The following is a 64,058-nucleotide window of genomic DNA, read 5'->3' on the forward strand; positions in this document are numbered from 1 at the left end:
CTTTTGTTGTTCACTTATACTCCACTCTTTATCCCGACCTTGACCTTGAAACATAAGGTAATTTTATTGCCTTGAGAGAATAGTTCTTAAAGGTATAAAAATAATTTTAAAAAGAACTCTTTCTCATTTTGACGCAATCACAGGAACCGTTTTTTCTCTTCCTCATTGGTAGTGTGTCCAGAATGGCAAGACATACTTAGATCACGTTATAACCCTTGACAGAGGATGGAGAAAGAAGACAAGTCCTAAGCTATGTGGAAGGACTGATTGATGGAATAAATGAACAAAGGACTAGGACCATAGCTTCTGTTTCACAAAGTGCTGTGTAACAGAGAGAATATGAGCTTTGGGATTCGACCAGGTTTGAAATACCGTCTGCTGCTAACTGATGATGTCACCTGGGACCCATTACATAAGCTCTCTCAGTCACAGCTGCCTTGAGGAAAAAAAGAATAGAAAAGAAAATAACGTGGTGGTGAATGAAATCTCACACTATAAGTAGGCTACAAACCATAATTCAAAAAGACACATGCACCTCAATGTTCACTGCAGCACTATTTACAATAGCCGGGTCATGGAAGCAATCTAAATGCCCATTGACAGACGAATGGATAAAGAAGATGTGGTACATATATATACAATGGAATATTACACAGCCATAAAAAGGAACAAAACTGGGTCATTTGTAGAAACATGGATGGACCTACAGACTGTCATATAGAGTGAAGTAAGTCAGAAAGGGAAAAACAAATATCATATATTAACACATATATGTGGAATCTAGAAAAATGGTACAGATGAACAGGTTTGCAAGGCAGAGATAGAGACACAGACATAGAGAACAAAAGTGTGGACACCAAGTGGGGAAAGGGAGGGTGGGATGAACTGGGAGATTGGGATTGACATATATACACTAATATGTATAAAACAGATAACTAATGAGAACCTGTTGTATAGCACAGGGAACTCTATTCCGTGCTCTGTGGTGACCTAAATGCGAAGGAAATCCAAAGAAGAGGGGATATATGTATACATATGACTGATTCACTTTGCTGTACAGTAAAAACTAACAAAATATTGTAAAACAACTGTACTCCAATTAAAAAAATAATAAATGGTAACAATTACAAGACAGAAAAATAAAAGAGAAAAGTGGGTTACAACAATATCTGTTAAATCAGAGCACCTTATTGTAATGCAAGTCCTTAAAGACACTTCCTGCTAGCACTGCTAATGATGGAGAAAAGCAGTGGAGGCACTTTTCCCCACACTCACTCTCTTGTGCACCCCTCTACCCAGAATTGGTCTCTACAAGGAAACAGGACTCCCAGAGGGTAGCTGGGTCCATGTCCAGGGCAGAGAAAACCTCAGGATATATGTGGAGCAAAGCAAGAATGATTTCCAGGACTTCCAGAGTTGTGCTGAAAGGACATAGGAATTGACCTGGGGAGGTTCCCACCTGTCTTTGACCATCACAAAGAAAACGGTAGTTATAGTTGGAATTGGTACAAAGTTAATAACATTTCAAAGAAAAGTTAGGACTTCCCTGGTGGCGCAGTGGTTGAGAGTCCGCCTGCCGATGCAGGGGACGTGGGCTCGTGCCCTGGTCCGGGAAGATCCCACATGCTGCGGAGCGGCTGGGCCCGTGAGCCGTGGCCACTGAGCCTGAGCGTCTGGAGCCTGTGCTCCACAACGGGAGAGGCCACAACAGTGAGAGGCCTGAGTACCGCCAAAAAAAAAAAAAAAGAAAATATAAGATGAATGAAGAGGAGGTCATAGTAGAAGAATGAATGTGATGAACGTGTTTAATTTTGGGTTGATTGTAACAAGTAGGAGAACAGTAACACACACCCGCTTATTTCTTCCCTTGGGCCACGATTACAGCTGGCTATCCAAAAACAGTGGGTTCAACCAACCTTGGACCAAGATTTCCATAATACTAGAAAGGTATTGTAGTAAGTAGTACTAGATTTTGTATAACTTAGAGAAGGCTTAGGAAGTATAGAAAAAATTAGGAAATGAATTGGGTTGATAATTTAGAGTAGTTTGAAGGGTTCTGTAGTCATTGTGTTCGTGTGTGAAGTGTTCAAAAATGAGTCATGCTAAAATTTTAATTGTAGCTTAGGTAATTTATGGTAATATAAGTATATGATCATTGCTTGAATGTATAAGAAAATTTGACTTTCAAAGTTTTGTTTATTAAAATTGAAGGTTTACTAAATTGAACATTAAACAAAATACAAATTACAATGAGTGTTCTTTCCAAGTGGAGTTTTTTAAATATAAAAAAATGTAATCACCTTTTTTGTGTGTGTATGTTGGAGATATTTGTGAGTATTAAATGGATTATAGTCTGAAAAGCAGAATATAAACTTTCTCTTTAAATGAATATTCAACTTTCATTGTCTTTTTCTTTGTGGATGGTAAAGAGCTTGGTCCATTCTGGGTGTGATGTCAAATTTCTCTAGGGCTGAGAGGTAACACCTCTCTTCTCTCCTTGGAGTAAAGATGAGACTTATCAGGTGTGATGAAGAATGGGCACCACTCGCCCTTGAGGACTGATTGTCAGTTTATGACAACTGGGGCTTATCACTGAAAGGGCAATTGAGGGTCTTCCCAATAAGCTAACCACAGATATTGTAAGGGAAGAGAAGAGAGCAGGGCTTTCACTCAGACGATAAAAGGGGTAGCGACCAGAAAACAAGCGAGGTCAGGAAAGCCAGGAGAAGCTAGGCACTCTCAGGCTGATCTGTGATCCTTAAGTGGGTGCCTTGGCCTAGAGGTAGCCTCAAGTGGGTCAAGTGGGGAACCCCATGAGGAGCCATGAGGGACCACAGCCCTGGCCAGCACTGTCCGGGATTTCCAGTGCTTTAGTTACTCTGGTGCCCAAAGGACACGGCTACTGAAGCAGAAATCCTGGCGCTAGTCTCATCAGTTATCATAGCCTTATAATGTATTTAATATTTGGCAGAGCTGGTTTATCCTTACAATTCTTTCCAAAGTTGCCTTTTCCATGGCACCTACACAGAAGTTAAGAAGAAAAACCACCTTAAATAAAGGAATTAAGCTAGAAATGGGGGGCGGTTTATTTCAGAGAACAGAGGGCATAGCATCCATCAACTACTCAGAGAGCTCACGAAGAATGAGGAAGATGCTGCAACAACATCTGGTTGATCTTCACTTCCCAGACCATCAGTCAGAGGGAGGGTACATGAAAAGCAAAGAGAAATTGTCCTTGTCTATTAGGGTGCATAAAGATTTAAGTGGCATTTGACTAGACTTCCAGGGCAGGGAGATAATCTCTAACAGTAGAAAAATTTAGGAAGCTCAGTTAACTAGACTAGACTGCTTCACATTTGCCTAATATTTAAACTATCCAGTCAAAATAACTATGTCTCCTTCACCATTATGAGTCTGTGATTTTCTTTGTCTTTAAAGGACGGAGATACACAAATTGAGGTAATCAAAATACAATTAAATCCTAGAGGATAAGATACGAGGCAACCTTCACTGTATTTGTGATAGAAATTTGCATGCTGATTATACCCTGTGCTGGAGTGCTGGGGAGTGAACCCCAATCTTACATTTATAAAGGATGGGACAGCACTCTACCATTTATTCATGCATGAAGCATTTATTGAGAGCCTATGAGGTACCTGTGCCAGGCATTAGGAAATAACATGGTGAGCGAAACAGACATGGGCCTTGCCCTTGTGGAGATCACTGCCTAAGTGGAGGAGGAAGACATAAAATAATCACGCACATGCCTGCATAATTGCATATTGTGATACATTCTTTTTTTTAAATAAATAAATTTATTTATTTTTGGCTGCATCGGGTCTTCGTTGCTGCATGCGGGCTTTCTCAGTTGCAGTGAGCAGGGGCTACTCTTCGTTATGGTGCGCGGGCCTCTCACTGCAGTGGCTTCTCTTGTCGCGGAGCACAGGCTCTAGGCGCGCGGGCTTCAGTAGTTGTGGCTCACGGGCTCAGTAGTTGTGGCTCGCAGTCTCTAGAGCACAGGCTCAGTAGCTGTGGTACACGGGCTTAGTTGCTCCATGGCATGCGGGATTTTCCTGGAGCAGGGCTCGAACCAGTGTCCCCTGCATTGGCAGGCAGATTCTTAACCATTGCACCACCAGGGAAGTCCTATTGTGATAAATTCTTGAGGGAAAGACACTTGGTGCTGGGAGAGGCAAACTAGCCTGGGGCAGGAAGTTTATGGAGGAACTGACTTTTAGGCTGAGATCTGAAGCACAAGTGTGAGACAAGGCAGAGGAAAGGCGAGGGGAGAGAGTTCCCGGCAGAGGGAACGGCCTGTACAGAGCTCCAGGGCAGCAAAATGCCCTCATGGAATGCTTGAGGAACTTACAGAAGGCTGGTGCATGGGAGCAGGAAGTAGACGATGAAGGTGGAGAAGCGGGCCTGAAGACCCTATGAGGATGTGGTCCTTGTTCTAAGAGTGACATGAGGCCTGAATGTTTAAGCAGAGGCCTGACACGATCAGAAGTGTCTGGAAAGGGTCACTCTGGCTGCCCTGCTGTGAACATACAGGAACAAGCACAGGATGCTGGCAGCTCAGTGAGGAGGGTGTTACTGTAACACCCACTCAGTGTTGGCGTCTCCTTCCCCCCAGATTGTCCACCAAGACCTCAGGTTACACAATATTTGTAGCGGTGACCTTTCTCAGCAACTCGGTGCCCTGGGCCTACGGTGGGGCTTTGAGGAGCTTCTAAGGTTTCAAAAGCACCCCAGGAGGGCTAAATATTTTTGTTGCTGACCCAACGGGCCTGAGGCTTCCTAAATCATAACTGCCGCATCCTGCTAGACCCCAGGGTGCTTTTTGGTGGTGTCCTGCTTGTGTTCTCTCCTACCTCACCCCCACTTTGCCTGAGGACACGATCCTACAGAGCTTGAGAGGGCATGGCTTCAGGCCATACTTTGAGCAATCGTAATTCTTAATGAAATTCATTTCTATTTTCCTCCTTACTGACCTGCAAAACTTTCACTTACATCATTTGAGGATTAATTATGAATTTTGAGGCAATGTCCATGTAAACTGATATGCTGTCTTTCAAATCTTAAAAAAGTGAAGTCAGTTTTCTCTGGCAGAACTATTTAGTGGAGCTATTACGTTTTTGTAGTGTTAATTTTTTGCCACAAAATAATAAATGGTACCAACAAAATAATATGGTATCAACCTTCTGGAAATTAAAGCTGGTTTTAGGGAATCTGAGTAAGATTTAGGACTACATGTATCACTGCATCTTGGATTCAGCAATCAAAATAGTTTATTTTGCTACAAATTACATTTAAAAAGTACTTTGTTCTTCTCTAATTAGAACAGAGGGATTCTTACCCTATCAAAAGAGATCAAATCCACTCTGTTCACCATCCTGGCGTCTGTGGAAGCCTGCCAGCAACGGGACTTCTACAGCAGTAACCGCTGGGGAGGCTGGGGCCTAGGGCCACTTCTGCTGGCTCTAAGTGAGGTCTCTGCAACCAGAAGGAGCACACAGCTCTTCTTAAAACTGAAAGTGTTTATGTCCCCAGATGAAACCGAACTCTATTTGGGCAAGAGGCGTGTGCATAAAGCGCAACAGAGTGACTTCTGGCGGCAAACCAAACAAAACCAGAGGAATCTGGAGAAAGGTAACTCGTGCCCACGGAAACAGCGGCAGTTCCTGCCGAATTGCCAAGAACGGTCTTCCTGCTAGGGCCATTGCACGTAGAATCTGTGCAATGCTGTACCCCCTCAAGGATTTAAACTTATTGAAAAGTAACTAAATAAAATCATGGATTGGTTCTCTTGAAAAACAAGACATCCAATTCTGACATGTTGCAAGGGCCAAGCAATGGAATGTCGAATTTTGAAATGGGGGCAACACCTAGGGTCCTTCCTCCCGACCTGCCCTTGAGGTGTGTAGGCAGCCATCCACTCCTCCAGTCACTGACGGGCTGCTCCCCCCTCCCCAAGGGGCCTTTCGTGGGACCTCAGGGGTGTCTTCTCTAAGATGATCACCCTAGCAAAGGTCAGAGCCATTCTTGGACAGAAAACTAATTAGACGAAAACGTTAATCAGCTTAAGGTCAGGACAGTGAGAGCAGATCACGAATGTTACGAAGATTCGTTAAAAGAGCTGCCATCAGAAACTAACGCAGCATTGTAAAGCAGTTACACTCCAATAGAGATGTTAAAAGAAAAAAGATCTGCCATCTACAAGCTGGAGACCCAGGAGAGCTGGTAGTGTGGTTCCAGTCCAAGTATTCAAGAAGACGGATGTTCTAGCTGAAGACAGGCAGAGAGAGCAAATTCTCTCTTACCTCACACTTTGTTCTACACAGGTCTCCAATGGACTGGATGAGGCCCACCCACACTGGGGAGGGCAATCTGCTTGACTCAGTGACAGATTCGAATGCTAATCTCATCCAGAAACACCTTCACAGGCACACCCAGAAATAATGTCTAACCAAATATCTGGGCACCCCATGGCCCAGTCAAGTTGGCACATAAAATTAACCCATTACACTGTGATATCTTTAAAAGGTTAAAAAAAAAAAGTAAGTGTATCTTACTGTATCTTACTTATACAGAAAGTATATGAGGTAAGCTTTCACTTGTGTAAAATATATACATAGGTTCATACAGACACACCCCACAGGTGACCGCACTAGCTCTTGTTAGCTGAGAGCCCACGACATGGGGGGGAGATCACAACGTAGGAGTGAACTGTGTGTATTCACACATACACATATATATTTTTAAAATACAAAATTTATGAGATTTATTGTGTCTTCCTGATCAGTTTGCAGGTGGTATAAAATAGGGTGTGTGAGGAAGTGAATAGAAAATTTCCATGAGGATACACAGGTCAACTGTGTTTCTCTCCTGATGGTAGAATTCTGGGGATTGAGAAGCAGTGGAAAGAGATTTACTTTTCACTTTATATACTTCTATACTGTTTGAATGTTTTAACCATGGTCCCATTCCTCTTTTAAATGACAATTTCTTTAAAACGTGTGTGTGTGTGTGGTTTTGCTGGCCACTAGTGTAATAGGTCCCTTTAGAGTGATGGGCTGCAGCAAACCCTACTGACAGCTTAAGCTCAGGTAACCCTGGACTGGTCAGCTTTGTGGTCAGTTTTGGATGGACATATTTAAACTAGAGTATTCCAAAAAAGTGCCAGGAGAAACACCTCACGCCCATTAGGATGGCTACTATCAAAAAGATAGGAAACAACAAGTGTTGGTGAGGATGTGGAGAAATTGGAACACTTATGCACTGTTGGTGGGAATGTAAAATGGTGCAGCCACTATGGAAAACAGTATGGAGGTTCCTCAAAAAATTAAAAATAAAATTACTATATGACCCAGCAATTCCACTTCTGGGTACATACCCAAAAGAATTGAAAGCAGGGTCTTGAAGAGATATTTGTATACCCGTGTTCATAGCAACATTATTTACAAGAGCTAAACAGTGGAAGCAACCCAAGTGTCCATCAGTGGGTGAATGGATAAGCAAAATGTGGTCTATACATACAGTGGGATATTATTCAGTCTTAAAAAGTACAGAAATTCTGCAATATGCTACAACATAGATGAACCTTGAAGATATCACACTATGTGAAATAAGACAGTCACCAAAAGACAAATACTGTATGCTTCCACTTATATGGAGTAGTCATAATCATAAAGATGGAAAGTATAATGATGGTTGCCAGGGGCTGGGGGAGGAGAGAATGAGAAGTTATTGTTGACTGGTATAGTTGCAGTTTTACAAGATGAAAAGAGTTACGGGGATAGATGGTGGTGATGGCTACACAACAAGATGAATATATTTAATACCACTGAACTGTATACTTAAAAATGGTTAAGATGGTAAATTTTTATGTTACGTGTATTTTTTTTTTCTTTTTTGCAGTACACGGGCCTCCCACTGTTGTGGCCTCTCCCGCTGCGGAGCGTAGGCTCCGGACGCGCAGGCTCAGCGGCTTTGGCTCACGGGCCCAGCCGCTCCGCAGCATGTGGGATCTTCTCAGACCAGGGGACGAACCCATGTACCCTGCATCGGCAGGTGGACTCTCAACCACTGCGCCACCAGGGAAGCCCTATGTTATGTGTATTTTAACACAAAAAAAAAAAAAAAAAAAAGAAAAGAAAAAAAGACGCAGTCAAACATGGCTGTGTCTTAAAAAATGAAAAGCAACAAATACATCCATTTTAATAACAACAGCAAAAAACAGTACCAGTAGAATGGTTAAAGAAAAGTAACCCATTTCATCCTTTCTAGCACCAGAGACAGTGCCTGGAAATTCTAGGAAGGACAATCCAAGCTGCTGACACAGAGGTCCTTCCCTGGGACTCCCATGGCTCAGCTTCACTCCTGGCACCTAGGAGAGGGGCCCCGGCTCAGCTGGCAGGAAGTTCATCTCCACTATCAGGCCTCCTGACCATAAAAGTCATACCATCGGTCAGGTTCTACTGCCTGGTCTCAAATCTCAAAGTCCATAGCAAAAGGGAGAGCCAAGAAGACTCTCTCTCTTGGAGCACAAGCCAGGCTGTGTCCAGCTGTGCCTGGTCTGAGCCAGCATATCTTTCTTTCCTTTTTTTTTTAACATCTTTATTGGAGCATAATTGCTTTACATTGTTGTGCTAGTTCCTGCTGTATAAGAAAGTGAATCAGCTATACGTATACATATATCCCCATATCCCCTCCCTCTTGTGTCTCCCTCCCACCCTCCCTATCCCACCCCTCCAGGTGGTCACAAAGCACCGAGCTGATCTCCCTGTGCTATGCAGCTGCTTCCCACTAGCTATCTATTTTACATTTGGTAGTGTGTATATGTCAATGCTACTCTCTCACTTCATCTCAGCTTACCCTTCCCCCTCCACGTGTCCTCAAGTCCATTCTCTACGTCTGCGTCTTTATTCCTGTCCTGCCCCTAGGTTCTTCAGAACCATATTTTTTTTTAGATTCCATATATAGGTGCTAATATATGGTATTTGTTTTTCTCTTTCTAACTTACTTCACTCTGTATGACAGTCTCTAGTTCCATCCACCTCACTACAAATAACTCAATTTCGTTTCTTTTTATGGCTGAGTAATATTCCATTGAATATATGTGCCACATCTTCTTTATCATCTGTCGATGGACACTTAGGTTGCTTCCATGTCCTGGCTGTTGTAAATAGGAGCATATCTTTCTTGAATGACAAGTGGCTTGGGATTGACATGCATTCTCTTGCTGACCCTCCCCTATTCATTTAAGCTGTACCATGTGACATGGTGGAGTTTGCGCCAGCTCTTCACCTGACGATAGTATAAATTCTGGGGCAGCATTGACCAGCACTGACCATTGTGACGATGGAAATGTTCTATATTCTCTGTGCTGCCTAATATGCCATATGCGGCCATTGAGCACCTGAAAGGTGGCAAGTGTGACTGAGGAACTGAATTTTAAATTTTATTCAATTGTAATTAATTTAAATTGCAGTAAGTACCTGTAGCCAGTGGCTGCTCTATTGGAGAGTGCCACTCTAGAACCCTGACCTGAATGGGTGTTAGCTTGGTCTTGGTTAAATTCTGGCCTTGGAATGTTAAAAGTGACCTAGAGGGGTGGGATTAAGGAGGGTGGGAGGGAGACGCAAGAGGGAGGGGATATGGGCATATACATATGCATATAGCTGATTCACTTTGTTATACAGCAGAAACTAACACAACACTGTAAAGCAATTATACTCCAATAAAGATGTTTAAAGAAATACCATTTACACTAGCACAACATATACTTTTTAGAAATAAAATTTATAAAACATGTAAAAAACAAAGTGACCTTCTTGAAATGAATTTTCAGTGGCAGAGCTATTAATAACTAGCTGTTTCACTTTTAAACCAACTAACTAATCCAGCAACTAACTAGTCAACTCCCCTCCACTGACCCCACAGCTTCCTCCGGGTACCATCTGTGTCTTCTCCTTCCCTTCACAGACAGGGTTTTGGAAAACATTTTCTACGATCGTTGACATGTCCTCATTCCTGCTCACTCCTCACTCCCTGCCACCTGGCTTCCCCTCATGCTGCTTTCAAAGCCACCTCTCTTGTCAAAGTCACCACTACTGCTGAGTTAGTCTTCGAGGGCTGCCACCACAAAGTGCCACAGACTGGGAGCTCACACAACAGAAATTCATTTTCTCACAGTTCTGGAGGTTGGAAGTCTGAGATCAAGGTGTCAGATGGATGGTTTCTTCTGAGGCCTCTCTCCTTGGCTTGTAGATGGCTGCCTGCTCCCTGTGTCTTCACATGGTCTTCTCTCTGTGTGGTCTGTGTCCTAATATCTTCTTTTTATAAGGACACCAGTCATGTTGGATTAGGGTCCACCCATATGTCCTCATTTTAACTTAATTACTTTTATTTTTTCCTTTGGCTGTGCGGCATGTGGGATTTTAGTTCCCAGACTAGGGATCGAACCCGCGGCCCCTGCAGTGGAAGTGCAGTCTTAACCACTGGACCGCCAGGGAAGTCCCTTAATTATTTCTTTAAAGATTCTATTTCCAAATATAGTCACATTCTGAAGTACTGGGGGTTAAGACTTCCACATATGAATTTGGAATGGGGGACACAATTCAACTCAAAACATCTGCTTTGCTGCTAAATCCAACATACACTTTTCCACTCTTGTTTTGCTTAATCCTTCAGCATCACTGGACAAAGATATCCACCTCCCCCTACAACTCTCTCCTCTCTTCCTTCCCTGTCTCCATACTCCTGGTTTTTCTCCCATCTCTCTGGCTGCTTCCCCTCAGTCTCCGCCACAGACTCCTCTTCATTTGTCTTGCCTTTAAATGTTGGGGCTCCTCAAGGTTTTGTCCTTGTTTTCTCTTCTTCTCTGACACACTCTCATCCACTTCCACAGCTTTCCTTACCATCTTTGTGCTGATGCTATCTAAGTCCCTGTTTTCAGCCCAGCTTCTCTGCTGAGCTCTAGACCCAAATACACAGTGTCCATCTAATGGACATTTATCTATTCTTGGATTTCCTACAGGTAAGTCAAATTCAACAGGTTAAAACTGAATCAGTTGTCTTCCCACCTTCTCCAAACCTGCTTTTCCTCTGTGGGCTCTAGCTCAGGGAATGGCACCTCATTCACCCACTTGCTTATTTTAGAAGCCTGCAGCTTTTTCTTGACTTCTCCTCCTCCATCATCCCCCATATCCTTTTCCCTCCTACATATAAATTCTCTCTCCTAAAAGACTCTTAAAATTCTGCTGCTTCTCTTCATCTCCATGTCACTCTGCTTGTTCAAATCACCATCTGATATTTCTAAAATGCAAATGTGATTATGCCCCCCTCGCCCTGCACTTAAGATACTCCAGTGACTTCCCATTTCTCTCAGGATAAAGCCCAAACCTCCTAATATGATGCCTCTGTGATCTTCCCCCTGCTTCCCTCACCCTCCCTCATCTGCAGCTTCTTGCACTCTGTGCATTCTCTGTTCCAGGTTTAGCCCAAATATATCACAGCATCTCTCACCTATGGGCTGTTCCCCTGCTGGGAACTCTCCTTGCCCACCTGCTCTGGCCTGGTTTCAGCTCTTAGAGATCACTCTCTGGGTATCTGGGCCATGTGTCCCTTTATGTAGCCTTATAAGACTCTACAACTTCCAGCTCCTCCACGAGACTTCGAGTTCCCTGAAAGCAGAAACATGTCTGTCTTGTTTACCACTGACACACAGTAGGTGCTCAGTACCCACAAGAGAACCATTGAATGGAGCACGGTCAGGACACAGCTTATGGGGACCTTCTTCCTATGACTTCTAAGGGGAGACCTGCTTTCTGTCCACACAGATTTTCCTACACCATAAACCACTCTAGAGAGCCTGTGTGATTCATGGAAAATGGCAGATTGAGCCCCAGCCTCCAGGAGCTGGACTCACAAAGGAGGTTGTTTGAAAAGAGCCAGGAGAGAGGCCTTTTCCTCTACATTTGAGCCATAGAACCACTAGATTAATCAGCATACATGGGTTCCCAGGCCAGCCTCAAACAAAATTGGTAGAGTCTATGTAAGCTCACAGGATGGACAAGTGGATTTGAAAAGAACACAAAATAGAACTCTCTGACACTCTCTTGTGTGGTAGAAAAAGCTTACGGCTATCAGATGCAAGGTTTTTATTTTTCATTCACCTAAAAATCTTTATGGAGGGACTTCTCTAAGCAAGGCTCTGTTCTGGACACACATGGTTAGAACCGAGCACTCCAACACACACATACAAGAAACCAGATCCCCAGAAGTGACCAACCTATAGAGTTCAAGAGCCTTCTAAGATTGTACGCCTGTTGTAGTTATCTTATTTCCCAAAGTCAGGGATGTTTAAATGTCAAGGGCATGCCTTTTGCTAAAAAGGAATATTTACAAACCTGAGAGTATTGCTCCTCCAGATAGTTTTACAAGAGTAAATAGAAGCAAAGTCACTGGAGCTAAAGAAATAAAGACACTATACTTGGAAGTCTGAACAAGTGGAATGTGAGGCCAAGAATTCTCCCACTGGGACATTCCTCCTAGAATGTGGAAGGGGCTGTTCTGATGTGAACGGGTGTGTCTGGCATTGTACCCAGTAAATTCCTGAGGACACAGAAGTGGAGACACAGAATTTCAGAATTAGAAAACACCAAAAGTAGGGGCCTAGTCCAGTGAAAGTTCTCTTAGCTACTCCTGGATAATGGTTTAATGCTTGTTCCAGTGGGAAGAGATACACAAATGGAGGAAATCAATTGATACCTGGAGTCAAGGAGTGAGCAGAGCTGGCAGCTGCCTAGCACTCTCCTCCCACTGCCCTCCTGGCAGGAAGGAAAGACTGGTGAGATTTCATCACCAGAGAAACATTTCCCTGACTTAAAGTGAAAGCCTTAAGGTAATCATGAGAATGCTTGCGGGAAGCCAACCAAATTTGCACTTTGTTGACTTTTGTCTTCCCTTCTTTCCATCCTCAGTGTGAACAAAATACTTGGGAAAGAATAGAGGGACTCTGCAGCCAGTTTCGGGAAAGTCAGTCCTCCCTGCGCCACGCCCTCACTCAGCTTACGGGTTCAAGTCCCATAGTAACTTCTTCCTTTGCACCCACTGCTCAACTGCCCACGGCCATAAGCTTAAATTTTCCTTTGTTCACATTTTGCCCCCCCAAACAGACAGTAATATATTTGAAGGCAGGAGTGTCCCTTGCACATCAGAGATGCACACTTCATATATATCAAAACACACAACAGGCCAGTAAATCTCTGAGCGAGTCGGAAAGAAGCACTAGAGGCAAACAGTGTTGGTCCTAAAATTTGTTAAGCATTCACGATGTATGAAAAATAGTGGGGTTTTCTTTCGCTTTCATTCATTCATTCTTTCATTCATTCAAACCTGTGCCTGTACGTTGGGTGAAGACACTCATGGGTCTCCATGTTGACAAGAGGCTCAGGGAATAGAGCCTCTGCACAGACACCCCTACCTATCGGTGTGGCTCTGGCGCCTTCCCTAGTTGTTATGACGCTTTTGGCTTAGAAAAAGAAGGATGAAACGAAGTTCAACTGAAGTTCATTGTGTGTGTTTGTATGTTTCCTTAGAGCTTACACTTGGCAATCCTCAAGGGAGGACTTTGGCTGAACCCTGTGAACTAGGGGGAAAGCATTACAAAAGTCTGGGACTAGTTGACCAGAAAATTCCCTGTGGTCTGACAGATTACCATTTCCCACATGTTCCTCTTCATAGGAGAAATGAGTCTCAATTTCAACTGGCTCCGCTGCTTCTTCTGGATCCTTCCTCCATGTGTCTAAATCATATGCTTCTGTATTGATTTTTCAGATTTAGATATAAACCCTTGACTTCCTGCTGTGAAAGATGAGGATTTGGCACTCTTGTTCTGCCCATTCTTCCAATGCAACTGTCTCATAATTTTTTTATTAAATCAATAGTCAAGGTTAACACTGTGGTGATTATTGTAAATATTTTTCCCAGCTAAGGCGAACTGATAATGTTTCCTTTGTAATGCAACATTTATTTTTCTCCCTGGAGTTCAAAACTGTCTTGTGATTTATAACTATTCCGGATGTTCTTTCAACTCTTTGCCAGAATTGTTAATCTCCTCGTAATAGTCAAAGGTGTCAGGTAACCTGTTGATGTTTTACTTTTAACACAGCCCCTCTGGAGCCCACTGGCCTCCTGCTCTGATGTGTCATCCAACTCTCCTGTGTTGAATCCCTGTTTCTTGAATCCTATGTCTTCTCTTTCCCTGGTTTACTCCCTTGTTGGGGTGGAACACATCCTCCAGTAGCTTCCCAATAAAGCCTGCTCGGATTCTATTGATTTTTTTTTTCTGTTTTTATATTTTTCTAAAACTGAGAACTCATTTTTATTCTATAAGTAGTATTTTTTCATTGGTGCAATTATCTTCCATTACCTCTCTGAAGATATTATGATTTTCCTGAAAGTTTATGCTGTTCTTTGGGCTGCCTTAATTTCCTCTGAATTCCTGTGTTTGATTAGGATTCCCAATAATCACGGTCTATAAGTCTTTTCTTTGAGCTCAGTTACCCTAAAGAAGAACTTTCCAACCTGTAGCTGGTGGTTCTCACCATTCATTCAGCATGCCAACTTGCCTTTAAGCTCCTTCTCCAGTATGTTTTCTGTTGGATGAAGTAGATGCCTCACTGGTGGGGTGGAGAAGTGATCCAGGGGTCCCCCTGCATTTAGTACAGCCTCTTAACCCACACCCCACCTCCTGAGAGGTTCCTGGTGTCTCCAATCCTGTGCCTTTCAGGGGATCTATGGGGCCAATCTGTTAGCTTCCTGCCCCCTATCTGCAACTCATGCCTGGTCTCTAAGTCACTTCTTACTTGCTATCTGCTTTCCAGTTTCCAACATTTTGTTCACATCTCTCTCTCCATTCTTATTGCCTTTTCTTTTAGCTTTATCCTTGAGGATTTTGTTGCCTTTAACAAAATCTTTATATCGTAATGAGGTTTTGAGACAGAACGGAGGCAAAAGAGGGTGTTTAATCCACCATGTTTACTTGGAAGGTTACCCCATCTTTCAATGGAAAAAAAAGTACTTAAAATAGATTCTATGACAATTCCATCTAGTTTGAGAAAGTTGTTAAATCATCGCATCTATAGGTCTAGTTCACGACCCTCGCTCAGCTGTCTGCCATGTAAAAGGTGAGCAGTTACTGCTGGTTGACTATTTGAATGAATAAATGAATCAGGTGTTTACTGGTAGTGCTGTTGGCTCCTTTGGAAGCTAAAGGACTCTGGAAACTCAGAAGCGGGGAGAGCACAATAGGTTCAGTGAGCTCAGGAACAGTGGCTCCACATCTGGTTGGATCACTTGGGAAGCTTCTAAAACTACAGATCCTCGAAGGTTATTCCAGAACTCATTGAATCTGGTCCTCAGGAACTGGGTCCTGAAATGCAGTTGCCTTCTTGTTACATTAGAAAAAGAAACCTCTGGTGCCTAAGGCACTGCAAATCATATACTTTTTTTGTTGTTTGCAACTGAAAGCATTCCTAACAGATACATGGGGCTTGTGAGAGTCCCGAAACGTGGAAGTGGGGAGGGTGTCCAATCAGAGGAGTGTGGAAAGGGCTTAGCAAACACCTCCAGGGGTGTGCTGCCACCAAAAGCCTCCCAGGAGGAAGGGTGCTGATGGGGAGCCCTCTCAGGTGCTCTCCAGGTTCCTGATGCTGACCTGTTGCTCTCCATGTGCTCTTACCTGCTCCTCCCCTTGCCCAGCCCAGCAGACCTACTCTGGCCTCCCTGGGAGGCACTGGGGTGCAGTTGTCTGGCAATTCCTCTAGTCTCTCTCCTTGTTCTGTTTCTCTACATGCTTCATGCCTTAAGCCTCACTTTTTGCTTTTCTAAAGCTGCTTTGGAGTCACAAATCTCAACATTAACTATTTCTGGCTCTTTTCAATCACCCTCCATCAACTTTACTCTTCCATGAGGTCACTTGGTCACTGTATAAGGAAGCAGGGAAAGAAAAATCCACAGACTAGTATCTCAAGGTAACATCTCACCATGTTTGTTAATAATAACCTACTCATTGTTGAATTCACCCCTCCAGCCGTACCCTCAGCAAGAGAGGCTGGGTTTACTTCCTGAACTGCTGGAGGTGGATTATGTGGGATCCTGCAGAGATGGCAGACATACAGGGAGTTCTGGGGAGAAGGCAGTGGCTGGAATCCCAGGGAGTTCTCCCAGCACTAAAGAAGAGTAAGGGGGTCTTTTCTCCTGGAGGAAGAGGAAGTGGGTGAACTCTAGGGCCAAAGCCCTATGTCAGGGAGAGGGGACACCTCAAAAGAATGGTGCACGTTCTTTGATGGTTAAATGTAGTAGAGTAATATCCTGTTCCTAGAGACAGGGATTCTAACGCAGAGATTGCGACCTCTGACCTGAGACTGTGCCCTGAGTAGGCAGTGTGTGTTACGGTGGCAGGCACCAGGTGACTCTGCAGACTCGATGGAGAGAGTTAAATGATCCTCATGTAACAATAGCTCTTGGGGCAGAAATTAGTCATGACACAGGGAACAGAACGATGTGCTCCTTGCTGGGGAGGAAACCAGCATTTTAAAATCCTCTACTTATTTACCATCCTTTGGACCATATTCCTGGAGCGCTTCACTGTTCTAAGTGTCTGAGGAGGGCTCCTGAGGGACCAGGTACCTGGTCCTTTGACAACAAGACTAGAAGCTAGAGGATCCCAAGGCAGGACAGGGCCCTGGTGATCTGCTGACATTAGAATTCATTTAGAAAAATGCAGATGGAATGCAACTGTCTCACTTAATGATGTAATAAACACATAGTGTTTTACTTGAAGTGCCTGGAGATGTTTCCTTGAGGTCTCACTAAGCAAGAGATCTAGTGGGATGGATGCAGCTCACTGTCCAGCTGCTGCCCCTTCCTGACTGTCCCTGAGGCAACTTCAAGGCCAATGGTGCTCAAGAAAGTCAGGTGGTTTGCAATAATGAGTTGAGAGTTAGAAGTGAGTCACTCTTCAGATCAGTTTTGAACTTGATCTGTGACTTCCCTCAGGGGATTTCAGACCTGTCAATTTTTTACTTTTTGTACTTTTAAGTTAAAGCTAAGTTATTGTGTGTGTAAGCATTTGAGATTGTGTAATTTTTCTGGTGGATTGACCCTCTGGTCATTATAAAGTGTCCCGCTTCCTGCTGGGTGATGCTTCTTGCCTCACAATTTACTGTCTATTGTTAGGAGAGCTACCCCAGCTCCTTGTGATAAACATTTGCATGATAACTCATCCTCTCAATTTCAATCTTTCTGTGTTCCTATGTTTCAAATGTGTCTATTTTTTTATACAGTATTACAGTTTTAGCTTTTTACTTGGATTAATTTATATTAGTTCTTGATATAGTTGGGTTTATAGTGACTATCTTACTATTTGTTTTCTAATTAACCCGACTGCTTTATGTTCCATTTAAAATTTTTCCCTTCCTTCTCTTGAATGACTGAAACATTTTTTTATCATTCCATATTACCCCTTCATTAACATGTCATAGATTTCTTTACTTAGTGTTTTCATGTCTTCAGTGCTGATCTCTGGCTACATACTAAGGCATTACTTTCAGTTCCAGGTTTCATAGGTTGAAGAGGAAAAGTAGCAAACTTTCTGAATGCTAAGAGGTGGGCAATAGATGGTTTAAGCTTAGAAATTAATGGTTGGATGGATAAATAAAAATGGAAGGCTGAACTAGGTGATTCTTTGAAGGAATCCATGAGATACATGCTTTTACATGGAAGGGACTACATTTGCAACAAAGGAAAACACCATCAGTGGTGTTTACAACAGTTAACTCCTTTTAATTTGCCTTCTGGTTTTGATCCAATAACCAATTGCTATTGTAAATTTATACTGGATTACCCATGAGTATCTCAAATTCAGTGTATCCTCCCTCTCTGCCCTGGCTCACTTCTCTGTACTCTATCTCAGCAATAGCACCACCATCCACCAGGTTGCCAAGCCTAGAACCTGGGCATCATCTTTGACTTCCCCCTCTTTCTCATCTCTTTTTATCACCAAGTCTGACCGCCTCTATATTTTAAAGGTCCCTCACATCCATCCACATCCTCCATACTCTTTCTTACTGCCTCTACCCAGTCTTTTCTATTGCTAAACCACAGAACAGTGCTTAATGACTCAATTTGCTAAATGAATGCTCACAGAAGCAAACATTTTAAGACAAACAAGACTACCTTCTTGCCATATCAATTAGCCTCTTTTCAGATACTAAAGGCCCACAAGGGGTTGGGGGTAGGGGAGACCTGATACAACAGGAAGGGCTAGTAACAAAGAGCATTACAAAGGATACGATGATTTAACTCTCAGTGGGTCCTACACTAGCCTCTGCTTCTCTCCTCATGTTACGGAACATAAAATGCTCTCCTTGGAGGTCATAATAACTGAAGTGAGTAAAACTCTGAAAGCCAATTTTCAGTTCCCAAGTGTACTGGCTATCGAGAATTTTCAGTGGACCTGATGGATCAAAGTAATGCAAAAAAGCGGGACCTCCAGCCCCAGGGTTTTAGAGCATCTATAAAACATGTTTTACAGTTTCTGCTCAATTTTATGCTGTTAAGCTAAACATTTGATATCATATGGCACTTGAAGCACATTGATTTATGGTCAGTCAGCAATTGCATCTGTAATAAAAAGCCCAAAGTATGGGTTTTTAAAGTAATCTACTGTATCTATTATTGACATAAACGGTTACCTGCAGTCCTTTTGATCATCATCTTAGATTTAACTCATGTATTAAAGATATTATGTTTCCCACTCAGCAAGGTCATCACCAAGGTGAAAACTATACATGGTTGGAAATGAAAAAGATAATGTGTAATGGTATTTTTCAAATAAATGATATATAGGATTTCACCTTTCTACATTTCTGATTAATAATCATATTCTGTTTATTTTTTATACCCGCCTCCTTCGCCCAGTCCCCAACTCCGGCAGCCACTAATCTTTTCTTCATTTCTGTATTTTTTTTTATTTCAAGAATGCTGTATAAATGAAATCATTTTGTAAACTTTTGAGATTGGCTTTTTTTTTTCCATTCAAATATAATTCCCTTGAGGTCTGTTTAGTTTTATGTGGATTGTCTCATGCTTATTTTGCCAGCAAGGATACAACTATGCTGGCATAATTAATTTAAGAACTACTTCAGTACAAACCAAAGTAAAGAGAGTCTAAATTCAAAGTAATTTCATAACAGGGAAACATTATTTATAATTGAGTCCATTTTAATGAGAGAAAAATGTTTATTTTTAGACAGTGTTAAAACAAGTTTGGACAAAAATGCATTTAGTAAATCTAAAAGGTGGTTGGCAGCATAATTAAAAAAAACACCCAATATCCCTAATGCTAATTTAAGAGATGTTTTAAACATTTGAAAGAAATGATGAAAAATTTGGAGAAGATTCCATTTTCATTTGCAGAATGCATATTTTTAGTATGTAAGCATTTATTGAGTTCAGCCTATGTGTATACAGTAAGGCCAAAAGTAAGGGAAAAAGAAAATTTGCATGGGCCAAAGGCACAGATTTGTATTGCTTTCCTTTGACTAGCTTGTGTGTTCCTTGCTATTGTTCTCAAGATATTGCATGTGGGCTTATTTTCGTTTTCATAAATAAATTGAAAGTTTGACAAAGGCTCTTTCTTTTCAAATACTTCAACAAAGGGAGGTGTACAAGTTCATTTCAGGGAGTGTTAGCAGGCCATGTCATGAGGTCCCAGGTTTAATGATTTTCTAGGAGGACTCAAAGGACGCAAGATAAGTTGTAGTCGTGATTTATTATACAGAAAAGACACAAAGCTGATTTTTCAGCAAAAGGAAAAGGTGGATGAGGTGAAGTCTGGCATAAGCTTCTAAGAGTCCTCTCCCAGAGGAGTCACAGAGGACACTGAATTCCTCCAGCAGCAAGCTGTGACAATACATATGGAATGTTGCCAACCAGGAAAGTCCATTAGAGATGCAGTGCCTAGAGGTTTCCTTGGAGACTGATCACACAGCACCCTATCTAGCACATATCCCAATTCCAGGCTCCCAGAAGGAAAGCGCATGTTTACCATAAACTACACTATTTGTACAAACGGTTTGGCACAGTGAGCCTCATTTATCAGTTAATGGATGGGAACCCTCCTGAAATCTAAGTTCCCAGATGCCAGCCAACGGCCAACCTTGCAAGCGTTTTCAAGTTAAGCAGTGCAGACCTGCTATGTTAACTCTTCTCTGTACATAAGGCCATTTAGTGTAACACCTATCAATTTGATCTCCATCTCTGACTGTGTCTTGGAACACACATGGGTAACAGATAAGGGTTATTTGTTGACTCTCAGCTAAATAACAAGGCAGGGACAAATGAAGAAGAAAGTGACTAGCAGACATGCCTCTTTCTCCTAGCAGGAGAAAAAAAACAGAGCTACAACAAACTTAACAATAAAAATGAACACACAAAACTTTAAGATTAAAAATACTATAAAAAATGGATTCACATTCACTATCCTTATTGACAAACTCTATATTGTGGCTTGAGATAGTGATAATGATATATAGAGCATCCCAGTTAACAAAATATCTAAAATATTATTTCATTTTAAAATCTCATCTTTTAAAATGTGTGTGTGTGTGTGTGTGTGTGTGTTCATTACTACAAGGTACTAGTACTGTGATACATGCATACATTTTGAAACTAAATAAATATGCATATGTGAGGATTGTGCACTCAAACAGGCGGTTAGCAACTACAGTCGTCCCTCAGTATCCATAGGGGATTGGTTCCAGGACCGGCCATGAATACCAAAATCCATGGATGCTCAAGACCTGCAGTTGGCCCTTCATACCTGTGGATGTGGAACCCACAGATATGGAGGGCTGACTGTACTGCCTTTGGGTCATAAAATTTTAAAACTGGAAAAAAATCACATAGACTCAGCTAAATTTCCTCATTTTATATTGCAGCATTATTCACATTAGGAAGATATGGAAGCAACACAAGTGTTGACAGATGAATGGACAACAAAATGTGTGGTATATAAAATGGAATATTATTCAGCCATAAAAAGAAGGAAATCCTGCCATTTGCAACAACATGGATAAGGCTGGAGGATGTTATGTTAAGTGAACTAGCCAGACACAGAAAGACAAATGTCACATGATCTCACTTATATGTGGAATTTTTTAAAAAGTGGAACTTATAGTAGCAGAGGGTAGAAAGGTGGTTGGGTACCACAGGCAGGGGTGGGAGTGGAAGAAAATGGGAGATATTGACCAAAGGGGATAAACTTTCAGTTTCAAGATGAATAATTTCTGAAGACCTAATGTACAGCATAGTGACTACAGTTAATAACAAAGTACTAACAGAAATTTGCTAAAAAGGTAGATCTCAAGTGTTTTAACAACACACACAAAATATGATAACTATGTGAGTTGATGGATATTATAATTAGCTTGATTATAGTAATAATTTCACAGTGGATACATATATCAAAACATCACATTGTATACCTTAAATAAATACAATTTTAATTTGTCAATCATATCACTATTAAGCTGGGGGGGGCGGGAAAAAGTAAGAAAATTGAAGCCCAGGGAGATGAAGTGGACTTGTCCAAGAGAAGTTAGTGGTAGGGCCAGGCTAGAACCTGGATCATCCTTGAGCCAAGCAGGAATGTTTGACAAGATCCAGGATCTTTTGGAGGAAGGAAGGAATGAGCTACCTTTCTCCTTGTCCCTGTTTCCCATGTGTCATCTTGCCTTGGCATCTTCTCTTCCATATTATTCTTTCTCAGGGGGACTGGGCTGCCATAGCTTGCCTCATCTGGAGAGAGGGGAGGGGGATTTATGCCCAGTTCCTTCTCTGATAGGTGACTTCACCTTAGAGTATACATGAGACATTGCTGGTTAGACATTGGCCAGGATTACAATTGCTCAGAACTGTGGCATTAGTACATTATTAGACATTATTTTACTCCTTTCCCAGTTAGTTGGCTGGAATTGGTGAGAACTTAAGTTAGCCTGGAGCATCAGTAGTAATAATCCCTTATGCTTTCACAAGGCTTCCCCAGCTATAAAGTATTTTCCTCCACGTAGTATCAATTGGTTATTGCTTAAACCACTAAATTTTGGGTAGTCTATATAACCAGAAAAGAATGGATAGAACTATTCACTCTGTCCAATAATAAAAAGACAATCCAATTAAAAATGGGCAAAGGATCTGAATAGGTATTTCTCTAGAGAAGATCTATGAAGTCTAATCACATGAGACCATTCCCAATATCATTAGCCATCAGGAAATGAAAAGCAAAGAAATATGACTTCACACCCACTAGGATGGCTATAATAAAAAAGACAAGACAATAACAAGTATTGACAAGGATGTGGAGAAGCTGAAACCCTTATACATTACTAGTGAGAATTGAAACATATATCCACAAAAACTTGTATAAGAATGTTCATAGCAGCTTCATTCAACATAGCCAAAAAGTGGAAACAATTCAAATGTCCATCAAGTGATGAAAAGATAAAGAAAATGTTGTATATTCACACAATGGACTAATACTTGGCAATTACAAGGAATGAAGTACTGATATATGCTACAACACAGATGAAACTTGAAAACATTTTATAAGATGAAAGGAGCTAATCATAATATACCACACATATGACTCCATTTGTATGAAATGTTCCAAATAGGCAGATCTATAGAGACAGAAAACAGATTAGTGGTTCCTGAGGCCTGGGTGGGTAGGGGACAGTAAGGGGAAATGGAGAGTGAACGCTAATGGGTAAAGGGTTTCCTTCTGGAGTGTGGAAATGTTATAAAATTAGATTGTGGTGATGGCTGCACAACTCTGTAGGGATGCCAAAATCGATTGAATTGAACACTTTAAATGGTTGAATCGTACGGTATGTTGGTGGTATCTCAATAAAGTTATTTTAAAAGACCTCATTAAGAAAATAAAAACGGAAGCCACAGACTGGGAAACATTATTTACAAAATATAATCTGATTAGAGAACTTACATCCCAAATATATAAAAAAACTTTTACAACTAAATATTGGGAACACAAACAACTCAATTTTTTAAAAATGGGGGAGAGATTTGAATAGACAGTTAACCAAAGAAGATATATAAATGCTAAATAAACACATGAAAAGTTGTTCAATCAACATCATTAGTCATCAGGGAAATATAAAGTAAAACTACCAAGAGCTATTACTACATATCCTTTAGAATGGCTAAAATCAAAGAAAAAACCTTACAATACCTAGTGTGCATGAGCACGTGGTGTTACTGGATCTCTCACACATCTCCGTTGGGGATATGCTAAAAGGCACACCCACTTTGCATAGCAGTTTGGCAGTTTCTTAAAAACTTAAGTATACGCTTACCATTCAACTGACCAATGTTACTCACAGCTATTCACTCAAGAGAAATAAAAACCTATGTTTTTACAAAGACTTATGCATGATTGTCCTTAATTTTATTCGTAATAGCTCAAACTGGAAGGAACTCAAGATTTCATCAAAGGTGGTTGGATAGACAAACCATTCTACATCCCTTCAAAGGAATAAAAGGAATAAACTACTGGTGCACACAACAATATGGATGAATCGCAAATGGCTTATGTTAAGTGAAAGAAGACAGACAACGACGACTACATACTCTATGATTCTGCTTAAAAATCTAGAAAAGGCAAACTGTAATGAAGGGAACCAGATCAGTGGATGTATAGGGACAGGAGTAGAGGAAAGGATCAACTGTAATGGGCCGTGAAGGACTTTTGGGGGGTGATGTTTTGATGTGGGTGGTGGTTACATAATGGAATACATTTGTCATGAGTCATTGACTTGTACAGTGACAAGGCATACATTTTACTGAATGTAACTTATGCCTTAATAAAAGTGATTAAAATTTTTAGACAAAAATCAAAGAAATGTGGGGTTTATGGAGGTAGTGAATTACTACAGACTGAAGGTTTGTTTTCCCCCTAAAATTCAATGTTAAACCCTAATCCCCAACGTGATGGTATTAGAAGGTGGTGCCTTTGGGAGGTGGGATCAGTGCCCTTATAACAAAGAAGCCAGAGAGCTTCCTTGCTCCTTCTGCCATGTAAGCATGCAGTGAAAAGAACCAGGAAAGAGACTCTTACCAGATACTGTCGCTGCCAGCACCCTGATCCTGGACTTGCCAGCCTCCAGAACTGTGAGAAATAAATTTCTGTCATTCATAAGCTACTCAGCCTATGGCATTCTGTTTCATTCAATAGTAGCCTGAATGGACTAAAACAGGAATTAACAAGGGATTATTGATGGTAACAAACTGCAGTTCACTGATGTGAGCCAGTCCTTATGTGAGGTACACATGGATGAGAAGTTAAGACCCCTGTGACTCCCAGAGCAGGGGTCTGGCCACTACACCACATGTTCAGTTCTTTTTAGTTTGTATAGTATCACTTTATACAAATCCAAAGCATTGTGAAAACGAGTGAAACATGAAGGAGTTATTATTTTTTTTTGCGGTACGCGGGCCTCTCACTGTTGTGGCCTCTCCCGCTGCGGAGCGCAGGCTCAGGCGGCCATGGCTCACGGGCCTAGCTGCTCCGTGGCATGTGGGATCTTCCCAGACCGGGGCACGAACCCACGTTCCCTGCATCGGCAGGCGGACTCTCAACCACTACGCCACTAGGGAAGCCCATGAAGGAGTTTTAAAAGCAAATATGTTGAGTTATGACACAGTTACTGGACAGTACCCTCAGAGGCAGGGCATGCTCCAGAATTAGCCTGGATTAAATGAACCCTGAGACAGGGACCTGAGAGGTAGAGAAAAGCATTAACATGCAGGCCTGACACTGCTATCCTGAGGCCCTTGGTGGTCATCTGAGAACTTGGATTTGGGGAAGGATCCCAAAACCCTTACAAGAATGGTTCACTGTGCCAATAATGTGGTTTGTGCTAAACACACGCTTTCCTTTTGGGAGCCTGGGATTTGGGCACAGGCCAGGCAGAGGGTGTCTATGTGACCACCTATCATGAAGGACATTGGACAGTGAGCTTCTCAAGAGCTTCCCTGGCAGACAGCATTTCACACACAGCATGTCACAACTTGTTGCTGGGGGAATGAAGCACATCCTGTGTGATTTACTGGGAGAGAAGTCTTGGAAGCTTGTTGCTGGTCTTCTGGACTTCACCCCATGCACCTTTTCCCTTTGCTGAGTTTGCTGTGTGTCCTCTAGCTGTAATCTATCAAAACCACGAGTACGAATATATTCTGAGTTGTGTGAGTCCTTCTACATAATCATTGAACCTAGGGGTGATCTTGGAGACCTCAACACAGGAGGTGATCCCAGGAGACACTAAGAAGGGAAGGGATGATGGCCTTAAAGGTATATATTGTCAAATAACTTACCAGAGTGGGCGAATGGGACAAAATTCTTCTGGGGAATTTGGAACGACTGTAGAACATGCACTTATGTGGCAAGGGGGGATGTAATATTTATCCACCAACTCCTGAGTTGGTATTAATTATCTGGAACTTCCAGCCTACCCTGTGCATGCGCCCAGTGGGCTCTGGTGGCCACAGCCAGCCCTGAAGCCAAGAGCTGCAGCTGGAAGCATGCTATGTGCCTGTGGAGGATATGGTGGGGCACTTCTGCTACAGCCCCTAAAAGACATGAAATCAAACATGAAGTAGGACCATTGCCCAGTCTTTCCCAAGGTGCTCATCACCTGCCTTAGCAACACAGGGAAGATGGATTTCTTGTGCTTCATTCCCACCAGAGAGGCCCTTCCTCCCAGGAGAGGATGCTGTAAGCTGCAGCCTCGTCCGGGGCACCATGAGCACAAGGGAGAGGTTGCCTTATCTATTCGAGATAGAGATGTGGTCCTTCTTCTTCCCTCTCTACCCTCAAGTCCTGGGCACAGGAATCCCTGCTTTGGTTTACTGTTTCTTGTTTCACCTCTTTACTAGCTCAGTCTAATGAGTAGGTCAATGGGAGGCTTCCTCTCCCACAGAAGGGGCACCTAGGCAGACGGAGCCTCCTCCATCAGGCTACACAATGAGGGATAGTCTCCCTGTCTGGGTGTTGTGTGGGTCCACTGAGGCTGATCCACCTTGTCTGCTCTTGGTAGAGTTCCCACACTCCCCAGAACTCTCTGGCTTACTTACAGTTTCCTCATTCTGCCTTTTCCTACTTACATAGCTAGAAATTCATCATCCATCACATGGGGATATTAGGAGTACCTACCTCAGAGAGTTGCCATGAGGATTATGTCAGATAATACAAGTCAAGTGCCTAAAACAGTGCTTGGTACACAGTAAGCACTCAATAGAGTTAACTATTACTATTAGGTATTTATAACTAGCTGGCAGGTGTGTATTTATTACAAGAAATAGAATGCCCAGATTGCCTCAACTTGCTCCTTGCAATGCATCAGCAGACTAGCATGGCAATGGATTCTTCAAGGACTCTCAGCCAATTTCCAATTTCGGCTTTTTCAAAATTGTCAGAAGTGCTAGGTAAAATACTATTCCTCTCAAACAGCTGTGAGGGATTTACATGCTCAACTCCTAAAATCAAGGTTGCTAGGCAGACTTAGTGAAATTCTCACTCAAGGAATGGAAGGTAATAAAGTGGTAACTCTCCTAAGTTCACTGTCACCCTCTACTATCCATACAGTTTAATCTTCTTTTTTTTAAAAAAAAAGTCCAATATTTACAGAACAGATTTGGAAACTCCTCCCCCTCCAAAACCACCTGTGGGGAGAAGAGAGAGGCCACGGCCAAAAAATTCAGTGCTCACATGAGAAACAAACAGAAGCCACAGGGCCTCATGGGCTCAGTGAGACAGCCAGTCCTGTGGTCACACGTGATGAACAACGAATGCTTAGCAAGCACAGCTGAAGGAAGAGGGCGCTCCTGAGAACTCCCTTGTGAAGATTGCACTTCAGGTGATCTTGGAACAAGAGCACAAGCAAGAACCTCAGGCGGCCTGGCAACTGGAACAAAGGCCCAAACAGGACTGAGCCAGCAGGTGACAATGTGTGGCAGGACTTCCCCAGTGTGGAGGGAAAGATTCAGAATGGAGATGACCTCTCAGCCACACCTGCCTGAGGGCAGTCATCCGGAGGGATTTACCTGTTTATAACAGAACTCAGTGTGTATCACTGTTGTCAGTTTTACTAATCATGGTTATGTTTACTGAATATTGAGCTTATACCAGAATGGGGAGTTGGGCTATCCCAACTAATGTTTTGTGGTCTTTAAGATTCTTCGAACCTTTTTTGATGTATCCTAATTTGAATATGGTATCATTTTTCTGCTGGGAGTCTCCTGATAAAATATCTATTTAAATATAACAACTATATTTAATTAATTTTTATAACAAATATGCTGGATTGATGACAAATAACACAGCTCTAATCCCTGAATTTAACTTTTTCTTTCTCTCGGATTTGAAAATTACCTGCTTTTTGAAGTAAACGATAATGAATCCTAAAGAGCAACAATAATGAATATTTAACTGCCCTAGATTGGCTAAGATTTCTCTTTCCCTTTAATGCACAAAGTAATTCAAGGATTCCCCAGTCCTTAAGATCTACCTTGCCAATTTAAAAAAAATGTATAAATGCTTCAGAAATTCATTTAAAGATCAATTTTACGAAGGTAGTGTTAGGAGAGGGACTGCAAGAGCTAAGCTAAAAAATTTGCATTTCGTGTTTGTATACTGTCCTAAGTAAAAAAGCCATTGCCCTCGGCTGGAGAGGGGTTTGTAGAAGTGCAGGGAAACCCTCTCCATCTAGTTCGCTGAACCTGTACAGGACATTTCATCAAGGACAAAAATGCCAAGCTCTTAATATTTACATACATCGAAGAGCTACAGGATCGTGGTTTAGTTCTCACTGCTTATGAAGTTTGTTCATAATTTAGCTGATTTTAGGTATCAGCTCAAACCTACTACACGGCTTAAATCAGAACATGCTGAATTTAGCCCTTCAAAAAGCTCCCACTCCTTCTTGTTAAGCATAATAGTCTTGGGCTTTTCCAAAAAAAAAAAAAAAAAAAGAAAATAAACTCTTGCCTAGTTTATCTAATGAACACATGGGGTGGATTTTTAAAGATAGTCATTGTCCTAAAATATATGAACTGAGAGGGTTGTACTAGAATCTCTCCCTTAAAGTAGCACAAAAGTGACATCCACTGGCCAAACAGCTTTCGTGACTATGGGGGAGAGAGCTTACCTCTGAAGAGTGACAAAGAAAGAGAACATTCGAAGACAGATGCTCTACATAGCTGAACACATCTATCCAAAAGCAAATGATTTCTACCTTTAACAATTTATATCCACTGTTGCACACACTTCTTCACATTATTTTTACAAATCTATGCGGCATATGCCAATCCATATTGGCAGAAATTCAAAGGCTTGACAATATACTCTCTTGGTCTGGCTGTGGGAAAACAGGTATTTCCACAACACAAAATGTTACAACCCCTCTAAAGGGAAATTTTTCAATATCCAACAAAACCACATATGCATTTATTCTTTGACCCAGCAATCACACTTTAGCCTGAGAAAATTCCAACAATATAAAAATACATATGCACAAAATTATTTATTGCAACTTGATTTATAATTGCAAAATACTGAAAACTTAATAAATGCCTCAGTATAGGAAAGTGGTTGAATAAACTATGGTACCTACATACAATACAGTACTATGCAGGTAAGAGAAAGAAAAGAAAGAGTAAGATCTATATGAACTGACATGGCGGGCTTTTCAGGATAGATCATTAGGCAGAGAGAAACCACTTTTAATGACTGACATTGGTAACAATACTTTTTTTTTTACATAATCCAGGAGATAATTTAAATTTTTAGTGCTAGTAATTTGCGGTGAATCAGGCGTGGTAAAGACGGATGAGAAAAGCATTTCAAGCCAGGTATGATACCTGTCTTTGTCTTTCATGGGCCAGCCCTCTTGATACACTCACTAATGCAATCTATCAGGGATAGTCATTCTATAGATAGATAGATAGATACATACATACATACATACATACATACATAGGTAGATAGATACATACATACCTACATACGTAGATATATCTGCTTCAGATAGATATCTGAAGCAGATAATAAAAATGTCTGGGTTTAGGTATATGAATTGAATCACACATTGACTCTGCAATTTGCAGTATTTACAGACAAATCACACTTGAACAGATGACAGCAGGTAGACCAGAGTCTAGTAAGATTGTTTACTTCAAGATTTTACACTGATCTGTTTGACATGGGTGTGTGTTGACTCAAATTTCACGCTTAGAGTAGGGAAGTCATTACTGCTTCCCAGGTTGTAAAATCTGCCATGCTTCTGTAGAGGTATGCTCATATTTCCCTTTCTATCATTGTTCTTCCAGCAGGCTGGTCATTTAAATTAAATTATATTTAATTTAATCTAATTTAGTGTAATTTTTTCTCATCCTTTTTTCTCTTAGAATTTCAGAGGTATCTTTATTGTATAGTTTTGTAACAGTACTAATTTTATAGTACTCTATTTCTTTCTTCTATTAAGCTGTGGTTTTCTTAATATTTTTCCTTAAAAACAAAAAACAAAAAACACCTGTGCTGCAGGAACTAGGTGCTGGTGAGCCCGTGCACTCAGAAGCCCAAGAAGGAGCATAGGAGAGCTGGGGGCGAAACCCTTTCCGTCTGAGATGTCTCTCCTGCGCCATCTACTGACAAAGCTCAACTGGTGTCAGCTGGAGAAGGAAGCATATTGTCACAGAATAGGTGAAAAGGATGAACTGGAGCTCAGACAGTAAAACCATAACCTGCATAAGGAGTGTCCATACATACTTCCTATGGCTGTTCCTCTAACAGCTTAATTCTTTCTTAAAATATTTGCTCAAAAAAAAAAAATATTTGCTCATTCTTTGTCTTTCTCTTCTTCAATATGTAATTCATAAGCATGTGCACATATTTTTTATTGCTTATATTCATATATACACATACATATTTATACGTGTATATATTTTTTTATTTTACCAAGAGGGAGAGTTCCTTTAGATTTTTCCAATTAGAAAGTGTAATATTACCTATTCTTTCCTGACTCCCTTCTCCTGTTATGAAGGAGGAAAAATATGGTGAGTTTATTTTTGCAATTAGACTGTAAAACAGACTTCCACAACTATAGTAGACAAATAGGCAGATAAGTGTATAGGCATATGAATGAATGCATAGCTGGATAGCTGGACACATACAGAAAGAGAAAAACAGAAATAGTTTGGAAGAAGAATGCATACATAGATAACGCTCATAGTAAGAGAGATATAACTATTAAAAATTGAAGTCTGTAGGACATAAATTTAATCATTGGTGTTAGAAATCTGGGGCAATTTTGGATGGCATTTTATCCTAGGCATTGTACCTATCTTTGTGCTCCATAAGCCAGACTTTTCTCCTCTTCATCCTCACGTATTCACCAACTTAGTATTTTTGGGAGCAGGTCCCTTAGTTTTTTGGTTTTTTTTTTTTTTGCGGTACACGGGCCTCTCACTGTTGTGGCCTCTCCCGCTGCGGAGCACAGGCTCCAGACGCGCAGGCTCAGCGGCCATGGCTCACGGGCCCAGCCGCTCCGCGGCATGTGGGATCTTCCCGGACCGGGGCACGAACCCGCGTCCCCTGCATCGACAGGCGGACTCTCAACCACTGCGCCACCAGGGAAGCCCCCTTAGTTTTTAATTAGTTTTCAAAACATAATAATGTGCCCATCTGTATAAATGGAAACACACGTATGTATTTACTCTTAGACTTCACACGCATGTACTTACAGCTCTAACAGTCATGCTGGCATCTGAGGGTCAGAGGCTCTGAGCTCTGAGGTGTAAGAGTTTTCCCCTTCCCAATTTTTATTCTTCCCAGTGGGAAACCTCATATGCTGCTGTACCAGCACACTCATATTTACTTTCTAAGGCTGCTTTTACAAGGTGCTGGTTTTGGTGTTAGTCTTTTCTTATCTTTTCTTCTTCATTTTGTAATTCTGTATTACATATCTCTTTATTATTGTTTGGTCATATTGCTTCACATATTTCCAATACTTCCATAGATTTTTGCATTTTTAATGAATTTTTTCATTCAGTGGAATAGTCATATATATATAAATAAATAATGTAATATCTTTTGCAATCCTTTTCCTTCTTTTAACCAGTGGTTTGAAGTAAGTTATACAGTACTTTACTTTTAATCTTCGTTCACTCACTAATTTGTATTGCAACAAATTCTGCTCCTTCAGGACTCAAGTTTGCCATAAACAAATGAGGAAAACAGAATTATTCCATGGGAAGTGTATAAAATAGATCTAAATGATTCTTATGTATTTTGCTATATAATAAAAAGCATTATTTACTGAGCATGTAAACATTCTTTCAGACCTTTAAAAAAAAAGTTTGGCTGCAGAGGCTGTGATCCATAAAGACTACTCTTTGGCTTTAATTATTTTAGATTCAAGACTTTGTACCCAAAAGACATTAAGATTAGTATTTATTGTTCATATTTTTCCATATGAGGACATGGACATGCTTAAAAATCCCACTATCACTTTGGCATCCCAGTGAGTTATGCAGGTCACAAATATGATTCTTACTGATAGGAAAATTAAAATCTGAAATGAGCCCAAATCATATACTGAATATCTTTTCTTATTGAAAAAAGCACTTCTATTTCAAGCACCTTTTAAAATTATGCTTTATGAGGACATCATTTCAATTTTATGTTATGCTATTGTTCCTTATAAAGACTGAATTTTCTATTCTGGACAAAGGAAGTAGATATTCAGAGTGGACTTCCTTGCAAACGTATTGCTGAGAGAAATGTTAATGAATGAACAGGAACATTACCTGAGTCCCAGAGCTGAGAGGTGAAGAAAGAGCTTTCTCCATACCAGGGACAGTCAAAGGCAAGTTAACAGGCAAAATGTGTGAAAGACACAGGCTCTCAGGTCACGGATGGTAATGCCCAAAAAGAAAAGAAAACAAAGGCGGTTAAAGAATGATTAGTAGGTGAATTAGCTAAGGCTCCCCAGACCTCCCAGTGGATGCCTTTTCATGATCTGGTCCACGAGTTTTGCCAATTAAACTCTAAAATATAAAGGCAATCTTATACTACTAAACCACATACCTTTCTTCTAAAAATTGGTACCTCATTCAAATAAGGATCTACAATATTTTCATTCTGATCGTATAAACTTGACCAGAGACCTATAAAATATTTGTTATGAGTTGATAAATGGAAAAACCAGACTTAAATTCTAGTTCCAGGACTTACATCAACCTAAAAATTATTTATATTATATCCAAAGCTTTCCTTGGAACATATTCCACATAGAATTAGATGAAGCTGATATGCCAGTTGATGTGCTTTTGAATATCTTTCTAAGCCTTTGCATATGATGTCGCTTTTGCCTGAAATACGTTCAATCTCCTCTTCCTCCTCCCTCAGTCTTCTCTGTTCTTTGAGATCAAGCTCATTTATTACTGCTTGTCCTGCGTTAGAAACTCACACTGCTGGTGGGGAGAGGTGGGTTTGGGGCAGACCCAGGAGGGAAAGAAGACACTGATGAGGACTATATGGTTTCCAGCTTGGCTTCCGAATAGGATGGGTTTAGGGGAATGTTTTGACCCACACAGCCCTCAGGATGAGTGGTAGGAAGCAAAGGCAGGTGAAGGCTGAATCTAGAACTCAGATTTTTGAGAGAACCCTACCCTCTTCTCTGCCTGTGGGGCTAACTTTGCTCCAGAGGCTACAGCCATCCCCACACCAATGAAACCAGCTGGTCAATCTCATGGCCTTGTGTCCTGGCCAGATGATAAAATCTACACCTATACCCTCACTCCTATTTTTCCATCACTCAGTAATTTTAAGTGTGACTTGCTTGACTCATAAAAGGTCGATGCAGGTAGAATAAGCATGCTTATTTTACAGGCAGGAATGGGCTTTTCCATGGCAGTATGCTTTCCTTATTATACCATGAGCTGGTGCAACGCTCCCCAGATTTAAGGGCCTTCATCCATCCACTTCAGCATTTTTTTCAAGCTGGGTCCTGTGCAAGGTGTTTGAAATAGAAAGATGCACAAGGCTCTCATGAGGTTAAAGTCTGGTGGACATAATTTCAGACCTACATAAAAGTTGTAAGACTTTTTGTAAGAATTCCCATATATCCTGTACCCAGATCCCTTAAATGTTAACATTTTACCACATTTGATTTCTTTCCCTCCCTCTGCATACATATACACATATACATACATGTATGCATACACACACACATTTTTTGGAACTGTTTGAAAGTAAGCTTCAGGTAAGTTGGTACTAAATATCTCAGTGTGCGTTTTCTAAAAGGAAGTATTCTCTCTTTCATAACCACAGTGTGATAGTCAAGGAAATGACATTGATAGAGTATAAATTATCTAATCATAGGCCTTATTTGGATTTTGTCAACTGACCCAATAATGCTTCTTACAACTAAAGAAATTCTGGATCACATGTTGTAGTCAGTGGTCATGCCCCGTTAGTCTGCTTTAATCAGGAACAGTTCCTTAGTCTTTTATGACATTGACTTTTTTAAGGAGTACAGGGCACTTATTTTGTAGAATGTCCCTCGATTTGGGTTTGTCTGATGTTTCCTCATGGTTAGATTTAAGCATGAGCTTTTGGTAGGTCTACTACAGAGGGCTGTGTCCATTTCAGTGCATAATATCAGGAGGCACGTGATGTCAGTTTATCTCAGTACTGGTCATATTACCTTTGATCACCTGGTTCAGGTGGTGTGTGCCAGGTTTTTCCATTATTTTTTCTTTTTGTAATTAATAAGTGTCTTGTGAAGAGATACTTTGAGACTATATATGCATCTTACCCCTCCTCAAAATTTCACCCACTGGGGCTTCCCTGGTGGCGCAGTGGTTGAGAGTCCACCTGCCGATGCAGGGGACATGGGTTCGTGTCCCGGTCCGGGAGGATCCCGCGTGCCGCGGAGCGGCTGGGCCCGTGAGCCATGGCCACTGAGCCTGCCCGTCCGGAGCCTGTGCTCCGCAACGGGAGAGGCCACAACAGTGAGAGGCCCACGTACCGCAAAAAAAAAAAAAAAAAAAAAAAAAAAAATTTCACCCACTAATTTCAGCAAACATTGATGATTCTTGCCTGAATCAGTACTATGATGGTTGCTAAGTTGTGATGTTTTACCTCCATCGTTCCTTCTACATTTGTTAGTTGGGTCTCCACTGTAAGGAAGAGCTTTCCCGTCTCCCCCTTTTTTGTTTGTTTAGTATTTACCCAGGTCCAAGGTAAGAATGTGCACTATTTCCACTGCTATCTAACGCTGAACTGGAGGTATTAGCCAGTGCAGTTAGACAGATGACGCCCAACCCTTTGCCTCCTAAATGTACCTGTCTCTGAACTCCGTACTTCCTGTAAGTCCTATACAGGATCCACGGCCTGCTCTGCTGGGTGACACTGTGCATACCCACACAGCTCTCGCTCACAAGAGTACGCAGTAACTCCAGTTTTGTCTTTTTTAATTCACATGTGGACGGTTGTTTCATTATCTTTTGACAAACCAAACCCCAAAACTAACCGAAAAGATCATTCTGATTTGCTGTGTGGGCAACATATCACAGAAATGCAACAGTGGAAGTAGGAAACCCAATTAAGGCTGCTGAAAATCTTGTGTGGGAAGCAAATCCCTGGAGTTCTGAAAAAAAAAAAACATTTACACTAAAAAACTATATGGTAGTCAAAAGAAATTATCTCACATCACTGACAAAGCCAATTTCATCAGTAAGAGAAAGCGAACGACTCATCTGAAAACATAAGCAAAGGATATGAAGAGAATTCCTAGAAAATAACTTGTCACATGTGGTGATGGCTACCTATTGGATAGTACAGAACAGTGATGATATTTAAAGCTATGGGGCTGGATGAGTGGAAGAGAGCACAGGACTGGATTTTGGAGCCCTTGAACACTTAGAGTTCAGGTAGAAGAGGAGGAGCTGACAAATGAGACAGCAAATGAGAGCCCAGTAAACTAGGAGGAAAACAAGGCAAGTGTAGTGTCAAGGAGGCCATGAGAAGGGGGCTGTCAACTGCATCAACTGATGCTGAGAAGTGGAGTAAGATGAGGACAGAGAAGTGACCACTGTGATCGGGAAGATGGAGTTGTTAGTCATCTAACAAAAGTCAGCTTTATTAGACCGGGGGCTCCTCCTTTGGAGCTGAAGGACCATGGGAGGTGGAAAGTGGAGTCCTCTTGTGCAGACATCTCAAAGGCAACACATTCCAAACTGATCTATCTTCTCTGGCATCCTCCCCCACTCTCTTCTCTTCCTATATTCTGATCTACATTGGGGAGCCCACGCTAGAAATCTGGGAGATGTTCTCAAATCCTGCCTTTCTCTCAGACCTCATAAGCTATTACTCACAACGTCATCCATTTCACCTGCGAAATACTTAATCTGTTTCCATTCCTCACCCCCTCCGCCGCCAAGTTACCCCCAAAGCTAGTTAAACTGTACACTTACTCTTCCTTTCCCAAACGCCTTTCCCAGGCATTCCTATGGAATTCAGTGCTCATTTCAGCCGCTGTTCTCACTACATTCATCCATTCACCAAACTGGTCTTTAAAGTATCAGTTTCTGTCGATCTCTCCAACTAAACCGTGAACTCTTTGAGGTCCAAGAGCTTGTCACACTCCATTTTGTATTCCCAGTACCTGGCACGTAACTTGATACATCATAAGGTGCTCAATCAACTGTGTGTTATTAAGAAAAGCCAAACAGGCTGCGGAGAGTAACGCTGCGAAAAGGGCGGCGGGCGTTTTCGCTTCCTTCGCGGTGGGATCACGCCTGGCGTCGGGCCAGAGGGGAGGCTCGCACTTTCTCCGAAGGAGCGGCGCGGGGACGACAACGAGAGCAGGGCGAGAAACGAGAGGACAGCGCGGTCGACGGTGGAAGGCCGGAGTTCCGCACCTAGACCGCCGCTGAAGAAAACGAACGTCGCCACCTCCCCTTTTTCCCTGCCGGCCCTGCCCACCACGTGCTCACGCCCACTCACGTGAGCGTAACCCTGCTTGACCGGCCGCGGCGTCACGTGAGTAACTGCGGTCACGTGAGCACTGTTTTCGCTGGGCTCTGGCAGCGGCTTCCTCCCGGAGTTGCAGTCGCTGTCGTCTCTCGGTCTCCCGTTAGCCCGATGGAGGAGGAGGAGGAGGAAGTGAGGGCGCTGCTGCCCGGCGGCCCCGACGAGGCCGGCAGAGGCGTCCCCGTTACACCCCCTGCCCCCGGGGCGCTGCCGGCCCTCTGCGACCCCAGTCGCCTGGCGCACCGGCTTTTGGTGCTGTTGCTGATGTGCTTCCTTGGTTTCGGTGAGCCGGCTGGCCTGGTGGGGTGGGGTTGATAAGGAATTCCCGGCTTTCTCTCGGAGCTGCACTGAGCTCCTAGGTGCCACGCGGCCTCAGGGAAGCTTCTTGCTTCAGCTCCTGGGCTTCCCTTCTTTAACTTTCGCGACCCCATCCAAGCCTGTGGACATTGCTAGCTATTCAGCGTCCCGAAGGTGGGGGTCAGGGGACTGAGCTGGGCGAGTTTCGTCCCACTCCTTTGCTTCCAAGAAGTCCCAAAGGCTAGCAGCTTGGGCCCTGGGGCCACGGATACGAAGAAATTCCTAGATCGTCAGGGTTCCTCTCATGACACTATTTTTAATCCTTTTTTTCAAAAAAAATTATTGGAGTGTAGTTGCTTTACAATGTTGTATTCGTTTCTGCCATACAGAGAAGTGAATCTGTTATATGTATGCATATATCCACTCTTTTTAAGATTTCCTTCCCATTTAGGTCACGACAGATCATTGAGTAGAGTTCCCTGTGCTATAATGTAGGTTCTCATTAGTTATCTCTTTTATTCATAGTAGTGTATATGTGTCAATCCCAATCTCCCAGTTCGTCCCACTCCCCGCTTCCCCCCTTGGTAACCCTCTCATGACACTTTGTTCAGAAGGAATTCAGAAAGATTTAACTGGCCCCCTCCCCCCAAAGAAACCCCACACATACTTTAAAATTTTCGATTGAATAATTCGTTGGCAGTTATTTATATGTTTCTCACCCTCTTTGGTAAAACGTATGAGTGTGTCTTGATAGCTTCAGTGAGTAGATGTGTACTTGTACTCCCGCTCTGCCAATGTGAAGCAGTCATAACTGGATTGGACTTGTGGTGTTTGGTTTCAGTCATGAAATTTGGTGACTCTGAAAGCAGTTTCTGGAGATAATCTTTAAAATATCTCTCTATTATATTCCAGCAACTAATTTATCCAGCAACATTCTAATGTCAGTATCAGTTTGGTATGAAAGTAGTAATGTGTTTTTCATTGTCTGGCTGGAATTGGTGGAATCAACAGATTTAGGAACATGATGGTGGATTACTTTATGCTACTGCTGGAATATATAAGTAGGCATGCAGGATGCTTTGGGCTTTAGTTTCTTTGCATCTCTTTTTGTTCCGCCTCTTCTCACTGTGGAAAGATGGTGCCCATTCATTAGCTTTAAAGCCTGAGATTGGTATCCCTGACAGTGATTAAAACAGGAATCATAAATTGCTGAGTTGAGGAACAAAAAACAAGAACAACAGAAACACTTAAAATACCACGTACTTAAGCAATTTATTTTTAGTAAATTATGGTTACTTGGATGGGTTTCAGAAGCCAGAGTCATACCTTTCTAATGACAGTTTTCTTTCTTTTGAACTGGTGGCTTCTAATGTATACTTCTAGACAGAGTTCGTGGAGAAATGGAGGCAGCATTATCCTGTGCCTATAAAAAAATCTGTCGATTTTATTACTGTAAAAATAACTCTGAGTGCATGAATGTCCAACCTCTCTCCACTTCTCTTTCTTACCCTCCCAAAGACGTTATTATTATGTTTTAATTTAACCCTTTAGAATTCTTGTTTTATTTTTGTTCATTCCTGGCACTGTATTTGCTAAATTATTTGATCTTGGGTATGCTGTTTGTAGAATTAAGAGTTCTTGTTTTAAAAACAGGTTTAGTCAGAATAGTTAAACTCCATTCCTCTGCTCTCAAGATAAGTGGTGGCTTTAGGTAACATTACTAGGAAACTGCTGAGGATGTTTTTGAAATTTTTAGTGTATGTGTGTTTTGGTAGCTTTAAGGAAAATACAACTGTTTCGTGAAGGTGCTAATAAAACAATAGACATACAAAACATGGTGAAAGTAAGGTGGAAGAACAATTAGTTGTTGATTAACTTCTTAATCCAGGTTCCCAGTATTTGCTGTGTATGCAGGCTCATAATTTGTAAATAACTTGGCATGTTTTCTGTGGATTATCTGGCTGCAATTTAGAGAATATTGGTGGACAAGGAAGTGGTCTACAAAAGGTTCCAGTGTCAGTCTTCGAACCCCTAGTATAGACGTTTAAAATCAGCATTTGAGTAGTAATTGCAGCTTGAAACTTTTATATGGAAAGTATTACTACTTAAAAGAAAATTGCTTTTTCTTTTTCTAGGCAGCTATTTTTGCTATGATAACCCTGCTGCCCTTCAGACTCAGGTTAAACGGGTAAGTTGACTTTTCACCCTTGTTTCTTTTGTTGGCTCTGGAACAGGTATACTGTTGAGGCATCATCAGCTCTCAGGTTGCCCGCTCTGAAACATTGTCTAATGAATCCATTTTAATATCCATTGTCACCAAATTTGTGTGGGCAAGGAGTATTCTTGAGCTGGAATGAATGGCCACAAAAAATTCATTCATAGCACTTGTGACTTGATATCGTTTCACATCTTAGATGAGTAATTGCTATTTCCACAGTATTGCCAAACAGTATTTTGGCAGTTTTTTGTTTGCACTTCTCTCATTGTGTAATCATTGGAATGACAGATGATTTGGTAGGATAGCATTTTGCTTTCTTAAATATGTTTTTGTTGTTATTTCATTTTTAAAATGCGGCTACTGATTCCAGAGGATTGTCCGTGTCAGTATTTTTAGTCTGGCTTTATAAAAATATATTTGATATTTACAGTTTCTTGTGTATTTAGATATTTTTTTTCCTTTGTAAGTTTTTTCACCTTTGGATAGGAAGAAATACATAGATTGGCCCTTCACATTCTAGAATGAAAGGGAAGGAAGATAGGAATTAGTGGAGGGGAGGGAAGGGATAAGCTAAGATGGCCCTTTTTCATGTGGGTATAGAACCCCACAGCAGGTTGTACATGGTGAATAAAATGTAGAAGATACAGGCAGATGCAGACAGAAGTGGTCCCAGTAGTGGAAGAGCTGATTGATCCTGAACTCCATGAAGCCTCTGAAATGACTGCACACTCAGGAAGTTCCTTGGTGTGACCATTTTTCTGGGGTAGCGGCCATAGATGTCATGAGAGTCTCAAAGCACTTAGCAACTGCAAATGATTAAGAAACGCCTGCCCTTCCAGAAAGAATGTTTTGATTTGTTAGTTGCTAAACTTAACTGGAAAAAAATAGTTTTGTTTTCTTTCCGTATAGGATATGCAGGTGAATACCACGAAATTCATGCTGCTGTATGCCTGGTATTCTTGGCCCAATGTAGTTTTGTGTTTCTTTGGTGGCTTTTTGGTAGACCGCGTATTTGGAATCCGGTAAGCTTGGGAAAAATCTCACTTATGGGTAAATACGATTATTAAGAAAACACAGAACTAGATTAAGTATTTCTGGAAAGAACTGAATAAACTTATGTATTGACTGTGATAATCTGCATTAGTTTTTGTGTGTGTGTGATTTTTATATCTACAGAATTTTTTTTAAAAATAAATTTATTTATTTTTGGCTGCGTTGGGTCTTTGTTGCTGTGTGGGCTTTCTAGTTGTGGCGAGCGGGGGCTACTCTTCGTTGTGGTGTGTGGGCTTCTCATTGTGGTGGCTTCTCTTGTTGCTGAGCATGGGCTCTAGGCACGTGGGCTTCAGTAGTTGTGGCGCACGGGCTTAGTTGCTCCATGGCATGTGGGATCTTCCCCGACCATGGATCAAACCCATGTTCCCTGCATTCGCAGGCGGATTCTTAACCACTGCACCACCAGGGAAGCCCCTGGAATTGGTTTTCGAAACTTGGTTGGTATTTCAGTTAAGGTAAATGCTGCTCAGGGAATATGGTAGCTCAGTTATCTAAAGGTAAATTATGCCCTCACTTGGAATCAGCAGACCAGGGTCTGAATCCTTTTGCTGTCACTTGCTCAACTTCCTAGCTCTTTTGAGCTGTTCCTAGCTTCCTGATCTTCAGTTTCCTCATTGGTAAAATACGGATAGTAATTCCTGCCTTGCAAGGTGGTTATGAGGATTGAGAGAGATGGAAGGACAGTATTTGACACGTAGTTAGTGTTTACCTCTCCCAGCCCTAATGAGATTTTCTCTTTTGCCTTTCTTTAGGCATAAAACTTTTTGTGACCACTCCTCTTAGCTGAGGAAGGCATACATTATAAGCTCTGTCAGTTTTCATCCTAATGATTGGTTGTGTGTGTGCTGTTAGTGGAGACTTTAGGAGGGATGTAGTCTGGGAATATTTTCGGAAGGCAGAGGGCAAACTGATGAGGGGTTTTCCAACCATGTTTGGTGGAAAAGAGTTGAAGAAACTATAAGTGTTTAAATTTGGGGACTAACTTTTAAACATTTTGAAGAGTGTATAAAGGAGGACTTAAATTTAATTTGCTTGGTCTAAAGGGGTAGAATAAGTTTGAAATTCAGGGAGCCAGATTCCACTTAGTATGATGGAAACTTTGCTTGATCAGGGTGACAGGTGGGGCTGTGAGGTGCCTTGGGACCACAGTCAGTTTTCCAGTGCTAGAGAACATTCAGGAGACTCTGGTATGACCATTTCACAAGGATCTTTGGAGGGATTTGAGTTTCAGAAGAATGGTTTACTCATATGATCTTTAAGAACTCTCCTGGTACTGGTATTTTATTACTCTGGGGAAACATTAATGAGCTATTCAGAGTGTGGGATACTAGAGAAGGCAGATTTATAAGTGTATTAGCATGGTTGCTATTTTTCCTTTTAAAGATAGTTTTTAGTTATCAAGAATTATAACCACTTAAAATTACTTAATCTAGGATTCCTTGGAGTCAATCCTAAACTCAATAAAAATTTTATAAAGAATGTCCATTTTTAAATGGGAACCCTGGGAACTTCTTGAAGATTATTTAATACGTTGTGTTTAAGATATGATAATGGCTTAAACAAGCATATGCCATCACTAAAGCCTCTGGAATCAAGACTTCTGTAGGTCACCATGCAGCCTAGGAAGGCTGCTGACTTCAGAGGCTGACCCCTTTCTCTGGAGGGAATGCAGAGGGGTCAGCGAAACCCAAGAAGGACTTGGTGATATACTCTTCCTTCATTCTCTCTCTTTCTCTAACAGATGGGGCACCATTATTTTTAGTTGCTTTGTTTGCGTTGGACAGGTAAGAAAAGACAAAACGATCATTGATTCATTGTGACAGTGACTCTTGAATTCTTGTCTCATTCCACCAGCAAAGATGTGTTTAGTGAATGCCTGACTTAATTAAGCAGGGCTCACAAATGCCCGTGTAAAGTAATGCATAGTAATGCATTTTAAGCCTTGAGACAGATGAACCTTGATACCTAAATTTCACAGATTTACTAAGAAGGAATATTAAAATCATTGTAGAGGTTGTGTTTCATCATAAGTCACTTATTTCTCTTAGATTCCTTGAACTTACTTTTTCTTTCTTCTTACGTTATATTCTACATTACAGGTTGTTTTTGCTCTGGGTGGAATATTTCGTGCTTTTTGGCTGATGGAATTTGGAAGGTTTGTGTTTGGGTAAGTTATGCATCATTTCACTTATCCCAACATATTACTGTTTTAGTGTTCATCTGTCAATTTATTAAAGATTTACCAAAAAATATATTATTATATCTTCTGGAGAATTACTTCAAATCCTTGAAATCTAGCTCAATGGTTGTCTTAATTTTCCCTTAAAGTAAGCAACAATTTTGAGGGGTCATAGTTAACTCTGTGTAGGGTTTGAATATTAAATAGTTCTCCAGAAATGATATTTTTCTTAAGTGTTTTGCTCTTCTGTAGTATTGAAGACTGTGATTTAAACCTCATTTAGAAAAGCATAGACCATCATTTTCTAGGTTGGTGATTAATGGACATTTTGCTGCTTCTTAGCGGGTATGTGTAGGTCCTTTTGAACCGTGTTGAAGAGGCTTGGAGGAGTAAATTACCAGAAGACTAACTGCTCTTAATGAATTTCAGTGTCTATTCAGTAAGCCCATTCTGAGTTCAGCCTTGGGCTTCCTGCCCAGAGCGATGCAGATGACATAACTTACTCATGCTTTTTACAGGTACCAACGACATGTAGACATAGGTGACACCCCCCCAAAAGTGCTCTACGTGAGAGAGAAGGAAAAAAAATGTATATAAGCATATGAAAGGGATTCAGAGATGGAAGTGGGGTCAGAAATGGCCTCGTGGATGAAGTGGGCCTTGACATCAGTATAGGATCTGGATTAGTAGAAGAGGGGAGATATTTTTGGACGAGGACAGTGATGAGGAGGACTCAGTGTTAGGATGCAGGGGAGAGGAAGCTCCTACGTAAAGGTCAATGTGTAGAACTTACAGAAGGAAAGTTAAAATCTGGGAAGTAGGAGAATGTCGAATATGGAAGGTACTGGCCTGAAAAGTGTGAATTTTTGTGTTTTCACAAGTACGGACCGCTCTCCCCACATGAGCATTTTATATAGCATAGATGGTGATGTGGTAGCTCAAACTCCTTTTATTGCTGGTCGTGGTTGTCATTGCAGTGTATTAAATTACCCACACTTAGTATAAAACAACCCTCACATTGTGGGCTTTGTGGGTCAGGAATTTGGACGGGGTACAGCGTGCACAGTGTGTCTGTGCACCTGATGTCTGGAGCCTGAGCTGGGATGACCTGAAGGCTGGCACTGCTGGCTGGAGCACCTAAACAGGGCCTCTCTTGGCTTTCGCATAGTGTGGCGAACTCAGGGTAGTTGGACTTCTTACAAGGTGGCTCAGGGTTCTAAGTGTGAATGTTTGAATGGAAAGGCAGATCTCACCTTTTATAACCCAGCCTTGGGATCACACAACCCTGCCTCTACCACATTCTACTGGTTGAAGCAGTCACAGGCCCACTTAGATTCAAGGGACGGGACATAGACCCCACCTCTTGACGGGAGGGGTGTCAAAATTTTACACCTGCTGCTTTGTTAACTGGGGTATTTCTTTAAAAACTGTGATTTTTCTCTTCTTATTCTAGGATTGGTGGGGAGTCCTTAGCAGTTGCCCAGAATACATATGCTGTGAGTTGGTTTAAAGGCAAAGAATTAAACTTGGTGTTTGGACTCCAGCTTAGCATGGCTAGAATTGTAAGTATGACACAGATAATGAAGCCAAATGGGAAGCAAAAGATTGAATGTTGTAGTTATCTCTTAAAGATTACAGGATGAAATGTGTTTGTGTATAAGTTAGGTATTGATTTTTTATATATTTTTCTAGACCATAGTATACCATTTACCTGACCTTTTTTTTTTTAAAAAAATATTTATTTATTTATTTTTGGCTGTGTTGGGTCTTCATTTCTGTGCGAGGGCTTTCTCTAGTTGTGGCAAGCAGGCGCCACTCTTTATTGTAGCGCGTGGGCCTCTCACTATCGCGGCCTCCCTTGTTGGGGAGCACAGGCTCCAGATGCTCAGGCTCAGCGTCCATGGCTCACGGGCCCAGTCGCTCCACGGCATGTGGGATCTTCCCGGACCAGGGCTTGAACCCGAGTCTCCAGCATTGGCAGGCAGATTCTCAACCACTGTGCCACCGGGGAAGCCCCCATTTACCTGACTTTAATTAAGGCATTTCTAACCTTATTTCACTTAGGAAACAGTCTAAAATGGCGAATTGAGCATTTGTTAGTTCAGAGAACCTGAGCATTGGGATGGATCGTATAGATTTTGTTGTCTAATTTCTTTACCCATTTTCGGCGTTCCTGCAATGAAAGTCTTTACATATGGTCATCCAGGTTCTGCTCGCACATTTCTAGTGATTAGAAGCTCGCTGTGTGATGGGACAGCTCATCTACTACAATTAACTCTGTGAAGCTCAGTCTCCCATAGAGATGAGATCTGCCTGTACAAGTAGCTTTTAGTGATTGTTCCGACTTTTGCCCTCTAGTGAGTGTTTATTTTCTCTGCTGTGCAGCAGCACTTTGCTTATGAAGACAACTCTGAAGGTCTTGGTCAGACATGCTCATTTCCTGTGCTTGTCTAAGCCATGTGGCATGGGTTTCAGCTCCCTGACCGTGGCGCTCCTGCCTCTCTGGACTTCATCACAGGTGGTCAGTACTCCTCAGCAGCATTTGGAACCTGGAAGTGATCGTGGTGTTTCATGATAGGGGATCTGGTAGAGGGTACCCAGGGGAACAACATTATGCTATGATAAATGCAACCTGGAAGGTGTTTTGGCCATCCCAAACCCTGTTAGGTTTTTTCCTTCATGAGCTCCTGTGAATAGAGGTTTTTAAAAAGATCCTTGCCATTAAAAATCAAGATTTTAAAGACTGTAAATGGCATGAAAATGCTTGGAACATAGTCTCGAGGGAAGAAATCCAATACAAAAAAACCCAGTACAAATGAAATATTTTTAATGTAATATTTCATCTTATGAAATATATAACACATACATATGTCATACATATATAACATTTCTATATTTTTGTACATGTAGGCTCTTTCTAATTTTCCAGTATTATAAATAGAGCTGTTGTGCAACACTCCAAAACTTGTCTGCATCTCTGATTATTTCCTGAGGCTAGCTTGCTAGGAATGGAATTATCACTGAGTCAGAGTGTTTGTTAGAGTTTTTTAAGACTGTTGAGACATATTTCCACTTTTTCCTCTCAGAGATGTTTACATCTCCATCTGTGAGATATGAGAGGATCCTTTTTATTGTAACTTTGATAGTACTTTAAAAAAGTCATTTTGGGCTTCCTTGGTGGCGCAGTGGTTGAGAGTCCGCCTGCCGATGCAGGGGACACGGGTTCGTGCCCCGGTCCGGGAAGATCCCACATGTCGTGGAGTGGCTGGGCCTGCGTGTCTGGAGACTGTGCTCTGCAACGGGAGAGGCCACAACAGTGAGAGGCCCGCGTACCGCAAAAAAAAAAAAAAAAAAAAAAAAAGGCATTTTATCAATTTGATAGGAAACACCTAAACATTATTTTAATTTGTAAATCTTTGATAACTAGTGTGGTTTTCCACATTTTCTAAATTTTATCCACAAGGACATTCCTGGTACTTCCTTATGTATCTTGTGCAAGTCAAGACATGTCTGTGGCAGCTGGTGGATCTCATCGTCTAATAACTTCTAAAAGAAGGAAATAGGAGCAGTTGAGCAAGACTCATTCTCAGTGACGCCATTGTGGTTACTAATGGTCTTCACGTTCTTTTCTGTGTGGTCACAAACTAGTTATAATCCATTCACCTGCGTCCCCAGGAGCCCTAAGTTTCTAGAACGGAATCTCAGGGGCTTCTAGGATGCGGGGTGGAGGTTATGGGAATGGTGGGGGGGCCTGAGGAGGAGGTGGCAGGAGCCAGATCTCAGGCAGCCACCTCTCCGTCAGCCAGGGTGGCTCGGCTCTGATCTGGTTGGTGTATTGAGGGTCCTTGTGAGATGCACGCAGGAGACCAAAGGACTCCATTACAGAGTTGCTGGGGTAGATGGAGGTTCAGTCTTTTTTGTGCTTCTCTTGGCCCTGCACATACTCAGAATGATCATAGAGGTTTCGGCTTTACCTCGCCGTGATTTTTTTGTCGGCCGAACTGTGAGTTTGTCTGATTTTAGACCCTTGGACTGTTATCATTCAGGCAGTGGACTTTGCACTTTTCTTATTATTCCTGTCTTAGCTGAGGTTGGAAGTCCAGCACGCTTTTGATTTTCCTCTGTCATTTGTTACTTTTAAAAACTCCTTATTTCAACAAATATTTATTGAGTACTTGCTAAGCCAGGTCATGTTAGGCATTTTAGAATTAAAGGGTTATTGAGACGATATGTCTTTGAGGGGCTTGTATTTTTGCTGATGTTGAGGAATGTTTCCAGCAGGTCTCCGTTTATACCTTATTCAGATGAGCGTCTGAATAATGCCACTGGCTAACGTTTTGTGAGAAGTCGCCACGTGCGATTTGCTGCTGTATTTGCTGTGGGAACGTGGTCGACGACATGTTTATTTCTCAGTCTCCTTAGCAGTAGCGTCAGCACAGTTGACACTCGCCTTTCCTTGATTTCTTCTCTTGGGTTCTAGGACTCCACAGTCTCATAGTTTTCCTCTTGCCCTTCTGTCTGCTCCTTCCGCCTCTTTTGCTGGTTCCACCTCAGTCTTCTCAACCTGTAAATGTGGGTTTGGTCGTTGGACACCCTCTCATTTCTTTTGACGCTCACTTCCTTGGTAATCTTACCTAGTTTTGAAGTTTTAAATAGCGTGTCTTTGCTCCTGAAGTTATATCGTCCAGGCCTTTCCGCTGAATTCCACACCCGTATTTGCAGCTTCCTTCTTGACATTTCCACTTGGATGTCTAGTAGGCATATCAAACTCAACACAGCCAAAGCCCAGCTCTTAATGTTTCACCTACTGTCCTCCAAACCAGCTCATGCTGAAGTTTTCTCATCTTCAGTTATGAGCAACTCTATTCTTCCAGGTGCTCAGGCAAAAACTTTGATGTCACCCTGAACCACTCCTTACCCCCATCCCTAACCCCACACTCTCCACTTATTTTCCATTGGCAAATCCTGTTAGCTCTACCACCGGAATATGTCTGTATTCCGACCACTTCCCACTGTGCCCACTGCCAGTCTCCCCAGTCCAAGACCTATCGTTTCTGTTCTGCATTATTGCAGCCGCCCCGAGCCGATGTCCTTGCTTCTGCACCGTCCTCACTTACAGTCTGCTTTGGATATAGCAGCCAGAGTGAGTCTCTTAAAATGTAAGGGATTGTGCCACTTCTCTGCTCAGAACCCCAATGGCTTCCCATCTCACGCAGAGTAAAAGCCAGAAGTTCTTATTACCAATAGCTCGCTTTCCCATCAGTTCCTCTCTGGGCACCTCGTCTCATCCTCTCCCTTCTTCATTGACACTGTTCTAGTCTCTACGCTCCTTGCCTTGAGCACGCCGGGCAACCTCCCTCTCGGGGCCTGTGCCCTGGGTATTCCTTCTGCCTGGAGTGCTGTGCTGTTCTTCCAGGTAGCCTCCCAGCTTCCTTCAAGTTCTTAACCCAGAGTCACATTCTCAGCAAGGTCTCTACCCCTTTTTATTCTCCTTCTATGCTTTATTTTTATTTATTTATTTTTTGCGGTATGGGGGCCTCTCACTGTTGAGGCCTCTCCCGCCGCGGAGCACAGGCTGCGGACGCGCAGGCTCAGTGGCCATGGCTCACGCACCCAGCTGCTCCGCGGCATGTGGGATCTTCCCGGACCGGGGCACGAACCCGTGTCCCCTGCATCGGCAGGCAGACTCTCAACCACTGTGCCACCAGGGAAGCCCCTATGCTTTATCTTTTTTCCTTATTTTTTAGAAGCACTCATTGCTGTTTCATATACTGTATATTTTACCTTTTCTACCCCACTAAAATGGGGTTGCTCTCTATGAGAGCTGGAAATTTTTCTGTTCTTTATTTTATTCCCGGTAACTAGAACAGTGACAGGCATGTAATCAGGGTTCAATAACTGCTAAATGAAAGAATAAATGAATGAGAGTAGTACTATTACTGTCTTCTAAAGGATGATCAGAGGATGAATTTTTTTTTCAGATGTCAGGATCAGGAAAAGCTGTGCTTTTTATGAGCCAAAGTTTATTTTTGTCTTGGGTACCCTGTGAACTTTATAACTTGTGTTTCATTTTTGTTTAGGCTACTAGGAAGATCTAGATGTACTGTGCTGTTTTGAATGCTAGCATTTTCTATAAATTGGCATTTTTGTGTGGTAATCTTATCTGTGGCTTTATCCTAGGTTGTTAGCTCTTTCCTTGTAGTGTTTTTTTAAAAAAATTATCTGTTGTTTAATCTGAACCCTATTATACTTATTTCTCTAAGCTAACTGACATCCTTTTTTTCTGAGCAAGACAGATAGAAATGAAAATTATGTTGATTTTTTTTTTTTCCTTTTCTTTCAGGGAAGTACAGTAAACATGAACCTCATGGGATGGCTGTATTCTAAGGTTGAAGCTTCGTTGGGTTCTGCTGGTCACACAACGCTTGGGGTCACACTTATTATTGGTTAGTGAATCCTGAAGTCCCACCTTTTATCTGTCCTGAAAGCTTGTCATAGGAAATGGTGTGACAGGGAGGAAAGAACACAGGAATTGGGCTTAGACCACTTGGTTATAGTTTTGCCTGTACAGTTCACTAGTTCTTGGACCTAATTAGACACAGTGAACATATTGGCAATCATTCACCCCATTTGTATTTTTATTTCCACTCTCTTAAAATAACGATCTTGTATCACCACATGTGTTCAGGTTTTTTTTTTTTGTAAATAAGGATAGATTTTTAAAAATATTTATTTATTTTATTCTTGGCCGCATCGGGTCTTAGTTGTGGTACGTGGGCTTCTCTCTAGTTGTGGTGGGCTCCAGAGCGTGCAAGCTCAGTAATTGTGGCACATGGGCTCTCTAGTCATGGCACGTGGGTTCCAGAGCGCATGGGCTCTGTAGTTGTGGCATGTGGGCTCCAGAGCGTGTGGGCTCTTTAGTTGTGACGCACGGGCTCGGTAGTTGCTGCGCACGGGCTTAGTTGCCCTGCCAGGGATTGAACCTGAGTCCCTTGCATTGGAAAGTGGATTCTTAACCACTGGACCACCAGGGAAGTCCCTGTGCTTCGGTTTTGTTGTGATGAGCAAATGAGAGTGTATGTGAGAACTCTGAAAACAGTCAGGGAGTTTGTACCTCTAAGGTGTTCATTAATAGTCTGTAGCAGAAGGGAGAATTGTTTCCTTTTGATCAAATTCATTTCATGCGCTTATGGAGCTTAGATTTTATAGAAGTCAGAGGTGATAGGATGTGATGGGAAATCCACCAGGTTGGGAGCTGGGAGTCTAGGTTCTGGTCCTGGCTCATTTTGGACAGGAAGTTAACCTCTGTGTCTCTTCTCTGTAAAACTGTTTTCTTCTCTGTAAAACTGTGGGTGTTGGACTAAAACTGTATAGGCTCCTTCTGACCCTAAGTTCTGTTGGCTAAAGCTGGGTTCTGCTGGTTGCTGGGTGGGTCACTGAGAAGCGCTTGATGCTCTCTGGGTTTACCACCTGTGCTTCTTCTCTGAGCAGTGAATTTGTCTAACTGAGCCCCACAGGATATGGAGAGCTGCTTGCAGAGCCCTAGGGAGACCTGTGGGTGCTGGGTTGAAGGTTCTGTGCCGTCTTTTATTCCCTGTATTCCTTGGTACAGGCTGGTAAAGGGAGGACAGTGAGAGGTAATCCTAGATGGGCAACTTGTGTCTAGAGACCCCTTCTTTCTCCCCCTCCCTATTAAATCCTTTGCCACTTATAACCTCTTTCTTACTTTCAGATTCTCTTCAGTATTCCTTCCAGTTCTCTCCACAGTGGAGAATTTGAGAATTTTAGAGAATTTCAGAGCCAGAAAAGATCTGTGCCATCAGATCAAAGCCTCTGATTTTACACTTGGGAAAATTGAAGCCCAGAGAGGTTAAATTCCTTGCCCAAGATCAATCAGCTTGTTACTGCCAGACGTAGAACCCACGTCTACCGACTCTTTGCAGTTTTTCATATTATGTCAGCCAATTAAAGATGTCATTTACTTTACTAAGCTTCTTTTTATTAAAAATTTTGAGAAGTGTACACTTTATTCACTGTTTATCCTGATTCACTTTAATGATACGAGGTCAGCATTAGTGAGTAATGCTGGATACCTGAAGGAGAGTGAACGGGCTGTGCTGTGGGAGGATTGGGGCCCTTGGGGTTGCCACAGGGTAGGAGCAAGAGTCAGACTTGGGGAGGAATCAGAGGGAACATGAGGTGATCACAGAATCAGACTTTGCTTTTGCGGTTTGTTCCCCCTGGCATCCATCAATAATTGGTGCTTAGACTGAATTAAGAAATTAGGACTAATTGGCTAGCTGGTCATCAGCTTTCTTCAGTCTATATTCTGATTATAAAAGACTAGACTAGTTTGTTCTAGTCTTTCCCCTCTAATCTCCAACCTTATACCGGGAAATAATATACAATAGTAATAGCGACTGCTGTTCATTGAGTGCTTCCCAATGCACTTCCTTTCCTTCTGTCCTGATTTAGTAATTGTAGGCTTTTCATATGTGTGTCTAGATGCCATCCCTTTAAGTTGCTAAGTATTTTGCTGTTAATGTAATGTGCTACCTTTTAGGAACCTTCATTTTGGTTCTCTTTTAAAAATCTCTTCTTTTTTTATTATAGGGGGTATAACATGTATTCTTTCACTAGTCTGTGCCTTGGCCCTTGCTTACTTGGATCAGAGAGCAGAACGAATCCTTCATAAAGAACAAGGAAAAACAGGTTAGTCTAAATGCAAGAAAAAGTTAGGCTCTTAGGAATTATGGCCTTTTTGAGATAATTTACAATGAGGTAAATTCCTAATGTAGTGTTGTAAACCCAGTGAGGCTTAATACTCGTTTATTAAATCTTTTTTTTCCACTTTAAAATTTTTAAAAATTTTATATGGGCATATAGTTTATTTAAATCTTTTATTTCCTAATCTATTTCCATTTGTCTAAATTTTTGGATACTTTTTTTTTCCCCCTTAAGCGGTTTTGGCAGAATTTACATTCTTGATTGTACTTTGTATATTTGCAAAGTGATGAGTGTTTCTGGAAGAAAGAAAGAAGGTAGATGCTAATCTTAGGTTTTGCATTTTCTGTTGTCTTTTTAGTTTATCCGAGAAACTATGTTCTAGTGATTTACTGAGACAAGTATTTTTTAACTGAATTGCAAAGGTTAATCACATGATAAAAGAAAAATAATCTTGACTTAGAAATGCAAAATTACACTGACTGCATCTTCCGTTTCTTCTGTAAGGTGAAGTTATCAAGTTAACTGATGTGAAGGACTTCTCCTTCCCCCTGTGGCTCGTATTTATCATCTGTGTCGGCTATTATGTTGCTGTGTTCCCTTTCATTGGACTTGGGAAGTGAGTCTTCTCTAGCATTCCGTTTTTGTTGGCTAAATTATAATGAGAATTCAGTCACATAAATGTAATTTTTTTAAGGTATAAATTTTGCTTCTCTGTTACGGTTGATATTTTCACAGGAATTGTTTTACATCCTGGGACACAACTGATTTTCTTAGCTTAAGGTTTAGTGTTGCTTTAATACTTGTATTAGGTTTTTGAAGAAATACCTGAAACAGTTTTTGATACATGATATCGATTTACTTTAATGCTTGATTTTGGATTTGTATTCTTTTTTTATTTCCTCTTTATTTCTTTGTTAGGAAGCCTCTTATTGCGAATGGAGACAGTGCATTAGCTCGTAGTGACAGGGCATATCTCCATTTGTTAGGACTGCGTTTCTGCAGACTCAAATTCAGGGCTTCAATCAGATTCTTCTTTGCTTTATCTTCTACCTTCTCTCCGTTTTCACGGGCAGCTACTTAAACAGAGCAGTGTGTGAGTGTGAGTGTGTTTGTTGAGATGCATCTCTGTAATTCTAACCTTTAAATTCAGGCTGTCATTTTACAGTTTGAGACAAGAACCTTATGCATCATTTAGCAAAGAACCCGTCCAGTATTGCTTTTAAGGAAAAGAAGCCATCTTAATTCCTTGTAGTAATACATTTGGGTTTCTGAAAATTTGTGTGTATTGTTGGCTGTACACGTAAAAGAGGAAAAAATAGGTATCGATATGTTTTATTTAGTTGGTGAAGTACTTACGTAAATACTAAACCTTTAGCCAGTTGCTTGAAGATGGATACCAAATAAGGTGGGAAAACAGTATAAAGAAGGGAAAGTTGACTAAACTTATTTTTATTCAGTTTTATTTTGCCTTTATTTTTAAAAAACAGAATAGTTCTTTCTAAAGTGTCTGCTTTTTGTCCTCTCTCTTTTTATTTTAGAGTTTTCTTTACAGAGAAATTTGGATTTTCCTCCCAGGCAGCGAGTGCTATTAACAGGTATTCCATTAATTCTGTAAGTGCTTACTGTGTGCTTAGTGTGGGTCTTTAATTATAACCCGATGTTATAAGAGACAGAAAAGACGTATGTGAACTAACATCTACAGTGTGAAACAAAGTCTGTCTTGGGTCTTGATCCTGAATGGCCATCTTTGCATTAAGGGAAAACCAAAGAAGTCTTGGACCACTGTTTATATCCTTATATTTCTATTCACTGCTGACCATTTTAGAAGGATGTTAAATTAAATGAGCTAGGGTTTGCTTTACCTAATCATTGTAGGATTTAGGACTTTGTGGATTTTTAATTTTTTTTTCCTGTGATATATTATTAAATATCTTTTATATTTTCTGGGCAGTATTGTATATGTAATATCAGCTCCCATGTCCCCAATATTTGGGCTTCTGGTGGATAAAACAGGAAGGAACATCATCTGGGTTCTGTGTGCAGTGGTGACCACTCTTGCTTCCCACATGATGCTGGCCTTCACTCTGTGGAACCCTTGGATTGCTATGGTAAAGTCGCTGCGAACGGCTGGGGGGCTCAGGGCTTCAGGGAGGACTCTGTACAGCACGTATCAGAAGCCAACGCTCAGCTCTTCTGATAGTAGTGCTTGTGACAGTGGGAAAAACAATGACAATTTCAGTTTCTACAGAATAGCTATTTTTAAAGTATATAAATATTAATCATTAATGCATAAGATGTTTTTGATTTCATTTGGCCTATATAATAGTACCCTCAATGCTGCTATAGAATTTGAAATAAAATAGTCTTATAAAAGCCCAATGCTTATTAGTTCCATTTATTTTTCAGTACTTCATTAAAAGAAGTCATTCCATCATAGGTGGCAAAAACATCTGTCAACCCAGTATCCATGATTTTGCGTTCTTTTGTCTTTGACTTTTAGTAGGTCAAAAAGTAATAATGAATTCATCAAGTTTTTGTAATTGTTCTTCAGAATGTCATTTTTAAGACCATAGGCCAAAGTGCTGGCATTTCTTACCTGTTAATAAAAGACTATCTTGAACATATATATTTGTGCACTTCGTTAGAATTCTCTAGGACAGACTCCTAGAAGTAGAAATGCTAGAGCAGAGGCTTTGCACAGTTAACATTTTGATAGACACTGTGAAACCTCTCCTCTAATAACTTCCTACCCATTTATAGCTTTACCAATAATACATGAATGTGTTTGTTTTTTAGTATCCTTGCCATTGTTAGACGTTGGCATTATTTTAATTGTTCCCAATCTGATAAATGATCTTATTTTAACTTAAATCATAAGGTTTCTTCTTTAACTGAAGAAAAAGTTAGCATTAGGTGATGTTTATCAAGCAGTCGTTGTTGGTGGTCCTCTGCTTGGCTCTCCAGTTGGGTGGTGATGACCCAGAAGTAAGATAATGGACTGTTGGCATGATGTTACCTTGATTGCTTAATTTGTAATTGTTAATGAATACTGGGAAATTAGCTTGCCTGAAACATTGGTAAAGACATTTTGCAAATTAGCTTTATTTTCTTGTTTGGTCTTTGACTGCACCCTGGGCCCAGCCAGTTATGTATTCATATAATATAAAATGGTTAAGACAGTGTTCTGTGTATCTCGTCCCTAGAGGGATACTGTTAGAGAGGCCCAAGACCATTTTGTGTTGAATATGAGTTTTTAGCCTAATTATTTTGCAACACAATTTGCATGGATATTCATATATTAGTTATTATGTCACTCTTGCTAATCTGCATCAAAAGAAAATCACCTTTTGGTAAATATAAGACTTCTTTACCCTTTTCCGTATTGATTTCAATAGTGTCTCCTGGGACTCTCCTACTCATTGCTTGCCTGTGCATTGTGGCCAATGGTGGCGTTTGTAGTTCCCGAACATCAACTGGGAACTGCATATGGCTTGTAAGTGTTTGCACTGTGGATCACATAATGTCTCTCTCTGCTGTGTCAATTTAATTATCTTATAAAACTCCAGATCTCCTGAATCTAGTCGGCTTCAGGCTTTTGGGACAGCTCCGAACCTGGAAATAACCAGAAAATCAGTTAATCTATTTGTATTATTATTGTGGCAAAAAAAATGCTCCGAGCCTCCAGCAAGAGAGCTGGAGATAAGCTACCCCATGAGAGGTCATTGCTGACGTGACTATCCCAGCGCCCGTTTATCTGAGGGCCTCTCAGTGAGAAGTTGAGTTCCAATCTCTAGCACAAAAGGCCGAACAGGGAAACCACATCTCTGGTTGGTATTCACTTAGCCCTTGGATTCATTCAGCAGGAAGGTGTTGAGTTCAGACGGTACTTGCTAAGGCAAACTCCCTTGCCTTTGAGCCTACAGTTAAGTAGTGGAAACAGTCATGGGATTAAAGAAACAAATCTAATGAGGTCATTCCTGGTTGAAAACCCTCTTAACACTGATAGTATGTGGTTTATAGATACTAATATTTATAGTGAATTGGTACTCTGTGTGTGAAGACTTTAGAATTGAAATGTTTGGTTTTTTTTTAATTTCTTAAATTGTAGCATGCAGTCCATTCAGAATCTTGGGTTGGCAGTCATTTCCATCATTGCTGGCATGATATTGGATACTTGGGGATATCTGTTTTTAGAAGTTTTCTTCATTGCCTGTGTTTCTTGTAAGTGCGCCACCTGGCAACATTTAGTTTCTTTTAATATGCAGCAGGATGTTCTCATTTATACTTTTAGGTTTTTGTTGTTATTGTTCTTTTTTCCCCTTTTTTAAACCAAATCCCTAAGATGTATCATTCAGATTTGCCTGATTCTTAGCCTGTGCATCAGTTTCTCAGCTGGTGACTTTAGTTTTCTGAAGATTCACAGGAATTTTTCAGGAGATTCCTGTTCTTAAAGGCAGGAATGGAATCTGCTCTATATTCTGTTTTAAATATTTATGTTTTTTTTAATGGTAAATGTCATGTTATGTATTTTTAATTATAATAGAAAAAAGAATGTAGTATGGATACATGTTACAATATCAGTGAACATTAAAAACATCCTTAGTGAAAAAAGCCATACAGAACAGGCCACCCAGATCCCATACTCATCTTGTCTGTTTCATAAATATTTATGGTTGTTAAAAAACACCTTCCTCTTTAGAGTGGAACCATTTGAAGGGTCCTGAGTATGTCCCTGGTGTGAATGTGTGGACATCAGTGTGACTTAGGTGTGAGCGCTCATTGTTTATTCATTAGTCTATTTCGAATTGTTTTTATTCTTAGTCCTGTTATTTAATTTTTACCTGTAATGATTCATTGGTTAAAAATAGGAAGCATTAGGAAACTGCCGAAAACTACAAAGATAAATCAGTATTTTTTTCACTGTGTTCTCCTTACACATCAATTGTGTTCATCTGAAAAAGAATGTTCACATAACATATCAGATGTCTTTCATGCTTCGGTAAATTGTGTTTAAAATGGCAAGCCCGAGTAATGATTTTATCTGACTTCATTTTCATTTACAGGAATAAAGACTGTCTATACTTGAGGTGTGGTATTTGCAGATGATTGCTTATGAATAATAGCCTGAATGTATTTTATTATCTCATAATTTTAGAAATTAGCACATCAAATTTTAAAAATATATTCTTAAATAGTGGGCCATATACGAATTCATAGTACTAGGTTGTGAAAGTGTTTTTGTCTATTTTTGATGCTGCAACGTGTGGTTTAATCTCAGTCAACGGTTCCTTATAAATTTGGTTCTCAAACCAAACACCACTCCATTTAAAAAGGTTTTTGTTGAGGTATTAAAGTAAGTTAAGTGTGCCACACTTGTTAAAGTGAAAAGCCAAGTACCTGACTTTCTGAGGCCTTTACTGGTCTGGGTTTCTGGGAGTTTAATGACCACGTTTTAATATTTGGTTAATTTGTAAAATGAACATGGTGTTTTCAGACCTAAAACCCCCAAAGGATTACTTCTATTTGGCTCTCTGTAAAAACATAAACAGTCTAGCAGCTGGCAGGGTTTTGGGAAAGTGCTGGGAACTACCAGCATTACAAAGGGAGAGGAAAGAGAAATGATCTGTGGGTGGCTTGGCCCCTTCTCCTGGGGGCAGAGGGGTCTCAGTTTCTCTTTTTCTGTCCCTGCCATCCCTGGGCTCAGGTTTTAAAAATATCTTTCTCATGGAGAAGATGGTGTGTAACTTAGTGCTTTTTGGAAAATAATGTGAAGAGTGTTTTCATTTTTAAATGCTAGTTAATAAAGATTTGATTTTCTAAGCTTTACTTTGTAATTATGATTACATAGGAATCATTGGGAAAAAGTACATGTTTTTAAGGACCTTATGTTTTTTTCATTTCCAGTCTCACTTTTATCTGTGGTCTTACTCTACTTGGTGAATCGTGCCCAAGGTAAGTAGAAGTTCAGGTATTTTCTTCTTAAACCACAGTGGATCATCATTTTTTTTAAATTTAATTTAATTTATTTTATTTTATTTTTGGCTGCGTTGGGTCTTTGCTGCTGCATGCAGGCTTTCTCTAGTTGCGGCGAGTGGGGACTACTCTTTGTTGTGGTGTGCGGGTTTCTCAATGTGGTGGCTTCTCTTGTTGTGGAGCATGGACTCTAGGTGTGTGGGCTTCAGTAGTTGCAGCACACAGGCTCAGTAGCTGTGGCTCGCGGGCTCTAGAGTGCAGGCTCAGTAGTTGTGGCACATGGGCATAGTTGCTCCGTGGCATGTGGGATCTTCCTGGACCAAGGCTCAAACCCGTGTCCCCTGCATTGGCAGGCAGATTCTTAACCTCTGTGCCACCAGGGAAGCCCACAGTGGATCATCTTGTGGGGCTCCTGGATTGTCTCCATCCAGGAGAGGCTTTATTTCATGTAATAACATTCTGTTCATAGTGATGAAACACATTTTACTTTATAGCATATAATTTTGTATTTTGGACCTTCCCATATATTAAAATCATTGTCATGTTCTTTCTGGCCAGTTCAATTTAAGTTTTGTAATATAAAATTTTAGATGTTCTTTTTATATTAGCAGAAGGTCATATTAGTATGACTTCTAAAAAAATAACCTAAAGCCCTTCCTATGTTATTGTCTTATATTTTTTAAAAATGAGAAGTAAACATATTTATAGCTGCAGTTTGCATTTTAAGGTTGAAAGTGTTTAATATAGAATGAGAAATTATAGATTTTTTTCGTTTGCTAATATCTACTACATTTATTTTTGCTTTTTTTGTTATTTATAAGATTTTGATATTACCTTTATTAATTTTTCTAAACTGGCTTGGCCCTAAGGGTTGTCATGTATTTAGAAGAATGAATACATATGCTGTTTAAATAATTTTAGGTCATTTACTTTAATACCTCTTAATTTTCACTATTATTGAATATTGATACAGTGTCCCAAAGTACAAAACCTCGAGCAATACATAAGTCCAAAATTTTTTAAAAACTGCTAACATTAAGGAGTGATTATTTGTATCATATAATGATTCTTAAGAAACATTATTTCCCCCTTGGGAAGTTTCCAGGAGATAAACTAGTTCTTTCTCACCTTCCATAGCCTCTTCCGTTACTTAAAGGCATTTGTATGTGTGTGTGTACACATGTGCATGTTTGAATTTTACTTACGATAGTTGTGTTGAAAAGATTCAATGCTTATTTGTATTTTAGGTGGGAACCTAAATTATTCTGCAAGACAAAGGGAAGAAATAAAACTTTCTCATGCAGAGTAAGTATTGAAAGAAAGAAAATTTGTCTTTATTATGAAAATCTTAAAACAGTAGCATTTTATTTCAAGATATTGGGTTTAGACATTTAAGAAATTAGTCTTTTTCTTAAGTTTTGAGAGCCAACAATTATCTCTGGAACTATTGTAACATAATTTTTCTTTGTGTTAGAAAAATTTTAAAGGGAGGATATCAAAGGTTAAAATGAAGGGGATAAAGAACAAATTGGGCTTTAACTTGCCTTCCGAGAGGAGAGAGAGAGAGACCTGCAGTATTTGTAATTTATTGGAGGAAAGGTCTTTTTCCTGACTTCCTGTGCTGGGCTCACCCTTCCATTCTTTCTCGTATTTTCTTTTTCTTAACTAGTTGAGATAATCTTTTATTTTCTCCTGGTGCTAACATGCCATTATGTGTTCTCTGACTCACTTGGAACAGATTAAAGTATCTAGTGTGGGGTTTAAGTTAAATTAATTTTTTCCATGAGTGCATGCTAAAGCATAGTAGTGATTCTATTTCTTTTGTTATTTCTAGTTTTTTAGACATTGTATTTTTTATGATTAAAAAAATTTATTTGTAAATATATACCACCTGACTATAAGTTTTATGAATTTTGAGTAGGTTAAAATCTGGTAGAACAAGGCTGTGTTTTCTGGGGCTTGATTCTTGGCCATCTCAAATTCCCTTTTCACATAGTAATTCTACTATAAACAAATGTTGTTAAAATCATGTTTAAGAAGGATTTTTGAAGTCAGAGATACTCAACATGCCATGTGTTAAGTAAACAAAAGGTAAAAATGCAAATATAATATCCCAATTTTATTCAAGAAAAAGTATGTAGGCATGTGTATTTCTTAAATCCATTACTTATATATAATAGAAAAAATGCTGAAAGAAAAATCCCCAATATTAACAATTCCATTTGAATGGTAGGGTTAGAAGAGTTTCTTTTTTTCTTGGCATTTCTATATTTTCCAAATTTTCTAAGTCGATCCTCTATTACTTTTATGATCAAGAGGCGTGAAAAGATTATCCAGCAAAATGTGTAACTTAATATTTGGCACTGCATGTTTTATAGTGGTTATGGTTTTCATTTTGTAATAATGGGGTTTCATGGTTTTTTTCCTCCCTTTTTTGATAATGTATTGCGTTGTGTTTTGCAGGTGAGAAGTTTAAATGACCGTGTCATGCAAATGGGCTGCACACATCATTGGTTTGAAAACCTCCAATTTTTTTTTTCTTTTAATTTAGAGTTTAGTCGGTAGGAAAAATAATGGTCTGGAGAATTATTATATTTATATTTTGAATGTATCTATTTTAAAGTATAGCTGTGAGGACTATTTTAGCCTGTGTCTTTTGTATTGCTGAAGAATTCTGCTTTGGAATAGGCTCATCAATGATGAAGTTTAGAAAATTGCATCTGGTACGTGCAGGTGATTTTGAGTAAGGACAGTAAATAATGGAAATCTTTGGATCTTGTATTGAGATAATTTTCACAAAGTGTATCTTAGGGATATGGCCTTTAATCTTAAAGCAAAAAGAAAAAGTTTTGGGGGATTAGAAAGGATATTTTATATAGAATAAACAATGGCATTTTAATAGGCATTCCCTTTTGTAATAGGGAATACTTGAAGGGTATTTTTATGAAGTCTCATTTCCACAAATAGCAGATTGTGTTCTGCTCTCTTTAGTTACCAGAGGTTGCTGAGCAGTGACCCTTTTGAGCTTCTTTATTTCTCTGTTACTGAGGATCCTGATCCCTTAGGGACATAATTTTGTGGTACAAACTTTCTGTACGGTTTCTCTTATAGTCCAATTAATTACTAAAAATGTCCTGTAACTTATGATAATTGCATATCTACAAGGATAAATAAAAACACTGCAAAAGGAATACTTGATGTCTTTTAACTTTTTATTTAAAAAAATATTAAAACACTGATTTTAACTCTTATTTATGTGGAAAATTATCTCTATAAGAAAATCTAAGTTGGAATAAAGAGAATTTGACTAATTACAGTCATTGAAAGATTATGGGAGTAGTTTTTTTCTCCAGACTAGGACCTTGAGTAACATTTATGTTTTTTGCATTAAATAAAATACGGATATGAAATTTTTTTGACAAACTTAAACACTTTTTAGTTGACTTAGTCTTGTCATATTACGTATTAAAGTCAAGGGATTTATGTGTTTTGCTTTCTGTGGACATGCAGATATTTTAGACAGCAACTATTTTATGTATTTAGCTGATTATAGTGTTTGAAAGTACATGGCCTAACATTGTAAGTTTAAAAGTTCTAGAGCAGCTTGAAAGTGCATTCCTTATTCAGGGTAAGTTGATTTACATCCATCTTTCTGGTTTAGAGTTTATTGTGTCATTATTCAGTTGTTAGTTCTCTAGGCTTTGACTGCCGTGTGACTGTTCTGGCCCATGGCTATTGAAAGTTGGCCTTACCAGCTGGGAAGAGTTTGCCGCTGTGGAGGGCTTGTGTGGTCTGGCCCTGCCTTACTCTTTTCACTATCTCTCTGTGCCTCACTACAGTGAGCTGCTTACATTTTTTCAAGCTGGTCATGTTCCTTCCCTTCTCAGGGGCTCTGTCCATGCTGCTCCCTTTGCTTAGAATATTTTATCCAGGGTTCTCTACAACCTGGTTTCACAGGATTTACAACAGAAAACTTTAGGTCCAACTCAGAACCATTCTTCCTGTGGAAGCTCTTCCGGCCCCTTCAGGCTCTATCAGGTTCTTCTAAAATTCCTCTGATCTTTGAAAAACCCTGAACTTTTCCTTCTAAGCTTACGTAACTCTGCTTATAATGAAGAATTTGTGATGAGGTATGTGGGGTCTCTCCTTTAAGTTGTAAGCTCCATGAGGGCAGGAACTGTGTCTGTCATGTTGATAATGATTGTGTTGATAGAGCCTAGCGCAAATTAGGCACAAAATAAGTATTTTTTGAATGATGGATAAATAAAATGGAGAGTAATTTGGAATAACATTTTTGGAGGATAAATTGGCACTATGAATAAAAAGACCTAAAAAGCAGGATGGTGGTGGGCCGCATGTCTTTTGACTTAGTACTTCCATTTCTAATAATTTAAGGAAACCATCAGACAAATAATACACATAAATATATTTTAAGGCAGTATCTTCGTTGCAAGGTTGTTCATAACAGCCTAAAATAGGAAACGACCATTTGTTAGGTATGTTGTATGATTTGCTTAAAGTGGAAGATTGAGCAGTCTTTACGTGGTTTCATTAGAGAGCATATTGACGTGGAATGGTGGCATTATTATGTGGAAGATTCAGAGTGCTGTTGTTTTTGTAAAAACAAACACAAACATGTCTGAAGGATATGTACCTAAATGTCTCTGGGTGCTGACTTTTGTTTTGCTTATTTGTATTTTCTAATTTTTCAACAGTAAATACTTACTGTATAATAAGAGTTTAAAAAAACTCACAAAGAACCAAATTCAACAGAAATTTAAGTGCTACTCTTTGAAGAAAGTGGTAGTGTTCAGAAGGGACGGAGGTAACAGGTAGTGTTTTCCAAAGAAGTTTCGGAATGTAGGTGAGAGTTAAACAGACCCTGAGTGAGAAACAGAATTTGCATTGACAGGAAGGAAATTGAGTGTGAAGGGAACCACAGGTGAAAAAACAATAGAAAATGAGGGATAAAGGCACTTATATTTTGGTTCCAGTGGTAGCAGAGAGCAGCTTCAAGTTGTCTGCAAGCTGTCCATGATTTCTGGAATGACTTGGCCTCAGCCTCAGCCCCCTTGGCTTCTGCCATTTGCAGGTTCTTGGAGCTCTGAGCAGAGATTTGCTGCCTTGAGGGCAATGGGGAAAACTTTGGTGTTTTGTAAGAAATACTGAAAAGTTCTTGACATCATACAGGCAGGACAGCCAGCCAAACTTACTACAAAATCGTTAGTACTTATACCCTTGAGGTGTTCTTATATCATGCACTCAAGTGAATGTGTCCTCTTCTTGGTGAATCTTTATCAGTCCCACTTCTTGGCAGCTACCCTGCCCAACTTACTCTGCTCCCTGGACTGATTTTTTTTCCGCATAAGTTTGACTGCAAATCAGTTGTGTAATGAAAATCAGTGGACTTACGAGGTATTCCATTTGGGATTTGCATCTACTTTTTAGGAGTTTGTCGTTTTTGGTTTTTTGAAGGGGATTGCTTTCGGTGCTGTCACCTAAGATTTAGTAGGGTAGTAGCTTTCTGTGCTTCCATTTCCTGATTAGCAAAATGGAATATCACTAGAGTTCCTTCTGCCACTCATGTTCTTAATTTATGAAACATATAAGTGTGGTTAATTGCCATATGTTAGATATGTATTCATTGAGGGATGACCTAAAACATGGTCTAGAGAAATAGCTATCCATTCCTTGCATTCAGTTGATGGCTTGAACAGGATGGGCCCTCTTAGGATCATGTTCAGATTCCTTTGGGCCTTGGCAAGCAAATGAAGCATGCGTGGACATTTCTAGGATACAGTGGGCTGTTCAGAAACAGCCAAAATTGTGGGCTGGTGAGAGTTTCAAGCTTCTTGCCAGGCTCATTCCAACCCCCTCCCCCTTGCTCCTCCCCAAATATTGAGGCTGGTTCAGTTTCCCAAGGAAAATCTGATTATTTCCAGGGTCTGTGTCTTATCACATTCAGGTAGTTTTTAACCATTCAAAGCAGACCCTATCTTCCCTGAGTAAATAAAAGTATCAGGACAAGAGGCGAATCCCTCTCCCCCCTTCCCCACCCCAATGGAGCCCAGATTTTGCAGGCTACAGTGGACAAGAGGTGGTCAAACGGTTGATGGAGTGACATGGGAAGAGGATGAGAGGGAGAGGAGAGAGGGTGGGTTTGAGCTGGCAGCAACAGGGCTGGGAGAGCTGGGATGAGAGAATCAACTGCAAGGGGAACAGGGCCTATATGAGCAGCAGGAAGCCTGGCCTGGGACTTGGAGGTGGTGGGGAGGTGGGCCTGGAGACGGGCCATCAATGGAGAAAAGACAGCCTCTTCAATAAGTGGTGCTGGGAAAACTGGACAGCTACATGTAAAAGAATGAAACTAGAGCACTTCCTAACGCCATACACAAAAATAAACTCCAGATGGATTAAAGACCTAAATGTAAGACCAGACACTATAAAACTCTTAGAGGAAAACATTGGCAGAACACTCTGTCACATAAATCACAGCAAGATCCTTTTTGACCCATCTCCTAGAGAAAGGGAAATAAAAACAAAAATAAACAAATGGGACCTAATGAAACTTAAAAGCTTTTGCACAGCAAAGGAAACCATAAACAAGATGAAAAGACAACCCTCAGAATGGGAGAAAATATTTGCAAATGAAGCAACTGACAAAGGATTAATCTCCAATATATACAGGCATGCAGCTCAATATCTAAAAAACAACCCACCAAAAATGGGCAGAAGACCTAAATAGACATTTCTCCTAAGAAGATATACAGATTGCCAACAAACAGATGAAAGAATGCTCAACATCATTAATCATTAGAGAAATGCAAATCAAAACTACAATGAGGTATCACCTCACACGGTCAGAATGGCCATCATCAAAAAAATCTACAAACAATAAATGCTGGAGAGGGTGTGGAGAAAAGGAAACCCCCTTGCACTGTTGGTGGGAATGTAAATTGATGCAGCCATTGTGGAGAACAGTATGGAGGTTCCTTAAAAAACTAAAAATAGAACTACCACATGACCCAGCAATCCCACTACTGGGCATATACCCTGAGAAAACCATAATTCAAAAAGAGTCATGTACCACAATGTTCATTGCATCACTATTTACAATAGCCAGGACATGGAAGCAACCTAAGTGTCCATCGACAGATGAATGGTTAAAGAGGATGTGGCACATATATACAATGGAATATTACTCAGCCATAAAAAGAAATGATATTGAGTTATTTGTAGCGAGGTGGATGGACCTAGAGTCTGTCATACAGAGTGAAGTAAGTCAGAAAGAGGAAAACAAATACCGTATGCTAACATATATATGGAATCTGAAAAAAAACAAAACAGGTCTGAAAAACCTAGGGGCAGGAGAGGAATAAAGATGCAGATGTAGAGAATGGACTTGAGGACACAGGGAGAGGGAAGGGTAAGCT

At 40.7% G+C, this 64,058-nt stretch overlaps 1 protein-coding gene across 3 annotated transcripts; it reads left to right on the forward strand.

The window, feature by feature from the left end:
* Positions 1–36,210: 36,210 nt before the first annotated feature.
* MFSD1 (major facilitator superfamily domain containing 1) lies at positions 36,211–59,876 on the forward strand. 3 transcript variants are annotated; one of them, XM_065876062.1, is made up of 16 exons: positions 36,211–36,461; positions 38,611–38,663; positions 39,603–39,715; positions 41,488–41,530; positions 41,846–41,913; positions 43,379–43,487; positions 48,269–48,371; positions 50,539–50,637; positions 51,157–51,268; positions 52,191–52,247; positions 52,604–52,760; positions 54,048–54,145; positions 54,761–54,873; positions 56,557–56,604; positions 57,873–57,930; positions 59,089–59,876. In XM_065876062.1, exons 1-16 carry the CDS (start codon positions 36,290–36,292, stop codon positions 59,090–59,092), a joined length of 1,407 nt encoding a protein of 468 aa, XP_065732134.1. In that variant the 5' UTR covers positions 36,211–36,289; the 3' UTR covers positions 59,093–59,876. The 3 variants fall into 3 exon arrangements, with proteins under 3 accessions (XP_065732134.1, XP_065732133.1, XP_065732135.1); XM_065876061.1 differs by lacking the exon at positions 59,089–59,876 and having other exon boundaries at positions 36,290–36,461; positions 57,873–57,934; XM_065876063.1 differs by lacking the exons at positions 39,603–39,715; positions 59,089–59,876 and having other exon boundaries at positions 36,290–36,461; positions 38,615–38,663; positions 57,873–57,934.
* Positions 59,877–64,058: the final 4,182 nt, after the last annotated feature.

The sequence above is a fragment of the Phocoena phocoena genome, chromosome 4 (genome assembly GCF_963924675.1).
Source record: "Phocoena phocoena chromosome 4, mPhoPho1.1, whole genome shotgun sequence".
Taxonomy (NCBI): Eukaryota; Metazoa; Chordata; class Mammalia; order Artiodactyla; family Phocoenidae; genus Phocoena; species Phocoena phocoena.

Bases quoted from the DNA above. Each gene is read 5' to 3' on its own strand.
- MFSD1 (XM_065876062.1), top strand. From the start codon at position 36,290: ATGGAGGAGGAGGAGGAGGAAGTGAGGGCGCTGCTGCCCGGCGGCCCC. The intron at 38,664-39,602 runs GTAAGTTGACTT...CTTTCCGTATAG, and splicing joins TTCAGACTCAGGTTAAACGG to GATATGCAGGTGAATACCAC. The intron at 56,605-57,872 runs GTAAGTAGAAGT...TTTGTATTTTAG, and splicing joins CTTGGTGAATCGTGCCCAAG to GTGGGAACCTAAATTATTCT.